The following is a 72089-nucleotide window of genomic DNA, read 5'->3' as shown; positions in this document are numbered from 1 at the left end:
TAATTCAACAGTGTGCTTATTCAACCTGTTCATTCAGTAGTGTAGTGTTGTCCAAAGAATAAGCAATAGCCAGGGAATCAGATGAAGACAAATCTGGCATAATGAATGGGCTTCTCCATTATTTCCTGGCAGTTATGGCTGGAGAAAGATGAAAACCTTAAGTGGTGCAGTAATGCTTGCTGAAACTTACAGAAATCTTGCCATTGTTTTAGGCTTTGTGGGAACTGTCCTTAAAATGTTAACATGACCACAAAAATATTTGACAAACCACCCCCCAGAAAGAGGGAAAATCATCAAGTAACGAGGATCTATTGAGTAACAAATGGGTATGACTGAGGGAGAGGAACCTAAAAGGATATCAAAAGAAAGATACATACGTTCTATCTAAAAAGCTATAGAGTGCACAGGGGACATGCTTAATTTTCCTGAGAGTTAAGAAGACAAATGTTCAGGAAAGGTGTGGAAGAATGTCCCAGAGGAACTGTGGAACACCTGCTAGGTTTCATTAGCAGGTTAGGATCCTATGATTGTAGCTTCTTCAATATCTTTAAAACAAAACATCTCAAAGGAAATCTCTTGACTCAACTCGTGTTTTGCTGAAACAAAAGTTGCGTGATTTCTGCCTTATAGAAGCTACTGATTCCTCCAAGAAAACTTCTGGTTCCTTTATACATGAGATTACTCTGGCCGCCTTGTTAGTCTGGGGCAGGCACACATGCCATACTGGCAAGGAATCCCCTTGGCTTTGCTGAACTTTGCCTTCTGTTTTAGCAAACCTGAACAGTTTCATTTTCCTAATGAAACCTAAAACCAAGTAAACAATGTTGTCAGATTTGGTGTTTCCTTAAGAAAGTTCTTTGAACTTCTAATACAACCATGTGTGACTTCTGCCCAGAGGATAGAACTGACATTGGGTATTTATGCATTTTCAGCTGGTGGCCTTTCTTAACAAGCTAGGACCTAGCAAATACCAGGTTTCTACCAGAAACAGCTAAAACCACAGCAGTTCATTTAACATAAATCTGATCAGTGTGAATATATGCAGATCTTGAACTGCCCCATTTAAAGAATAAAATTGTCTTAAGACCACTCTTCTGAATCTTCTAGTCTGTTCTGCTTAGCATTTAAAGAACTTACTTTTGAAATACATGCAAAAATAAAAATTCACAAAACTGAGAAAGAACTGGTTATGGCATTAGGGGTTGTTTCCTAAAGTTGTTTGGATCTAGGTGGGAGGATACACATGTTTTCAGAGGCTTTGGGATCATTTGGGGTCACCCCCTTTTGCTCATTTCAAAATTAAGAATTTGAACCAAATACCATAACTATTCAGTTTGATTTCTTGTGCGTCCAGAGCTGTTCTGCTCTGCATAAATAGTTGAGTACTCATGGTATTAGAGAGACTGGGGTTGATGGGTACAATATTCTTTCATAGGAGATATGAATATCATTGTCCTATTTGCATTTGATACTAAGTAATATTAAAGTGAAACACCTTCAAGAGCAGAGAATGGGTATCCTGGGGCAGAATGTCCTCATGGTCTGGTAATTAGGCCACTCCACTGGTAGGTATGCTTTTCTTGAATCAGATACCTGCTATGATTTGGGCAGATGGGGAATGAGAATTTCATTTAATCTCAGAGACAATAACTATTCTAGTAACTGAGTTATGGGATCTGGTGGAAAGTACGAGGCAAGAGGAAGGGGAAAGAGAGGGATAGATGCATTCTATAAATAGTTATATATATTTTTAACTTAACTGAAAGGATTTGCCAGCCTCTATGCATGTCTGAATAATGTCAGGTCAGCTAAATATGCACTTTTGGAAAATAAATTGGTTTTTAAGAAGCCTAGTTGCTCTGGTACCCAAAAGAGACTTCCAGTCTCCTGACAGCACTATCAGTAGACTGGTCCCATTCTATTTATATGGCCCATTCTATTTATATTTTATTCATAGAAAATCTTAAGCAATCTTATCCACAATCTCAAGTGATGTCCGTTTTGGGTTTTTTTTTTTTTTTTTTCTTTATTATGGGAAAATAATTTTAAGCCCTTCATGCTGAGGCTTTACCACTAAACACCAAACATCAAGGCTTTTAGATAAGTGTCAGTAAGCAAATCAGAACAAATCAGACAAGGTCAGATTAATTAAGCAGAAGCTTTGATCTCTTGCTGTTCTCTCTGCTATGTTTTTAGGTATTCTTTTCGGATATGGTTCATTACTTTTTTTCTTTGTAGTTGAGGATGAAATGTTTGTATGCAAGATATTTGTGCAAAGGTGGTTGTGTTCTTGCCAAGTGCATTAAGTGATTTGGATGATTTACAAAATGTTTGGTGACTGTGCCCCATAGCTATCCGCATTTAGACAGCATTGTGCAGGTGCTGTACAGACCCTTAGTGAATGACAGTCTTTGCCTTGAAGAGCTCACAACAGAAGTGTGACCTTTAAATGTTTAAGCTTCAGCTTTATCTTTAACAGTAGCTGAAATATGCTGATACACATTGCTATGCTATTCTTCAAAAAGCAATGGGTGATAATAGTAGTAAACAGTGATTTTTATTTATTTTTTTCTGAACTAATACAAGTAAATATTTAGAATTCTCTAATGATGGAAAAGTCTAGCTTGGAAGGGACTTCTGGAGATCATCTGGCTCAGGCTCTGGAAAGTAGGGCCCTACATTAGGTTATTCAGAGCCCTGTCAAGCCTCGAATATTTCCAGTAATGGAGATTCCACCACTTCTCTGGGCAGCCAGTGTTGGTTTTGGGTTTTTTTTTTAGAAATTCACCAAGTTGTGCCTGTTGCCCCTTGTCCTGTCATGGTGCTTCCTTCTGAAGAGAGTACCTCCATCTTCTCTATAACTACCTTTTAGGTAGTAGAAGACTAATTTATACTGGTACTTCTCAAGTCTCATTTCAGCTGTTAGCTGTTTAACATTTGTTTAACGTTTTGTTTTAATATATGGCATATTTTAATTTAATCTTAATAAATAAGATTCTTAAAGATTGCAATGCTCACTAAAATCAAAATTGTTAAATGGAGGGAGAATTAGTGTCCCCACACTATGAGAATAATTCACTTCACATGGCAAGGGGAAAAACTCCAAGCAAACAGAAAGATGTGTTCCACTGCAGCATCTGCTTTCCAGAAGAAAAGGAAAGGTTCATTGTAAGCCACCCTTGCTTCCATCTCTGTATTTAAGTAAATTCTAGTCCTTAGAAATTATTATTGCAGACACAACAGAATGACAAGTGACTCTGGCTTCGTGCTGGCCATGTCTCTATGCATTAGGAAATACAGTGTGACTGACATAAGCGATATAAAATGTCAAATAAGACACTTGTCAAAAATGGAATATTTTCTGTTTAACTGTAGTGTAAGAAGTTGTGACTTAAGAACAGACTATGTCACTTGGGGCTGGTTTGTTTGTACTTTTCATAAATGTGACCTGGGAATACTTATTTCTAAATAGTTATGAAGCTTTTCATGAGTTTATACTTACAAGCTGTTTTAGTGGTGATCAGGAGCAGTCTTCCTGGGGAAGCAGTTAGTAGGGAGATCCTCACTTACTTTTCTTGCTTCATGTAGACCTGAAATCCCACTGCCCTGCTAGGAAGTTAACAATTCATGTGTCCCTAATGCAGTACTGCAAATTGTCTCCAGCTCTCTGACACCCCATTCATGTGTGGAAAGCCAGGAGAAACCTATGGCAGGTTTGAGGAGGCTGCCTTCATTCCCACTTTTCTCCCTCATCCCCACTCTTCCCACCTGCAGCAATGCCTGCAACACTTGGGCCAACCTCTGTTGATTCATAACAGAGATTCTGTTCACTGCACTGGGGCAGTCTGTATAAACCTTTGGACCAATATCAGCTATGTAAGGAGCTAAGGGCATTCAGCAGGTGACAGCACTGGGTCTTACGCAGTTTTCTAGTCGTAGTTTACAAAGTCAAATCCTTATCCTGTGAGGCACACTTTGATCCCTGTAGGACAAGAATTGTGTTCTGGACTTTAGAGTATATGACAAATAGATGACACAGGGCTCACTTAAAGACAAATTAAAATGATATTTACAAATTACTGATGACAGAGGGAATTTGAAGTGATTCACAAGTAAGTTTCATTATCTGGAAAAGATGTATTAGCTAAACAATTCCTTATTGAGTTTTGCTGTTGACTTCAGAGAAGGTAGAATATGACACAAGTGCACATCTGTAGAGAACTTTGTGTTTAGATATTCTGGAAAAGGGCTGTCCAAGATTTCTCCTGCTTTGCAGTACAGATGCATTCTTCAGTGCGTCCTGCAATTTTTGAAGAATATCTCTTTTTTAGTAGCTGAGTGCAAAAAACATTGACTTAAAAGAAAGCCACCCACTTCTTCCCAGTGCTTATGAACACAAATACAATTAAATTAATTGAACTGCAATTTGCAGTTCCACAGTATCCTTTATGTTAGAGACAAGCCACAAGAAATTTTATCCCAAATGGTGGGAGAAAAGGGGATTTTTAAAATCAAATTTAATTTCTGGAATGTTTCCAGATAGTAAGATCTTTATGTGCCATGATATGGCTACGTAGAATTGGTCCAAAATTTTAGTAGGAAAGAAGATAATCTGTAACACTAGGGCTGTCGTATGGCACTTAAAGGACTGTTTTGGTTTATTCCTGTAGCGGACACTAACTGACTGCAACAAAGGCTTAACAGATCTTTTCCCTCCCTCTAATGTTTATTTTAGTTCTTCTGCCTATTAAGAACTCATGTCAGAAGATAATGCAAAATCAGATTTCTCAAAAATCACTAGATAAGGACATTGTACTAACCATGCTGCCATCTTAAAGTTTACTAGTAGCACGGCATAGCCTGGCTCATCATGCTTAAAGCTGAAACGGCCATAATACAAGGTAGAGGGAGATCTGGACGACTGAGAGTCCTGGCCTAAGTTAGGAGGCAGTACTGTTTCAGCAGCGAAATCCAAACTATGCATTATAAAAGTACCTTTAATTTCTGGCTCAGAATAAAAACAAATCTTGAGGGAGAGGAAAGGTTTTGGAAATACAGACAGCACTACCTGGTTCATTTGGGCTGGCTGCTTTTGACTGACATTGACATTCTTATCAATTTCAGGCCACCAGACTTTGAATCTTGTCTCTCTTCTTTGCAGATATTTTCTTTCTTGTTCCTCTTATCTCCCGGTTATCATCATTTTCAGTAAGATTTCTCTTGTCCTTTTTGCTCTTCCTTGCTTTTCCTGAGGAGGACTTTTTATAGGTCAAACAACATAATGTATTGCGGTGCTTCAGCAAGCCCAGCTGTGGCTGCACGTGTCATGTAGCTTAAATAAACCATGTAAGGTAAGTGCTTCGGTCATGCAGTTGAATATCTGCAATCAATCTTTATCGAGTTGGGGTGTGTCAGTCATATACAGCATTATAGTCCATATTAATAGCCAGCCTTTTACAGCTAGGATCACACTGCAAAAGTAATAAAATAAAGAAATACTTAATTTTTACACTTTTTGCCTGAAACACATAATCCTTTAAGGGAAAAAAAACCCACAACATTTATACAATCTGATGTATGGAGTGGCTTGTAAAGGATGATATTTAGGGAGGAACAAGTAAACTGTTTTTCTCTTATTTGTGAATGGATGCTGGTGGTAAAGTCACTAACAAATTTACAGAGAGACAACAAATCCACTCAGTGCTGGAGCAGAGACCCAGTGTTTTGGGCTGTAAAATCTTCATTCTGCATAAAGATATTTTGTAAAAAGACATCATGGGATTATGAAGGGGGTGGCAGCGAAAAGGTTATTTAGAGAAAGGGGAGGAAAAATGTGAGTAATTTGCATTCAGCTGTAGAATAAGCTTATTGCTAAATCCTATGTTACAAACACCTGTTTGTCAGATAGAACAGTTTAAGAAATTAAATAGTGCTCATGCAATCAGATTCATCAACTCACATTAACTGTTTACTAACCAGGAGCAGAACAGAGAAATAAAAGAGAAAGATAGGAAGTTGAAGAAAAGTATCAATAAATTCCTTACTCATCACAGATGTTGAATAATTATACGTTTTTGCAGCATATGTTCCTGTGACCTTTATAGCATAGATCGAAGAATATTTTCATAGGATGTCTGAATGCTCCTCATGAAGGAAGCAATGACGTATTTCCAACCTGCCCCACCTTCTGACCTGCAAAGCCACATATGATTGTATGACTAACAACATAAGGTACGCCCTAGAAATAACAGAAGTAGAAACACTATTTGTGATGCGTGTCTTTCACGTGGAAAGTAGGTCACCCTTAAAAATTAGGGATTAGGGTTCTGTAGACCTAGTTTTATCCAGGTGACTCTGGACCTGACTTAGCCCTTATCTTTCAGCAACTCATTTTATTTCTCTGTGTTCAGATGTCTACAGTCAAGCTGATTGGTCATTCCTCAGTATAGTTCAAATCAGTGACCATATTCTACTGTTTGCAGAGTATCTAGCACAGTATGGCCTTGATTTTGTTTGAGTAACCATTATGATACATTATTATTTTCATAGCCATCTTTGCTAAAAGGACAGGCATTAGTTTAATGTTATGTATGTTAAGCTTCTGTATAAAAAAAGAGAAGGCCTTCTTCTGTAGATGTGAAAATAATTACGCGTTTACATGTGAAAGATGAAGAAGATGCAGGAGAGTGAAAAAAGAAGTCAGGAGCTTGAGGGCTCAGACATATGAGTGAGTTACTCTTTAACTTAACCAGTATCCAGGCATCTACTGAGTCATGGTAGTTGACCACATACATGGACTTGGCTCTTGGCACTAGGGTTATGAATGCTTCTTTTGGTTTTCAGGATTCTTTCTAACAATAAAATGCAGTTACTTGTGGTCTTGAACCACCAAACCAACACAAAAAAGTGGGAATATTTAGCTTAATAAAAGCTAAAGCAACAAAGAATAAAAATATTCTCATTTTCTTAGGTTAAAGTTCAAAATTTGAGACTTTCAACTTGAAACTGTGTTTTAAATAACCTGTTCATCAGAAAAGTTTTTGCTAAGCTGTAGTTTAGGTGCATGTTACAGTCAGCACATGCCAAACGTTGGCTATATGTTAATGCATTAAGCAAGTTTGTCATCTTTATCATGCTATTACAGAAAATAAAGAATACATATTCTGTGGAAGAAAAAAAGAAGCAATTTGATGTAGACGAGACAAATATATTTTTTCTAGTATTGACCTAAAGAAAAATTATGTTCTTGTAGAAACAGAAGGAGAAACAGAAGATACTGAGCAGTTTACTTCTGACAGTAAATTCATCATATCTCACTTGAGGCAACACAAATTGTACTTAAACCTTCAGAGTCGGGCCAGCAATAAGCTGTGGTTAATACACTTTTTATGACACACGCAGGAAGGCAAGACTGTAGTTCTTCACTTTGAAAACTAAGGGCTAACAGATGGGCTGACCATCTGAAACCTGACTTTCCTCACCGTTTTCTGTTGTGCTCCTCTTTTCCTCTGACTTTTCTCATTTATGCTTTTTTAATTTTAATGGCACAAGGTTTTCATTTATTCTGTAATCTTGTAAAATAGCAGGAAAAAGAATAGGAAAAAACAAAGGAGATAGATAGGGGAAACATTTTAAAAGATTTCTAGTGAAAAATGTTTCCAGCTCGGCTGTATGCACGTTATGACTAAATGGGCTATGTCCTATCTGGAACTGTGAGCACAACTTCTTTTAAAAGGGAGTAAAGCAACCTACTGTTGTCTAGTGATATATATCAGTATATACTAGTTAGTGTAATAACACATCACAACAAACTTAACAGAGTTAGTTCTATATTGTCATTCATTCTGCTTAAGTGTATTACCTTGGTATATAATGCAAATGAAATGCACACAATCCAATGGGCAATATTTGGAAAGAAAATCAAGAGAGTAAATTGTGTATGCTTGCCTAGATGCTTCTAGTAGAGTAGCTGAGATACTCTCTAGTAAGAGTATGAAATGTCTTCAGGAAGAATCCTGATTTTTTTTCCACAATGGACAAAGGCAAGAAAGTGATTTGGTGATGAGACTGTCTTTCCTTCTCAGAATGTCCTAACAGCATTTTTCTAGACCCATTATCTATGGGTATTATACATGAACCTTTAATGGGTGGGAAAATTTCTTGATCACCTGAGAGTTATTCAGAAGCTAAATAAGCTGCAAATTTCTTTCAGAGATATTTTCTTCTAAGGTTTCAGTCTGGAGTAGAGTTGATTTTTTTAAGTGCTTATTAATTTGGAAATAGGGTTAATCTCAAATGTCACTGGACTTGCTTGAAATTAGATAAAAGCTGGTAAATACAATGTGAAACAGTATTATTGGTCATTTCTGTAAATGACAATATTCAAACTATTATCAAGCTGAATATTAAAGCTAATTTTAATTTTTAAATCTTGGTCTTACACTAGATTCTACCCCCAAATTTTAATTAACCACCTGTAGTTAGTTTTTTTTTTTTTTCTTTTCTTTTTTAAAGTTAGGTAGATCTGCTTTTCCAGGTAGTATCTGGGGCTTAGGTGGTTTTTTTTTTTTTAAGAATGGAAGAGTGATCTCATTGGAAGACTGGCTGAGTAGGCAGCTACTTCTAAGACTGGAGTAAAGAAGTATTTTTTCTGTGTTACATTCCAAAAAAATGGGGTTTCTGATTAGAATAGCATATGTATTCTCACAACATTTTTTTTGATGTCTCAGAGTTTCCAATGAAAATCATTTTAACAGACAATGTTTAAAGATAGAAATAGACTTATAGATAGTTCTTAGTCAGAGTCATTGTCACTGTCTGTAGGGTATCACTTCTGGACTGCCAGAAGAGTTATTTTTCTGCAGAGAAACTCTGACTAGATTTAAACTGAGTTGGCCATCACAAAATCACAATATATTTGGCCTTCTCAGTATCTGACTTGTAATCTTTGTGCAAGCGTTGGACATCGAGAGGCACTTTGTGTCAATACCGAAGAGTAGAGCTGTGAGTGAGAGGGATTTATGCACAGTATGGAGTGACTAGTTTCTACAGCCTTTCCAAGATTAATTTCACACGTCATAATTTCTTGTGGAAGAGTAGTCCAGAAAAGGCTGAATCAATGCAGTGGACTGTTTTGTTGAATAGGAATGTTTTTCTTGGTATGGACCATAATGACCCAACATCCACTTTGCTGTAGTCCTTCTGACTTCTAAAATGGACTTCCATGAAATTACATTGGGTTGAGACTGGCCCCCGGGGACTTTCTCTTTAGATGGCTTGCACCATCTCATATGTTAAAAAAAGGGCAGGAGTCCACCTGCTGAATCCCTGGCATTAACTTTATTGACAGTCATTACTGTATTTCAAAATACTATTAAGCTGGTAGTGCCTTGTGCAGTACAATAGCAAGAAAGTACCTTCAGTAGTAAAACTGCGTAAAAGCAATCTAAGTTCCTTTTATAACCAGCTTTGTAATCTTATCAGTCATTCAGCTTCGGTACTGCCTGACTGATACCATTTTGCCCTGGTTTTCACAACTACTAATCATGCCTGGCTAAAGCTCTGATTTCTGTTGGAGAACTGATCATGGTTAGAGACCAGGAAATAGTTGGCAGACAAGTCTGACACATTACCCTGGTGTCTCTTGATGACCATATTCAACTTCTGCCAACAACAGCCAAATCAACAGACTACTTCTGATTTGCCTGGGTAATAGAGTGGGAGGGCAATAAACCAAACAGGTTTCACAAGTGGGTGTGAATCAACCATGCAGGAGACTGTGCTGGAGTAAGAACCATAGTGGTGCTGTGGAACACAAAGATTTCTGAGCTTTCAAAATCTAACCCAGGAAATCAATGCAGAAAGATGACTGTGACCATACTCCTCCCTGAGCTGGTTCCTGGAGATAATCTGCCCACATCCAGAGGAGAGGAGAATTTTGTTATCTTTGTCAATAATTATAAATTCATGCTTAAAACCAGTAAACTTTTAGGACTGACTGAAGAGAAGATTCTTCCAAGGTGATAAGTGAAGGCAGATGTTAAGGTTCTTCCTCAGTCTTCTTGTTCTGCATTGTCTTTTTTCTTAGCGAGTACTGAGAATAACTCTTCAAAGAACAATGCAGTCATGTCGTGATTCCCAGGCTGGTTCTGAACAATCTAGCTTACACCTGAGGCAATAAATCTATATTAATGCAGTGCTCTGCCCTGGTTAATTATTTCTGAGCTAGCTCATGTTTCTCTAAATAGCACCGTAAAGCATCTGTATATTTACTTGAGAGGAAGAAGCTGGTAGGCTCAGGGGCTATAGTCCCGCTTTTCACTTTTCTCCTCCCATTAGCACCATCCAATTTACATGCATTTTCCCGGGCATCTGATGCAGTTTCATCTACTTAGCCCACCTTGTTCACTTGGGAATGTTGAGAATGAGATTTCAGTAAGTACTGTACAAATGGTGAGCAAGAGACAGTTTGCAATGTAGGTAGACACATACCATATGGATAGACAGAACAGATGGTGGGTGAGGGAGGAGGAGAGTTAGGAACAGAAGCACAGACCAGTGAACAGATTTCTTCACAGTTGTCCTATAGTCTAGTACAGAGTCAAAATCAGAGTCCAGATTCCTTGGCCTGGGGGCAAGTATCTCATCAGTGTTGCCTCAAGCCAGAGAGTAATTTTTTTTATTCCCTTAACAAATCTGCTCACTTTGAGTATAGCTATTACCTTCTAGAGGATTTGAACTGGAGTTTGTCTTTATGTCCAAACAGTTTAGAGATTTTCTAATCTCAGTGGTTCTCATCAGGAAAGGTCAGGAGGAATAGCATTTTTCATAGTCAGTTTAGTTTAAAACTGGGCTATGGTTCATGTGTAACAGCAGCAACAATTTGCATTTATATAGCACCTTTCATCCCTTAGGATCTCAGAGCACTTTATACACCATATGTGGGTATAACTTCACTGAAATAACAGTTAAAAATCCCCCTTCAAGCCCCTCAGCCTATGGGGTAGCATGAAGCTGTAACCTAGCAGTGCACAGTCCAGCATTGCTACACAGCCAATAAAAAAAGGCATGGAGAAGATACTGTTCCTAATCAGATGAAACTGGAAGATGAATAGAAAGCAAACAATTAAATTGCATGCCAGTAGATTTGGATTGAACAAACTTTGACCAGATTCTGTCCATGCAAAAATGGAATTGTGAGAAATTTCATGATCGTTAGTAACGAGGGCTTTGTTTTTATGCTTCTTCTGCAGGATGACCTCTGACAGTACAACACATCATTGTACTGCTCAGAGTGAACAGTTCCATATACTTACTTTTTCAAATTATCCAGGATCATCATAAATATATTTGGGTTATACATTTAATAGTATGCTATATCTGGTAATATTCCTATCCAGATATTATATGAACCTGTTCCTGCTTTGATCTGACAATATTAGTGTGCAGTAATGTGGTTACATGGTGCTTTCTCTTCCAAAAAAACAGAAAAATTCCATATAGCTGTATACATGCTACTTGTTTAAAGAGCAATGATTAGGATACTTTGATAGTATAGAATGAAATGAAAATTATATTTACCAGAAGATCTGGAATTAATGGAGAAAATGTGGATAAGTGGGCTTGACTTAATCAGATAAAAATGTGTGTGTTGGTCTCATGACTAAATTAGTCGCTTCAGTTACTGAAAAATAAGTTCAATACAGCACCAAATTGCCCTTTAAAAGTGTGTAGCAGATAGAGAACAATGGATATAGTGGCAGAGGCTTTGTGCTATCTGAACTTGACCCAGAGCTTTCTAAGGGGAGCATGAGGTTACTTTTTTTTTTTCACTGAGTCATAAGAAAATTCAGTTTAGAGATGAGTATGGCCTACCAAATATGCCATTAGTTTATTTTTTTCCCCCAAGTAATGGACATACAACTCTTATTGGTGAATAGACAGAGTTTTAATATGTGGCTTGAGTTAGAAAAAGGCCCAGCCCCTACAGCACCCAATGAAACTAGTGATAGACCCATACCGGAATCACAGCTCTGTTTGAACATCCTAGTCAGGTCTTTAAGGGGTGCTTCACCCACTGTCCTCAAGGAGATCTGAGACAGCATCTGACTGGCTTCAGTGGGAGTTGATGGTGCCTGCCTTCATCTAGGCTTAGTGCTGTACAGGCCTCCCAAGCAGTGACTATGCCTATTTGTTACTGCCGTCTTTGTCATGGCACTCGTAAAAGTGAAGACCAACATTTCTGTGAGGAATATGCTGAAGAAGTGCATAGACTTTGGAGCTAACTTTAAAGGCGGATCCTGAATAAAATGGAATTATTAATACCCACAACAATGATATAAAAATAATATTCCCCTGAGGACATAATTTGTCTTACATGACAAGAAGGCTGATAAATGCCCTTGATAAAGCCTATTATTTTTACTGTTAAAGTGTAAAATGTTGTAATAACAGACTGGGAACAAACTGACTGCTTAAATGACAGGTTACTTCCAACCTTCCCCCAGTCATCAAGTGCATTTTTTTTCTAGTATTTTATATTTCACTTCTAGGACTGGGGGAATTCTGTGTAATAAGGTGTTTAGTTCTTGTGACTAATTTGCTCAAAGAAGAAAAAATGTTGTAATACATAGTTATTCAGCATGGTTTTATGTAAATCATATTTCAGTTAAGAAATAACTGGAAATAACTGGAAAGCTTTCTTTTGAACCCCTGCCTTCAACTAAATATTTTTTAGCTGTGGTGTGTGTTCAGTTACCTGAGTCATGTGGGATTGTTTCAGCTACTTGGTTGGATGTTTAAAAATTAGGAAAGTGAAAAAGAGGAAGACTTCAGTCTGGAAAAGTGATGGCTAATGAAGGATAAGATACAAGTCTATAAAATTGTAAGTGACACAGAGGGGAAAATAGAGAATACTAAAGCAGCAGAACTCCTTGCCACAGGATGTTGCATAAAGTAAAAATCCATGGAGGTTTCTAAAGTAACTGAGCAAGCTCATGGGGATAAAAAATCAAATAAACAAATAGGGCTGTTAAATACAAATATGTTGCCGCTGGTTTACGAGGTCCCTGAGCTACAAATCATTGGGGGCTGAAGGAGCAGTCTGAAGAATTATCAGTACCAATTTACACTTTTCTTTTACTCTTCCATTGACTTTTCTTGTACTCTTCCATTGACATTTCTATCAGTCAGCTGGAGGCAGGTTATTGGGCCAGCTAGACCTTTTGTCTGACCCAGTACATTATTCTTAAGTTACTAGATTTCAAGTTGCCTATACAAATCATGCCAGTGTGTCAAATATGCAGGTGCACGTTGTATGAATAGGTGCAGGACCTGAGTTCCCTAAAAATGTTAAAAGTAAATGAAAAAATAAATGATTTGTTTGTATGCTTCGCAGAGGGAGATTGAAAGATAGGGGATTCTTAATATCCTGGTCTAATTGCATCGTCATCCTGATGCTGCCTTCAGTTCAGGGGAGCTGAATCTGATGCCAATTATGAATGGTACAAGAGTCCTCCCTCACTGCACTGCCTATGAGCAAAAGTCATGGTCAGCGTGGGAGGAGCAAGCATCCCCAGGCTGGATCCTGACCTGGAAGGCACCACTGCTGCTATTGCTAACTGTGAAATAGAGGCAGAGCCCCCAGATAAACCAGTGTTTGGGAATATGATTAGGAAGAGACTTCCTTACTGCTTCCTTGCCACCTACCCCAGAGATCCAAATGCTTTGCCTACCTCAAAGGGTACCCTGGGGCAAAACATTGTTTCCAGTTATTGGACTTGGTGGGACAGACCTCTAGATTTCTCTGATTTAGAGATGTTTATAGTTGCTGTATATAATGAAAGTCTCCCTATCAGCCTCCTTCTCCCTCCCTTTCCTCCCCTGCCCCTCTCTGCTTAACAAACTGAGCCTGTGGGGCCCCCGGAGCTCTCTGTGGCTGTTTTATTCATAGCTTTAGCCCCTTTCTTAGCACAGCAGCTTCATCAAATATTTTTCAAGGACAACTTTTCTCCCTAAAGGTTTGCTCAGCAGCGATGACTGTCTCATCTAGGGAATCTGTTCTGATTAATTTGACTTTAGCTTTCTTACTGCTCCAGTGGAGTCCAGATTTGTCAAGGACTTAAATATATATACACACACCAGGGAAGTTTTACAAAAAGCCACAGCACAATGAGCTGCCTCCTAATTTTATTAAGAGGCTCAGCCTTGGGAAAGGGGCTGCTGTTATCAGGCTAGCCAGAGTGGAATGCAGCAAGAATTAAGATTGAAGCTCTCAAACGATCTAATTTCTGACATAATTGCAAAATATTCATGGTCACCAGATATTTTTGGCTTTTTTTGTTTTGCTACATTCCTTCCTGGGAGGAAGAGTTGGGAGAGCAGTGCGGAAATGCAGCCAGCAGATGGCTGTAACCTCACAAAAACAGATCAGCAAGCAACAGAACAGCAATGGGAGAAACTCAGACATGTCTACAGGGCTGCAGCTGTCAAAACTATGGGTTACTAGGCTGGTGCTTTCTCAGCTGGACTGTCAATCTAAGCCTTCTGCTTGCAGCATCCTGATGCCACATCTTTGTCCTCGTACAAAACATTCATTAACGCGAAAGGGCACTAGCTATTTTTCACTTTCAGTCTAAGTCAGGAACTGCAGCCTCTTCTGGCCTGACATCTTGATATCATCCCAGTCCCTTCTCCCTCTTACTATTTGCTTCAGTTTCTGCTGCAAAAATACCTGTTTCTACTAATTCATTTTGTTAGAGGAACCTAGTTTATATAGATCAATGTCTTATTCTTACATAGGTCTCTCTTAGTGGTATTCCTTTCCCATAAAATACAGCTTTTAAGCAACACTTGACCACTTTCCTGTCTTAGTTTAGCTTATTTAAATAGGAGTTGTGAATGGAATTTATAAAGAAAAGAGCTAAAAGATTTCCTTCTATTATAAGCCAATAGAGGCATTGCTTTCTGCAGAGCTAGAAGAAAAGCTGAGGGAAAATGAAAGGCAAGCGCAATCAGAAATCTAGCTAAGAGCCTCCCTTAAGATGCTGACAGAGTCTTGGATGATATCAGAAACCAAAAGCTAGTATGACTAGAAAACACCTTTCACAATAGGCCGTGATGAATTTCTAACCCTGAAAGAAGATAAATCAATCTGACATCCAGCTGTGGTTTCCCTGCTTCTCTTTCCATAGTTAATGCATGTTTCAGTAAGAGCTTATTTTAAAAGAGCTCATGAAATGTAAAAAGGGAGGAGAAGGTAAACCTAGTCTTCTTGATCCCCCATGTAGAATTAATGTCAGACTGGCTGTGAGTTAACTATAGCACTTACAGGCATCTTTGTGAAATTCTTGAGCTGTCTATGAAAAACAAATTCTCTACCCCTCCCTTCATGGCAAGATGATACAGAACTCTTTGTAAGACATTCAAAGAAGGTCATTATAGATTAGCTTTTTTCCCTACCCCATCATATTCTCTGTCTTTATAAACACATATATGCCTCACCACATAGTGTGCTTCAGCTGGCAGTGTGATTCAAATCCAGTCTGTTGGATGCTTTCATCTGACCAGCTGCCTTTGCTGCAAAGGCTGTTAAAATGTTGTACATTAGCTCAGCAGGCTAATACCTTCCCCTGAACCTGCCATGTTAAGTGCTTACTGCTTTGAGCTACCATTTGATCCATGCAGGACTGAAAACATCCTTTATACAATGCCTAAGGGTGTCCAGGCTTAGAAATGTGCACTGCAGTGGGTGAATCTCAGGAAGAATCCCAAAACTGGGATTAGAACAATTTGCTGAAATTGGGCCAATTCTCCAGAGCTCAGGAGGTCTGAGTCTCTGTGATATTATTCCTCTTGGTTAGCATAGGATAGCAAATGAGTTTCCCAGCACTCCGATTTACAGAGCTGTTCTAATTTACCATTTGGTTGATTTCCTCCCTTTTTGTTCTAGGCCTCCTGTAGAATTGGAGTGTCTTCTTCCCAGGACTCTTCCTCAGTTCCAAAGGTGCACTAGAGATGGGGATGCTGTGCCTTTTAAGTTGCTTGGTGCTTTTGGTATTAACACTTACTACTGCAAACAAGCAACTCAGGAGAATCAATTCCAGCTAGTATGGGATAAGTAGAAAGGCGCCGTGTGGAGAAGCTGACTCCAGATGCTTGCCTGTATGGTGCCTTCCTTATTTGTTCAAGGGTAGCATAAAAGGTGCGTGCATTTGAAAGCATTAGCATTCCTCCACACAGTATGATTTTATTATTTTTTGAGAGTTAATTTTGTTTGAATTTCTTCCTGTTGTTTGCATTTGCAAACCCCACCAGTTAGGAGGTTAGGAGAAAGCTACAGCTTGCCTCATATTTATTAAGTGACTGTCTGTTCAGACTTCTCACCTTTAGCCCCTTGCTTTAGGTAGATCTTTGTTTCTAGACTTGGAGATAATTCACTGTTAGTATCCTCTGCAGTCTGCTTCTGATACTGAACGGAGAGGAAGATTTTAGGTTATGAATAAAAAGCATTCCATGGCATGCTTTGTTTCCTGAGTGCTAAGTGGAAGGAAAAGTGGTGAGAGAGATTTAGCTGAGGTGCCATGTCTCCAGGGGTTCCTTGTGAGCTATTGGATTCAAAGACTGGTTTGCCATGGCCTGTTTCTTCAGCAGGAGGAAAGAAAAGCCAATTCTCTGTGAAATGGCATAAGCCAAAAGGAGCTCTGCAATGAGAATTCTCTGTAACTTCCCCTAAGTGTCCCTTTGTCTAAACAGACCTGATAAAGCAACAGTATACACAGTGCATAGGTTTTTACGCTTCTGCTGTGTGCTCAGGAGGAAGAACAGATACAATAGAGGTAAATTGCAAATGCAGATGATATTTTTCAGCCAAAATTTTTTTTCCACCAAAGAACAAATCTTCATTTATAAAGATGTCAGTGAATGGGTTACAAATTTATCTTCCAGAAAACGGAGAATGTAAATATTTCATTTTAATTTATTTATTATGAGTTTTGGTTTTTGAAGCAATGCCTCAGTTAGGACTTTGTTTCATTTTTTAAAACAAAGTAATATAAAAAATTGCAATTAAATTAAACACTTCCTCTTAGCCCCCAAAAAGTTTTTCTCATCTTCCTAACATTTTTAAAAAGTACTCACAAACAAAAACCCAAAAACTTACAGTTCTTTGGTTCTACGTGTTAACTTGCAGTGGGTCTTCTCATACACCATGTACTTACAAAATGAAGAGGAACAGAGCCTTCCTTCCTGCTAGCACTTCTGTAAAGTGATGGTCTGAACTGCACAGTTGGGTACTTTAGAGCGCTTGTCTTTAGAGAAAATACACATTTTATTTGCAAAATTTTTGATTTGGAAATGTATTTAGAAATGTGAAGTTAAGCCTTATTTGGAAATTGGCTTTAATTTTTTAAAAAGTAAAATTTGAAAATAATTGAAACATTCTTTATGTTATGACAGCAAATGCTATGAGAGCAAATGAAACAGTGTGCAAAAGAGACATCCTAAATTTTGATTAGAGAAAACTTTGATTTGTTTTAAGGCACAGGAAGAGGCTAGAATTGAACAATATTTCTTAATATAGTCATTTGGAATTAGGGCAAACATATAAGTATATCTTCTAGGTGACTGGATAAAGAGTGCTAAGGAATTGATGCATTGATTTTCAGAGTAGTCTGTTGAATTAACAACCTTGTTTATTGTGCTTACAGACTCTGCCTTTCTTTGTTTAACATGAGTAAATATTTCTAGAGATGTACACATGTCCCATTGTGTGGTGCTAGAATTGCAACGAAAACCTTTCCTGGACTGTATTAAAATATCCTTATAATTTATCTTGGTCACTTAATTCCAAGGATCACACAGCGTGTAATGTATACAATATATACTTGCAAGCTATGCTGATTTGGTCAGGAAAACGGCAACTTCCTTTCAGAATTTCCATCCTTGTTTGTGACGAGGCACACACGGGTTTAGAAGCTACTGCAACCAAATGATCAAGAAGCAAAAGATAATGACATCATCACTGTGTCTGGCATTGCCTGGAGAAAATGCTGTGCCGTGTGTCATTAGTATACCTAAATGAGTCTCAGGCAAGCAATTCTGGCTTCTGACAAGAGGTAGGGTGGATTCAGCGAGGATATCTGCACAGATGCACACAGGGAGACACTCTGCAGATGTCTTACCGGATTTTCCAGTGGGAGCATGCGTGGCACTAGGCAAAACTAATGGGTGGACTACACTCCTCATTGGCCTCTTAGTAAAACTATACTTAAAAGCAGAGTTCTGTGAGTGTCTTTTTGTTGAGATTCTATTCTCAGAGAAACTGGCCCCATTAAAGACAAACTATTAGCATTTTTGACCTTCTACAAATACCTCCTTGAACTGATATATGTGTATCATTAAAACAGAAGTTGTCATGACCTGGTACTCTGTGCTGTGCAATAAAACAGTAACTACAATATCCTGAGAAATGCTGCTTAAGTAAAAAGCCCTGAAGTATCTTGTTCTTCCTTCATTCTGATGCTTATGACATTCATCCTGAAAGTGTTATATTTACATCAGCAACTATGTCTGATTTTTATCTTATACATGCCATGAGTATTGATCATTTCACTTCTGAAAAATTAATTTCAAACTTATTGCTGTACTGCTTTAGGTCTCAAAGAGAAACATGTTTTTTTATGACTGCTTGATGCAAGTAAGCTCCTCTCTGTAATTTTTGCAAAAGACTAAATCTTGAAATACACAAAACAAACAGCAGTCAAACAGCTAATTCAGATCCTCATAGTAATCTAGTTACAGGCATGAAATTCAATGTGAGCTGAACTATTCTGCTTCTCAAGATTGTAACTTTCCTAAAACAACAAAAAAAAGTTTCATCATGTATTTAACATTGAATAAAAAAAACCCCCAAACTCCATGTTTACCATCTAGATAAGAAGGAAAATTTTTTTTTTAGTACCAACCTCTAAATCTTGCTTGAAACTCTGCATTTATCCAAGTCTGCCCTTGAATATTTTTGTATGATTATCACCTAAAGAAAGTTTGAAACCTGATTTGAAGGAAGCCCTGGAAAAAAAGAGGACATCTCTGTGAAGGAAAGCAGAAGAGTGATTTTGAATGAGTCTGTGTTCACTCTATGCTTTCATGTAGACTAGAAGGACTAGCTGAAACACTTCAGCCACAAAATTGCTTCAGACAGTACCACTCAAGCTTAAAAGTTCTGGTAACCCAAAGAGGAGACTGATCTAACCTGTTACATTGATAGCTGAAGTATTTTTGCCTGGATCCATGTTGTGAACCAAACATTTGCTACAAATGATGAAATTTCTCTGGTTTAAGTGTAGAATCGCCCAGAGAGCAGATTTCCAAAAGAAGTGCTCATATATCATGGATGATTTCAGTATAAAAATCCCAGCTAGATAAAGGAACTATGTTCCATTATGCAAATTTTATATTTTCGCAAGTGGGTTGTTACAATTAGCATTATTCCTGAAGTACACCAATAAACAAGAGGAAACTCGTTGGCAGAGTTGTACATGATTTGTGAAATTTCTCAGAGAGAACAGACTTCTGTGGTAGTTTAAGTTGTTTCTTACTGCAGCTCCATGTATGTGTAGGAGTGGCTGAGATTTTGTATAGCTGACTTTTTTTCTTTTTAATATACCTTAAACCCTGACTAGATTAACCCTGTTGGTCTTGAAAAGAGAGATTCCTACCTCACAAAGACAGACCAAAAAAAGAACTCATTTCTGGGAACCTGACACTTGACATGAAGACAAGACAACATTCTTCCAAAGATAATATAATCTTAGGACTGTATGCCTAGTGCCTGGCTGGGCATTTTTTCCAAGAAAGAAGAATTATTGTTTTACCTTTTAGAGTAAGAGTTACAGCAGTTTTGCATTATGGGGTTGAAGACTGCTGCTTTTAGGGCAATGTACAGCCTGAGAGGAGTATAACTGCTGGGAAATGGGTAGATATAAGAAGAAAATACAAGCTTATGCCCTAAAGAAAAATTTTTGCCCATTATCACTTGGCCGTATGAACTACTTGTGTGACAGGTAGTTGGAGCCTGAAGATAACTAAAAGCCTGCCTGACATTGCTATTGTGTTTGACAGCTTGCAAAGCACCTTCTCCCACTCCATCTCTTAAGCCCACCTTGCAGGATGTAAAGAGGTAACCCCCCCCTCTTTTTCATCAAACTCCTCCCCCACTCACAGGAGGGGAAGAAAAACTTCATTCCCGTTGTCTGGGGAAACAGGACAACAATGGAAACTGCCCCAGAGAATTGAAAGACTTGTTGAGTCTTTTTTCACTGCCTGCTCTTTAATTGCATGCTAGAAATGATTTCTTTAAGAAAGTAGAGAGCAACCCAGTCTGGAATCCAAAAAAAAATTTTTGATACTTTGTTAATTAACCAAGCAAATGTCAGCTTGATTGAATCTCTTTGAAGTTTTTCAGTGACTCTGTGTGTACAGGATGCAAAGAGATTAGTAATGTAGGAACACCAGTGTTGTCAGTAAGGTCAGCTTCTTAATCAATAATAACTCAGTCCGAACAGACATTTAATCTAAAAGAAAGAGGTCATCTCCAATCAGGTCCTTTAAAGAGATCAACCAACAAAATCTAATCACTGATTACTGACTATTTAGTCAAGCAGTGACCTTGCTTACTATTATTTAATCATACATTATTAGCTAATTCCTCCTTTCAGTTCCAGCTTGTAAATTAAATTTTGTCCTAATTAATATTTTAACTGTTAAACAAGAAAGGCCATTATGGTTTATGTGACACTAGCTTTATAGGAACCCCAGTATTTCACAGGGCCAGCAAAGTCAAATCCATAACCTTTCTGCAAGGCTAAATCTTTCTGTCTTCATATCATTCCTCACAAATATTTCTTCAGTTTGTTTCTAAGGACCTCTAATGATGGTCCACAGCTTCACAACATAAAGATATGTTACAACATTCTGCTATCTCATATGCTGGGAGGAAAGTAAGGAAAGTATATGTGCTTTCATAAATATGTCCAGGCAAAGTATCTCACTACCAAATCTGTCATCAGTGTTAATAGTGAATAGGGTGCAGTCCTCATAGAAGTCAGGTAAAATACTAGAAATCATATTCTCACATAGTGTTTGTATTATTGATGTCTGGTCTAATTTTTAAGAGGAATCTGTATAAGGGGAATTGTTCACACAGGGTAGCAATCAATCAGTCAGCAGGTTGAATAAGAATGAAGGAAAAATAGTCTTCAGCTCCAAAGTCACCTAGTTGTTACTAAGTGAGTTACCTCCCACATCCCCTGACTGAGCAGGGGTGATTAGGGATAAATTACTTTGAGGTTCCCAAATACTTGTCTCCAGAAGGAGCCACCAAGAACATCTCTATCTGCATGCCTGAAGTTAATGAAGTTGCAAGTTATTCAGACTGCATCTGTATTAGGGGAAAAACAAAACAAAACAGTCTTAGGATAACTATATTCTGTTAGTTCAGAAAGGGCCCAGGGAAGGAGAGTGCATTTTAAGGCCAGCATTACATTCAGAACTTTGAAAAAGGGATTTTGCTGTGAATGTTGAATTCCTAGCGCTAATATCCAAGATGTGTGTTAGGTGGTCTGGGTAAGAGATGCTAATCTGCAAGAAAACTACCTGGTTTTTGAATTTAGGCTAGAATTGTGCTTTGTATTTCGCTTGCTTGTACCCCATGCTTTTCAAAATACACAAAAGCCTGACTTCAAGTTCTGATACAGAAAACGTAGCTTTGGCTCATCCTTAAGCCTATGAGTAGGTGGAAACCTGGGCTGCTCTATCTCCCCCTGAAAGTAGTAAATGTGCGCAAATCAGTCCATTCAGGAACACTATGGAGTCCCTTGTTTGGGATGTGTTTTGGCAAACCCAGCTGCCCCATCTGGGCAAGGAGAAGGGGCCTATTTTCTGTCAAGCACCAAAACAATATGGGGATGTTTTACCCATGGCCAAACTCTGGAAGGTCTTACCTCAGCAGGCCAAACCAGTCCCCTCTATGGCTAAGCACAGGCAATCAAGAGCAGACTCAGAAATGTCACAGCACCGCAGCAGGATGAATCCCAGCAGCTCCTGTCTGTGCTTGTCCTTTTAGAAACTACTGGTGAGCCATACCTGACTCTGTGCCTGCACTGGCTCCCTCAGTGTGAAAACACACACGTAAAAGCTGTGTACCAGTTAGAGGGTGTTCAAAAGCTGATGTGTCAGGAATAGACTCAGTGCTTGCCTGCAACGTAGGTCTCTGTATATTTTTCTCCTAGAATACAGTGATCTTTCTTACTCTCTGACGGAGGAATCTTTTTTCCTGCCAGCTTCACCCACATTACATTTCTCACATGCTACACTAACGCTTGCTTATGGGACTCAGAGCCTGAAAATGTGTTTTTTTTCCCAAGCATACCAATTATTCTCATAAAATTTATTACCTATCTCTGCCAGCTTTGCCTCTGTGTCCTTTGACCATCTCAGTGACTTTCCTTACACCTGCTTCCTCTTACAGGTAGTACCATCGCATTTCATGCCTTAAAATTCAGCAGTGTTTCATGAAATGCTGCATCAGGCACTAAATTAGAATTCTTTTCTCCCTTTTAAAGGAAAACAGGAAAGAGAGAGGGAGAAAGAGAGATTAACTAGATCTTGTTCAATTTGAATTGGTAATTGGTAACTTTTTTTGCTTTAAAGGCAGTTCAGAGGGCTTTTGTACTGTGGGAATTTCTTAGGAGGGAGAAATGTTAGTGCTTTGTATTTATTGCTCTCAGATTTTTGTTTTTGGATTGATATTCTCACACCAACTTAGAATTGGAACCTCACGAGAAGTCTCCTAGCTTAAAGTCATACAGGACAAGAGCAATTCAATGTTGGAGCTAAAGAAAGACAGGAATTTCAGGTTCCACTTAGTGATCTTGAGAGATATCACCTTACTGTTTTGTGCCTCAACCAGCCAACGAGGAGAGCTAAATAAAAATCGAGATCATAACAAAAGCTAAATGCTGCCCTGAAACTAAGCCTCGATGGATGAACTCATTGCGAAAATTTATGTTCCATATTATTTCTTTCCTTCAAATGTCTGTCCTAGTAGACAGTCATATTAGCACTTCATTTGAGGCATAAGAAAAAGTAACTTTCTCTAAAGGACCCTTTTTAACTTAGCCTTCCAAATTTACAAATATTAGGCCTAAAATCCATTGAAATCTAGGACAGATACTGCAGAAGCCCATGTTATAACCTAACACAAGTTGATATGCTGTTTACTGTGTCCTCCAGCCATGAGCTAAAATTAGTCAAATATTTGTTTTAATACAGCTTTTAAATATTTTAACATGGTTATTGTACTCATGTTTATGATCTTTTGATAAACAAAAAATTTCTGAATACTTTAAACATTGGTTACATATCTGATAGCCAATCTTAGGAAGGATTTTTAGTTTTCAGCTGGGGTAGCTGCTATAAATAGAGATGATAAGTCAGAGTTACTTAAATTTATACCCTAAGTTTTTCAGCTAAAGCTTCCATTTGGCTCAAATAAAAACTAGGAGTAAGTGGAGGAGCTGAACCATGGTAAGCTCTGTGAAGTTACTTTTGTTTTATTGTCACATAAATACCATAAAACTCTTGTAGTGTCTGATGCTGTTACCAAAAGGCCCAGACAAGAAAGAGTCTGAAAGGGCGGGGGGAATGGGGGAACTGTTACCAGCTCGGACAAGAAGGAGTCTCAGCAGGAGCCTCAGACAAACATACCCAAGGACACAGGTGCAGCTGGGACTGATACATCCTGAGAAAGTACAGATAAACTAGCAGAAGCCAGTTGGAGCCAAGATTAGGACCAAGACAGCTTTACTCAAACAAGGAAGCAGGCCAAGTTGAGACCATGTATGGAAAAGTAGAGCAAAGTTCATGGCAAGATGCTGAGTGACACCTCTTCTGACACCACTAGGGACCACCAGAGACCCCCAGAGACTCAGACCGCATGCATAATGATTATGTAAATGTAGTAATTAGTTCTAGGAAATAGAATGAATATGTATAATAATTCCTGGAAATTTAATGCATATGTATATGATAGAGCAATATAAACTTTAGATGATGTGACACACGGTGTGCACGTTGGGTGGAGCTATCCCCCGTGTACCCGGCGCCGTAATAAAGAGAATGCCTGCTTCTTAATGCTACATTGGTGTTAAGGAGTTTTTCTCCTGATTTTGGTGACAGTTTTGGCGACCCAGGTGGGACCCTGCTTCTGAACCTCGATGGATCCGTGGGATCGCAGGACCTCCAGCTGGCACCGAGGGATCCTTGGGGAGAACCTCCGATCCCTGGACCAAAGAGCTCTGAACAAGACCCCTGGGAAGGTAAAGGTATTCTTTCTTTAAAAGGTTGGGTTGCCTGCCCGTCAGACGCAGCAAAAGCCCCGCAGGGTTGGGCTGTAGAGGTACCTCAAGGGGAAGGTAAGGTTATAGTTCTGCTAGATGAAAGTCTGTGGAACACCTGGGTTGGTATTTGTGCACAATTGTGGGTTACAGTCCCACCAGGTCGGGTTAGAGTCCTGTTAGTGGGTTAGAGTCCCACCAGGTTGGGTTAGAGTCCCGAATTGCTCGATTTGTGTGGTAATTTGACATTTGGAATGTTATTGGACTTTGTTTTGTGGATTTTGTGATTATGGGTAACCAAGCATCGAAAGTGGGGGGGATTTTGAAGAATTCACCCTGGGATGTATTTTAAAGCATTGGAAAGAGGCGGCAGGTCCTCCGGGAGGTACACTTACCAAGAGAACAATTAATTGAATACTGTAATCATTGTAATCATGTATACTTTAGAAGATCAGGAAAAATGACCTAAAAATGGAACTGTGAACTACAATACCATATTATAATTAATGTTGTTTTGCTGAAGGGAGGGGAAATGGGACGAAGTAATGTATGTAGATTTGTTTTTCGCATTAAGAAACCACCCTGAATGGCAGAAAGATTGTGGAATGATTCCAAAGGATCCAATGATACTAGCACTAGAGAAGAAGAGAAAGGGTTGAAAGTTGAAAAGGTATTGTTCTGCTTGTAGTATCGGAAAGAGGTGTTTAAAGTGTAAATGGGAGGAGGAAGAGGATTTGGAGCTGTTGGTCGCCCCCCCAACAGAGGTTGGGGGGGATGTCGAAGATGTTGTTGGGGAGGCTGAAGAGGCAGAAGGATTTAGCCTGATTGCAGGGAGAACAAGAGGATGACAAGGGGAAGTGGGGGAGGTTTTACAGGCTCCCCTTCGGCAGGCGGTTGGAAATACTGGACCTGTAACAGTTAAAGTGCCTTTCTCTATAATGTATTTAAGGTCCTGGAAGGAAATAGCAGGGAACTATAGAGAAGATCCGGAGAAAGTGGCAGAAGTGTTTGAAACTATAATTAGGACTCAAGATCCAGATTGGAATGATTTGCAGGTAATATTAAACACCCTGCTGGATAGTACTGAAAAGAAGATGGTATTAAATGTTGCTCGGAAACAGACGGAGGGAGCACTTGCTGGTGGGGATTTGCAGGGAATGATAGATCAGAATTTTCCTGCTACAGACCTGGGGTGGGATCCTAACCTGCCAGGACCCGGGGACTTCTAACAAGATATCAGAAATGGATATTGTATGGTGTAAAACACGGTATGCCAAAAGCAGTTAATTGGTCTAAAATATATGAGGTCAAACAAGAACCAACTGAATCCCCATCTGCTTTTATGGAACAATTAAAGGTTACGGCCAGAAAATATACCAACCTGGATCCTGGGAAAAAAAAAAAGAAATGGAGGAAGCACAGCAGCTAGCTTCAATTTTTATGGGACTATCGGCCCCAGACATAAAAAGGAAACTTAAAAAATTAGAAGGGGCAGATTCGAGAGGTCTGGGAAAATTGTTAGAAGTGGCCTGGAGAGCTTTTAATAATAGGGAAAAGGGGAGAGAAATGCGACATGTTCGGAGGGAGTACCTAAGAGAAGGGAGAGTGGTTGCTGTTTTAACAAAGGCTCCTGAAAGAGCCTATAGAGAAAGGGAAGACACAAGGGGGGGTTACTGAGACATGAGAAGAGGTAGGGGAAGGGGAAAGTTACCTCCTTTTGTGCACCCCCGACTTGCGGAAGATCAGTGTGCAATCTGCAGAGAAAGGGGGCACTGGAAAAGGGAATGTCCTCAGGCTGGGAAGTTAGACCCAGCCCTGCGAGCTGACTCATGACATCAAACTCATGACATTAAATGATGAATCCTGAAGGGGACCAGGGGAATCGTCCCCAGCCGAACCCCTGGTTACACTAAGGCTGGGAAATGATGAAGTAGAATTTTTAGCTTGATACAGGAGCCACTTACTCTGTACTTAATACTTGTAAAGGAAGCTTTAGCCATGAAACTGTAAGCGTTGTTGGTGCTACAGGGAAACAAGAAAATCGGCCCTTTTTGCAGCCTTTAAAATTTAAATTGGGGAAAAAATGGGTGACTCATCAATTTTTATGTATGCCTGAATGTCTGATGCCCTTGATGGGTAGGGATTTATTGGATAAGTTAAACGCACAGATAATCTTTAAAAATGGAGAGGTGCAATTACTAATACCTGAAGCAAAAGCTGTGGAGGCGAGAATTTTTATGTTACAGAGCACGCAGAAACCGGAGGAAGAGGTTCCTGCTGAAGTAGAAGATGCAGTAATACCAGTTGTATGGGCCAGCGGAATTTCAGGTCGGTCTAAATTGGCAAAACCAGTGAAGGTTGTTCTAAAATCTGGAGCTAAACCGGTAAGACAAAAACAGTACCCTATTAAGTGCGAGGCTAGAAAAGGGTTGGAAGAATTAATAACTAAATTTTTGAGTTATGGCAGAATATAAACCCATAAAAAACCAGAATGGCAAAGAATATAGATTGGTTCAGGATTTAAGAGCCGTGAATCAGATTGTTCAAGATATTCACCCAGTGGTGGCTAACCCATATACCTTGCTGACATCCCTAAAGGAGAGCCATAAATGGTTTACTGTGCTTGATCTCAAGGATGCCTTTTTCTGCATACCTCTAGACAAAGACAGTCAGGCGATATTTGCCTTTGAGTGGGAAAGCCCCACCACTGGACGTAAAACACAACTTACTTGGACGGTGTTACCTCAGGGGTTCAAAAATAGTCCAACAACATTTGGCAATCAATTGTCCAAGGAACAGGAATCATGGAAAAAGGAAAATCTGGAAGGAACAATACTGCAGTATGTGGATAACATTTTGTTGGCTGCGGAGACTAGGGGAGAGTGCCTACAGATGACCATAAGCCTGTTGAATTTCCTAGGACAAAGAGGATATCGTGTGACAAAAAGTAAGGCTCAAGTAGGGAAAGAAATTGTAATTTATGTAGGTCTTGAGATTTCACAGGGACAACGAAGACAGGGAACCGACAGAAAAGAAGCAATCCGCCGAACTCCAGAACCAAGAACTGCACGAGAGCTGAGGACATTCTTAGGTATGGCCGGATGGTGCAGACTGTGGATTCCCAACTATGGGCTATTAGTAAAACCCCTTTACCAAATCCTGAAAGGGTCAAATGAGAATTGCATACTACGGACCCCCGAATGCTAAGTGGCTTTCAGGGATCTAAAGAAGGCCCTGATGTCAGCACCTGCACTGGGACTGCCCGATTTGTCTAAACCTTTTGAGCTATTCGTACATGAACGACAACATCTAGCCTTGGGTGTGCTGACTCAGAAATTGGGAACGTGGAGAAGAGCTGTAGGCATTCCAATTCCTGGAAATTTAATGCATATGTATATGATAGAGCAATATAAACTTTAGATGATGTGACACACGGTGTGCACGTTGGGTGGAGCTATCCCCCGTGTACCCGATGCTGTAATAAAGAGAATGCCTGCTTCTTAATGCTACATTGGTGTTAAGGAGTTTTTCTCCCAATTTCGGTGACAATGTCACAAAAAGATTTCTAAGGGAGAATTTTTCTTTTCTGTCATTCCATACTGTATATTTTCTTTTTGTTGGGTTAATGCTTTCATTGCCTTATCCTGAGAAGAACTGAATCCTCAATCCTCGCTGTAGTTGGAGGATGTTGTGTGTGCTCAGAGGGATGGGCACTTTTGAAGTGTAGGATCTATTGGTTTCTGAGTACCATTACTCTCCTGATTTAGCATGGCTTGGTGACAACAATAGTCCTCTGGGAAAGGGAAAACTAGCCCTTCTGCTTATCTGGTACTGTTTGAGTGCTTGATTTCCCTTTATATTTATTGTGTATTACAACAAAGCAACGTTTCAGACATGGATATGTAAGCAGAGCAGCAATGAGTAGCATTTGTGTGTGTGCCTGTCCTCATGTGTGTGTTGAATAGGATTTTTTCCCAGAAATCAATTAATTTACATTAAATTAAAATGTCAGTGGGGAAAAGAACAGCAAAGACTTTATCCCTCTAGGGTGCTGTGCTGCCATGATAAATAGTCCATCTACATACACAGTCTTCTTCTGAGACACCCTAGGCTAAGCAAAGCATGTCATAGCAGGGGAAGCCACAAAAGAACTTGTCCCTGTGCACAAACTTGAGATCTTACGTCACTGAAGGTATTTTTACAGGACATTATTATGCCTCAGGCTGACTCAACAGATGAAATGAAGAAATGAAAATAGTCCTCTTGCCAAATAAAAAGGCTGAATTGAGAGCTCAAAATCTGGCCCTCACTAGGGCTCAGTAAGTCACAGAGCAGCTGCTGTGATTTATATGATGGTACTGTGTGATTAACTTTCCCCTGGACAATTAGAGAGACTCTGTGGGTGGTGATGTGCCAGTTACAGTTCTCAACTGAAAGGAGAGTCAGAAATAAACAGCCAAATTGGGGGAAGAGGGGGGGAGAAAATTCTTAACCAGAGCTGAATTTTTAATTTAAAACTTCACAGATTTCATGTGAACCAAAGAAGTGTTTACTCTGTTAACCTCAGAAGCTTCAGTTGTCTTTCAATATAACAGCAGGATGAGGCAGATCAGTCATCTGGCTTTTAGGCCATGTCAACAGTGTGCAGAGGCCTTGAGCTAGGTCCAGCAGTGCCCTGGGGTTTATGTGGCTTTGAGCAGTGCCATATAGAGAACCTGCTCTAGATCCCAGGACAAATATAGTCAAATTAAAGTGATAATACATATTCAGCCCTGCCTACAGGATTATACTGTACAGTTATACATAACCCATTTCCAGACCTCACAGAAGCACACTCACAGCAGAAGAGTAAGGATCCGTGCATCACGTGGTGTTGTGTTGTGTAATGGAGCAATGTTCCCAGGATGTGAGGGTAATACAGCACCCCAGATATTAGCCTTTTCTGTGAATAAAATTAAAAAAAAAAAAGAGGTCAGATGACAGTGAGTTTCATTGTGACAGGACTCTAATTTGCAGTTGGGACTCACTCACATCATCTGCTACTGTAATTATTACTGCTAGGCTGGACAGAAAAGCTTCCACAGTCATTATAGATGTCCTAGGCCATTCCTACTTATGCTGGAGTTCCCGCTGAGTTACACACAACGTCAAAAGCAGTCTTTGAAAAATGGCATTCCTTGGGGCAGAATGCCATCTGCTATTATTGGGTGTTAACTCTCTGACTTAGTTGACTTCAAACGTACTCTGCCAGTTATACCTTCCAAGATGAGCAGGTTGAATTTTTTTGATTGAACCCTTTTTTGTTCAACCAGAACGTTTCACAAAGTTTTATTTGTTTTAAGCTAAAGTGAGGTGAGAGATAAAGGTGCAAATCTTTGGTCTTCTTGATTTTCAGGGATTAGTAGTAGAGTTGGCTGGAAAACTGTGATTCTAGATTTTGAAAAACATCAAGCTTTTGGAATATTATTTTATTGTAATTCAGAACAAAAAATACTCTAAAAGAGATGTCTTTGAGAGACATTCCTCCAGCTCCAAGAAAAATCATGAGTTTTAGATACTTTTTGTTTTTTTCAGGTTCATGGTCCCATGGTACTAGCCCATGTTCCAGAGGTTTGAGGTGTGCTGAGTTTGATGAGAGTAGACCTTGTAGTTTTGTACACTTCTGATTGCTTCAGTTTTTTCCGTTTTGCCCTGTCCTGTTGTGTTTTCTGCAAAGCTGTCTGTGTATTGTGTACCACTGACAAAAAAGCTATGGAACGGTGTAGCAGATTTTAACATTCAAACAATCAGTGTGAGTTTAGGGAGGATCAATGCAAGGGCAGCAAACTGTGAAATCACTATTACAAAGGACTCATTCTGTAAAAGAATACAGCAAATCGTGTTAAAACGTCTTCTCTTGAGAAGGCTTATCCACCTCAGTTCTGCAAATGTGATAACATTTTAAATCACATTGTAACATTTTAGACCAAACTCTGAGGCTGTAAACTGTAAGACTATATGCCGTAGTGAATAATAAATAGTGTTGAGCACTGTTTCCTGAACTGTCTTAGTTTATTTTGCAAAATATATTTTAACGTTGCTTATATTAGCCCCAAAATGACATGAGTTAAAAATCACTGTCATGACACATCAGGCATATAATAGGCAGTCATATGTGTCTTTATGATACCTATGCCATCTTATTAAGCTCCTTTGGTTTATGAACCTCTTTACTAATACATCTCTATCAAAGATGCAGCTCTCTCAAATGGACACCATTGTAATAAATCACTGTTTAAACACCTGACCACAAAAATGTTTCTCTCTTTCTCCAGAGTGTGGAATTTCACTTTTATCTAGCTTCTTCTACAGCTCCATTCGCAATGGTATGAGCATGTCCAATTTCTCATTCCCCAGGGCCTAGGACTAAAAACACTCAGTCCTGAATCAGTGACAGGTCTAAGATTTACTGTCTTGTGAACCATCAGAGCCTGACACTGGAGCTTTCTGTCATTCAAAAGTCATGACTCACTACTTCTCAACAAGATAAGGCTTTGGTGTCAAAGTCCCTTTGTTCAGGAAATGTGGATCTTAACATCCCTAAATTATTGTATGTGGAGTAGCTGTTTTAGAAAGTTCTAAAACATATTATTGTTGTTTCCCTTCATCTGTGGTCTTTACGATTATCTCTTATTATAATAATAGTGTTTCACTTCATACACAGAGAACACAGATGGGAAAAAAGGATCCTAGCTTTCTGTTAGACACATAACAATTCTGAATGGTATCTAGTACTTAGGTTATATTTTCTCCTCTGCTATAGATTATATTTACCCATAAATTTTTCATTTTTGGATAAAGTTATCTTTCCACATGATGTATCACATCTTTAACCATCTTCTTGTGAATTTGGTATGCATCACACGGTGTTGTTGGAGAAATAAAGCTTTAATATTTGGGATTTGAGGTAACTCTGAAAGTGATGAGACATGGAGAAATGGAGAAATTGCACATGTGTTCTGGATGTTTTAGAAAAAAAAAACATGGAAAAGTTGTTTTAATTAGGAGTGAGGCTAAACCAGGGGTGCATGGGATTGGGGACCCTCACTAGCAGTCACTGCTCCACTAGTTATTAAATTATTTGAATGAAGTAGAACTGTGTAAGAAAAGACGATCAATGCTCATTTCTCTTCCTTTCTTCCACCTTTCTCCCCTGTGCTATAGCCTGATGGCTAATGCACGGTCTGAGCAATAGGATTTTTCACTCAAGCCTCTTCAGGCATGAGAAAAAATTAAGCCAAGACCTCCTTTACTGTGGATGGAAGGGAAAAGCATTTTCCTGCTCTTACTTTGCAAACTGTGCTTTCTTTGCCTTTTACAGCATTCATCCAAATCAGCATGTTTAGTGTTGGGCCTCTAGGAATGTTCCGTTTAACACACAGATTTTTTTTCTGAGCTTTTAATTTCTGAAAGGAAAAGAAATTAGATTTGATAAAGACTAAACTATGCTGCTTGGTTGTCTCTTTTCCACTTGGATAGCCACTCTGGAAAAATTAGTTATTTCCACAACCCTGGTTGTAACACAGACAGAGTCTTTCTCCCGAACAGCCCTTGCTGAAGAGTCTTGCATCACTCTAAAGTGAAAGCTCGCTCAGTTGTCTGAGTGACAACATCACTCAGTTTTCTGGCCTAATTCTAGCGGAGTCTTGCTTGAATGGCAGATCTTCTTAGCACCAAGATCTGATGCCTTATGCAGTGCAAAGGAGTGTATAGCATGAGAAAGGATTAAAATGCTGGTTATATACCAGTGTAAGTCTTTTAGATAGCCTATGTTTAGGACCTGATCGTGAACTGATGGTGATTTTACACAGAGGGAGTCTCTTGTAGGCAAGAAGTGTGCATGCTGAGTCTTAGTCAGAGCTACTTGATCCATTGTCACACTTACAGCTGAGCTAACCAGGGAGCCATTGCTGATTCTCATAAACTTCAGAAAATATGCTGGGTATTACTTAGTTCTGCTTTTAAACAGACCTCATAATGCTATGCAGACATTTTTCAAACCCAAATCTCATCTCCCATCTTTTAAAAATCATTGTTCTATCTTTATAGCGACAGAGGTCTAGCAGGGAATAGGGACATTGTATCACTTTGCACAGTAATGGGGGAAAGGAAAGAGAATTATCTATAATTTGTTTCTCTTTCCAGACAAGTCAAGCTAAGTTATGATGAGAGCTGTGCAGCAGTTATGATCACCTACCGTTTTATAGTTGATGTGATTGTTTTTATGAAGCCTATAACATTTTTAACAGTGCTGTTGTGCTGATCATCGTTCTTTTCTCAGCAGAACGATATTACTAAAGTCAAGTCAATTCAGATTGCAGGTAGGGCTTGCTGCTGACAAGGTGTGAGAGGATTCTGTTTCCTTCCTCAGACATGGAGAAGAGAAAAGACAGAGCAGGAACACTGGTCAGTTGGTCAAACCCATCAATGAATTATTCAAAGATTTTTTTTCCTTTTGGCAAGGTGAAAAGTAACTCTGCCGCATTTTAAGTAGATAACAGCTTGCCATTTAGTGTGACTCTTCAGCTGTTGTTATTCATACAGTTGACAGGTGAAGGGCACAAGCATGGCTAAAAATAAGGACTGGAAGAAAGGGTCATTTTTCTCATTGATCAGTTTGAATTTTTGAAGGTGCTGCTTTGCAGAGGGTCATGCAAGAGTTAGTTCTGGCTATAGCCCCGCAGCACAACGAAAAGCCAGGTGGTGAGGAGGTGAAGAAGGGGGCAGGCGGTACATCCCCCATTATTCCAGCTCCTTAGCACTTGGTTCTTCTGCCTGCATACTGGTGGCCCTTGTTTAACTACTTATCTGATTGTATTTCTTGTCTGAAATGCAGCAGAACATGGCTTGTAAGCAAATGAGTAACATCTACGTGTCATGTGATGAGGCCAAATATTGTGACTGCACCTCTCCTGGTGTTGGTGACTTTGCTGAAAAATCTATCCTGCCTTCCACAACTCCCTAAGCATCCCAGCAGTCTTTACTACTGTGATAAGAGAATGCTGGAGAGAGAAACTCAGCCTGCTTCTCCAGTCCTCAGATATTCCTCATGTTGTCTGGCTGTCTCCCTGCTTATTCCCCAGTTCCATGCAGCAGAGATCTGACTGATGTTTCCGTGATGAAAACTGGCTACCTCAACTGCCATATAGCTTGTCTAGGTCATTGTCCCTGTGTGTAGAGCACTGAAATGGTGCCCAACCCCATTTTTTTCACTCTCTGTCACCAGTGGCTGTGTTTTACAGATGTTTAGGAGCAGCTAATAACCAAGAGGCAAGAGGATCAGACCTCGAAGGTAGTTTCCCATTTACCTTGGAGCATTTGCTTCAAAGACAGTGAATTTACACTGGTTGAAAAAGGAGAGAAGATGCTAATTTCCATCATTGAGCATGGTTCCGTTTTTCTGCAGCATATCCTTCACCATTTTGCTTTCCACAGTCTGCTGCTGTTGATCTGTTGTCAAGACTTCTGCTTGAGTCCATCATAGGCCAGGGTTTGACAGTTGTCCTAGTGTTTTGGTGCCAGTAGGCATTCTAAAATCCATTATTTTTTTTTAAGCAGTGTTAATTGGTCTAATGAAGGTTATTATTTCTGATACAACTGCAAAAACAGACAAGTTTCTAACTATATGAACCCTATTGTATATGAAATTTTGTGTCGGGACACAGGTGATGAGGTGATGAACTGTACAATGCTTTTGTCTTGCTCCTCAGCTTCTGGAAATTATTCCTGGGAAAACTTGCTACTTTCTGAAATAGATTTAGTGTTTGCTGTTCCTGTTCTCTTTTATTTGACAGTTGTTTGGAAATGAATATGTAGACAGACTAAGAACTCTGACCTGCAAATAATAGCACTAGATTTTACACATCTAGAGGAAACTACTAGCAAAACAACCAACATCCAGAATTGGTTTTATGGGCACAGATGTAACTCCTGTGGAAGTTAATGTGAGTAGCAAACAGTCTCTGCAGGCAAAAGCAGGCCCTGAGGAATGAGTATTTCTTAGTCCAGGCTAATACAGCAGTTAGGAAAAACCTAACAGACTGGCACAAAGTGTGATATTTATTGATGTAAAATGGAATTACCACTAGCTGGACATGCAGCAGGTTGAAAGTCTCTTAGGGAAAGATTCTTGTATTCTTATTATTTAGGTGAGCATTATTTTGTTTACAAGGAAAGCAAATGGTCTGGTCTTGTAGTGAAAATTTGAAGGTGTGGAAATTATTGTACTGATTTGCTTCTTAAACATGTGTTTGTATAGAAGTGTCTTTGAGCCTCTCTGTGTGTGCACATAATTTGAAAGAGTTTTTAAACTAACACTGAATAATTAGCAACATAAGATACCAAGCTGAACTCTTCTGCCTATACTGGGTGAGATTTAAAGACCTAATGAACATTATGGAAAGAGCAAGGAGGGAACTTCTGGTTTTGGCTAGTACTTTCCTTGTTTTACTAAAATAAGTTCTGACATCTAGGCCTAAACTTGAACTAACAACTGCTGCATGGCTGCACTAGCAGTTTCCAAGTCGTTAATTTTAAAATGCTGTAGCTTACTTGGAGTACAAAAGGTGTCGTATAAAAACAAGTTTTGTTTCATTCTGTTTGACATTGTTTGTTTTTCGAGCTTGCCACATTATAATGGTACACAGGGATTTCAAATTTACTGAAGGTCTACTGTATATGCATGTGTTTATGCAAAAAATCTATGATATATCAAGAGAAGAATGAAAATAAATGAAATCTAAATCTCAAAAGAAGACAGAGATCCTTGCTACTTCTTGGTAAGACTGAAAATCTACTAGTTATGATTCCTTCAGCTCTCATTAAAACATAACGATCAGTTTAAATTTGAGGATTGTGTATGTATTTGTATAATATATAATATATTGTATAATATATTTGTATAATATATTCCACTATGTCATCACATTTAATAAATGGAGGCCATACTGGGGGATAAAATTGCTGCATTTCTTGATAAGAGAGCTTTGCTTTCTTTTTCCATTCATAAATTTTATTCTGAAATATACTCTAGATTTACTTATGTAAAGTATATGTATATTATAAATGTGTATGGATCTAACTGTTAAACACACAGAGATATGACTTTTACAAAATATACTAGCAATATACAAAATATACTAACAATACTAGAGATCTCACCCTTACGCTGATGTTTTGCCAGGCCACAGAAAGCCTGAAGCTACAGATTCTAGTGCTTGGTCCTAGGACACTGTTCAGCACTCTTGCCTCTGGCTGATTTTGCTGGCAATCTGTATCGGCAACATCTGGCACCTAACTGGCTCTGATGTGGGTTTTCCCAGGTTTTCAATATATGACCTTGGAAAGATCTTTGTTCTCTTTATTAAAATAACCTGCTCTGAAACAAAGATTCAGAAACAACAGAGAGAACAAAAAGTTGCATCCAGTCTGTGAACCATATGGGTAAGTGTTTTAGCATGGAGGGTCTGGCACATATGTGTTTGCAGAATCCTGTGGAAGGCAGACGTGAGACGGGATTTTGGTTTCTAATTTGGGTAGAGCTACAGGCTCCTGGGTAACCACAGACAGCTAGTTAAAGCTCCCTGCTCCTTGCCTAGTCCAACAGAAAAACTGGATGAAAGGCAAGACCTGGTTGGATAGCAGATGCTGTCTCTGAATGGAATTTTCCTACCTAAGTTAAATCCAAACAACAGTGGCTTTATTAAAGGCCCAGACCACTTGCAAGTGAAATGTGAGTCTCTTAATTGTTTAGTGCACTATCATTGGAAATAGTTTTCTGGTCTTGGAAATATAGTGCTAGATAGCTTTTTTCATAATGTTGTATTTCTCCTTTTATGTGAGGGTTGTCCAGAGTCTGCTCAGTATGGGGGAAGGGACCAAACCTGTTCCTGAGACTTTTAAAACATATTGTGCATTTCTCTCCTTCTTTGTTTCTAAAGTGTATGACATGGCTTGAAGTCTGTAGAGGAAGAGACATACATCATGTAAATATGTATGCCAGAACAGAGAAGAAAGCTTCTATACTTTTTATGTGGCAGTGTTTCACCTTCTAGAAGTGCACTGCTGAGGAGTCACATCTGCACACCACATGAGCACCTTGAAATGTGCACACAGAGAGCTAGGAACATGAACGGGTCATGGGTCTATACCCATATTCATTTCACAATGCAGTCATGCAGCTGGTATTGGGGGTTTAATTGTTTTTAGTGTGTCTAGTTTGTTTTATTGTTTTTAGGAGTTTTTTACAATACATGAAACTCCACATTAAAGAGAATTAACAGGTGGGTGAGAATTGCTCTTCTCCTGATCTGAGAGAAGTTGGAAATGGAAAATAAGAAACTGAAGGTTTTTTTGAAACTCTGAGGCATAGGAAAGAAGGGTTGCATTTGTATCAGGAGCAGAAGGGAGTTCAGCATGCACGTGGGAGATCTTAATTTCTCTGGTGGTGTGAATTATATCTGGACCTCTCGTGAGCTTACTCCCCCCATCCACCCTAGAAGGACCCCTGATGTGTTCAAGCTTAGGCTGGCAAACAGACTTTCAACATCAAAAGTGAATTGTGGCAAAGCCAATACTGTGCAATACAGAATGATCGTTCCTAAAAGGGAAGAATAATAAAATAACCTCTTCCCAAGCTGAAGCAGAGATCTCTTGAACATTTGTGTCGATGAAAAGATGAGTTCACCACCCTCTGAAACTAGGGATGGAACTCTGGCTCTTTTGTTACAAATAGTTTACAGCAGGCCACAGGAGTGCCCTCCTGACAACAAGCTTTCTTTTATTTCTGAAAGTGGTTCAGGATTCCTGACAGGGCTGTTTCGCAGCACAGTTAAAAAAAGGCTTTTTTCACATTTTCTTTCCTCTCCCAAATTACTGTGGTTCTGACTTACAGGGCAAGTTTTTCTGGGTAACATTCACTTTGGAGAAATGCAATTTGCAAGCGGAAGTTGACAAGTCCTTCCGACTTTCCTGCTTTTCTTTATTCAACTCCCAGGACGTTGGTCTTGCAGCTGGCTGTCTCTCCATGTTGTTAGTGGGTTTGTGGGAAGAACCAAGCATCAATACTTGAAGGATGAGACCTAGTGATCTATAGTGTATGTGATATATAATGGATCATGCACTCTTTTATTTAAGCAACAGTGGCAAAAGATTCTAAGGGAGACTCTTGCTTTAATCTAAAATTTTACTAAAACAGGCTTCTCTAGTTTGCTACAGCAGAGCAACTTTTGTTAGGTTGCATCCTGATGGTTGTGATACCATAGTCAAAACTCCTACCTTGCTGCAGACTAGAATGACAATTTCTTTAACGGTAACTATTAAATTCAGGGCAGCAGATAAGCCATCTGCAGCCCATCTGCTGGCCCTAACATCTAAGATTCTGATGAAACCTTCAACCATGAACAGCTAAAACCACAAATTGTCAGTAATGAAGAGTCCATCATAATCATCTATTTGAAGAAAATGATGAAGGGAATAACTTTTGCAGGAGAGTGTACATAAGATTATATGGAGTATTAGTTGGAGCCTGGATGGAAATATTTAGATGTTGAATGTTTAGAATGGAAAGTGCATTCATTGTAGCGCTTTGTAATGAAAGGATGACACGTCAGTATGATTATGTACATAATGTATATGGTAGCAAGTGGTTCAGATGTCTGCAGATTTATTTCTTAAGGCAAATAAGCAACCCAAGTAGTCATAGCAAACATATCATTTGGCTTTAGTTTTCTAATAGGACTGGCAGTGATATTTAAAACACTGCCGTTTGTGACTGACTTGCCCACAGCCATACCATGTGTATATGCACATTGACATAGAGGCCCATCTTTGTAAAATGTCCCCGGTTGTTTACAACCAAAACTGGAGTGATAGTCCAGCACAGCTGATGTTGCACAATCTATTCCAGATAACCAGGATACTCTCCTAAGCATCGTAGAAATCTTGTAGATAACCTGCTGTGTTTGTTGTGACTATTTCCCTTTTACTATGCTTGAGCTAGGACATGAGGAATGCTGCTACCCACTTCATTGCTTTGCTGGAAGGGACGTCATTATCTACAGAATGTTGCAAAGGGAGGGAATGAACTGAGATCAGAGAGTCCAAAACTCAGGAAGGAAAGAGTTTTTGTAAATAGGAAGCTAGAGGCAGTGTTCTTGAAATGTGCAAGGTGGAGGAGCTCCTTGGCAAAAAAGCCAGAGGCCTGAGAAGAACCTTTGCTAGCAGGAATCCAACAGTATCTCCCTGAGGAGATTTGCCGTGGTCACCAGCAAGCAAGCAACCTGGGGCCATGGAGGATAGCGCAGGCCCCTCAATGCAGACAGGCCTGCTTCAACTGTACTCCTCCAAGCGTAAAGAGCTGATAGGCTAATTTTTTTCTAGATCTGGTGGACCAGTGTTAAGAGTTGCTGTACCTCCTATTTCTGGCACAGGAATGGAATCCTGCGCTACTAAAAATGTAAACATGTTAAGACTGTATTACATGCCAGAGTGTGTGTAGTCTGTATTTCGTTGCAGTATCTCTTGTTAGCAGCAATGAGGTGTTCCCAGCACTTTTGGTAGTGTCCTGCAATGAGGTCATGTAAAATTCCATCACAGATACATTCCTGGGAGACTCCATAGAAGTCTTGAGGATGGTGCAGAATGAAGAAGAAAGGAATTGGCATAAAAAAATGAAAATTACCAGGGGAAATGGTAAAGGAGAAACAGAAGAACTGTTTTTCTTTTTTCTTTTTTCTTTTTTTTTATGGAGGGAAGGTGATATACACTGAAAAAGAAGGATTGAGAATTTGGATGTTAGCAGATTATAGCTTGTGCCTTGGGGCTGAGGATTTTGAACCTGATGCAGAAGGTGATGGGAAGTCAAAGAAGGGTGATGACTAGAAGAATAACCTACACTGAACTTCTGACTTGGAAAGAGAGACAGAAATGGAGCTGCTTAAAAAAATGGAAGGTGCTATGCCCATAGGAAATGATCAAAATGTTTAGCAGTTGAGGCAGTAAAATTACAGAGTTGATATCAAGAAAAGAGACAGTTTCCCTCCCCTTACCCTATCAGGGATTTTCCTTTTTCTTTCTTTTTTTTTTTTTTTGGTATTGAAAAGATGTATATATAAAAGTATGTGTATATGTATATATATATTATATATGTCTATATTTTCATATAGATGTGTGTACACATATACATATATGCATATACATGTACATATATATAATTTCCCACAGATCAGAAGCTCCTTGCAGCTGCTGAGGAAAAACGATATTCTTTGACGTTTTCAAAACTGAGAACAGCAGTGAAGTTGAGAAAGATGTGAGTGGCATTGAGGAGATGCAGAAACCATTCATATCCCTACTTCTGGATAGGTCTGATGGGAATATTGTCTTTATACCAGGACAGCATGAGGACATTGGCTCCTACACATGAGTGCAGCAGGAACATAGGCAGGTTTGAACCATGAACTTAGAACCATGCTGTGGATTCAGCAAATAGTTGCTGAAACCAAGATGTTCCAAATAAAATTTGAAATTGTAAGATGAATTTTTTTTGGAAAATTTCCAAACAGATTTGGAACCCCACAGTTGCAAAGCCTTCTGATCTAGGAAATATGGAAACATAAAGAATTTTTTCATTTTCCTTCTCCATAATGAAGAAAAGTAATTACCCCCTTTTATCTTCTCTGCAAAGATACTGTTGAAAATATGAATTGATTTCAACTGACTGGGAGGTTTGAAAAGAGCCAGCAGCTGGGCAGCATTTCAGCAGCAGAAGTCTGTGGAGACTTGTGGACTGTGGAGACACCAGTGTCAAGATTTGTATGAGACTCCAAAGCACATATTCATATGTACTAGTGTTATTCTAATACAGTTATTTTCAGTTTGTTTTGATCTGCAGACCTCAAAGCATTTTCTCAGGCTAGTATCAGGCCTTACATAGACCTTTTAGTCCTAGTGACAACAGATTTGCTTTTCTTAGTAGTCTCTCACAGACTCTGTAGAAAGGGATAGAGGTCTTCAGGGTCTGTGGAGTATACCTTAAAAGAGACTGATCTAATGCAAAATGAGTCAGATGTGTGTAGTGTGTCTTCTTTTATCAGCCTTTCCTAATGTCCATAGATCAGTTTCCAGCCTTGTGATATGTAATGGTAGACAAATCTAAAATTCTGTATGAAACTGGTAAACTGAATGACCCTGAGCTGCTGGGGTTTGCACTGCACATTTTTCAGGTAGTCAAACAGTGATAAAAGGGGATAGAGATTGGTTTATCTAAAGGCATTTGTGGATTAATCTACAGAGTTATTATCCTATACCCAGTAGTATCATTGCAGTTATGAACCTGTCGCTGCTTTTCTTATCAGCCTCCCTTTTAAAGGTTTTAAATGTGAATGAAAGATTCACTTTGGACTGGAATTTGTCAGGCAAGTATAAAATATTTTCATTTCTATGTATAGTGCTAAGGCACAACATTGACAGCAAGTGTTGTATTCTGTGTATCCGCTAAGTCTGGGGGTATGGATAAGTTTCTGTATATAGAAATGTCAACGGGCTGAGCCTCTGAAGTTGGATATACACTTTTTAAGGGTCTGAGAGGGTTTTTGGACCTCTCTGTTCACAATTACTGTATTTATTTTTTCTTCAGACTATCAGTTTTTGCCACCTCTGAGTACTTATATTGTAGTCTTGTCATCTGTTGACAACAGAAAGTTGGCTACCAATTCAAATGATCTGGTCTCTGGAAAGTACAAATCTATGGTCTCTTGTGTTGAGCAGATATGAATAACATCAGCTTTAGATTTAGAAGGATTTATTTTTCCCTCTAACTTCTGTCATTCTGGTTTGACTATTTTTACCCTGGAGGACCCCAAAATCAAAGCAAAACTGTCTAATTTCTCATGGGATTGAGTGAAAGCAATATATCCCTCACTGGTACTTCAGCAAGTTCATTGTTGATTTGTCTGAAAAGTTGCTGAACCCTGACTGAATTTCGGGTTCATTAAATAAGGTTCAGAGATTTCTTCCAAGAGGTATTCCACTGGTAATGACTTTTAGTCTTTATTGACCTGAACCGAATTAAAACCAATAATGCAGCAATTTAGAGATGGATGGTTCACATGCCCCTTAAAAGCCAGGAGCCATGCATTCTCCTTGAATTTGTTTTTAAAGTAAACTTTAAAAATAAATAGAGCGAGGAGCTATGCATTCTCCTTGAATTCGTTTTTAAAGTAAACTTTAAAAATAAATAGAGCATTTAGACATAATAAAAATGGGTCCATAGCTTCAATAAAATTATCCCATTTCTCACAATTTATTGTGCTGATGTTTTTTTCTTTTCTTTCTTTTTTTTTAGTTAGAAAGATTTGATTTTATCAATGACTACTGGTTCAGAATGGAGACCTTTATCCTTTTGGCTTTTCACAGTTTTTTTCACACTTTTTGAAGCAAACTGAAGAACAAATCCACCTTCCCCTTTTTACTTTCAAATATTCTCTAAATAAAATGTCATCCTATAGCAGGATTGCAGTATGATCTTAAGGTACAGAGTCATTAGGCCACTGAAAAAAACATTTCAGAGTGATAGGGTTAATGTACTGAGTCTTTCCAGCCAGAATGGGTGGATTTACTTTGTTTTGACTTTGGAAATGGGAAAAGTAAGTACAGGGAATTAGAAAGAGCAAGATCCTTGGAAGAGATTGTGGTGGAAAAGAGGGAGGAAGTATTCTAGTGGCCTTGGGTCCCTGGAGATGGCTTGGGCCCTGGCAAACTTGGAATCTCTCCCTCGATGTGGTAGTAATCATGGGCAATATGATTCACAGTTTTCACTACTTTGTCTATCAGATTTTGACCAAGTCACATTTTCTCTAGAAAAAGATGCCATTCATGGAAAATTTCCCAGGGAGAAAACTAAAACAAAGCACTTCTATGGGGGGTGGAATGGTCGTGCAGATTAATCGTGTTTACCTCTGTTTTCTTGTGGGCACTGTGAAGCGCTAGAGTTACTTCTAATGTCTGTTCCCCCTACTCCCCTCTTGCACTATTCCTGCACAAAGGTTGTGAGGAGTTTCCTGTGATAGAACAGTCCTGAGGCATGGAACAAGAGAATATATGACTTCCTAACCTACCATCAAGATGAGCAGAAAATCCAGAAGCTCCTGTGGTACTCTTAACGGAGAAGAGAGGTCAACAGCAGAGCCCACTAGTTCAGGAGTCCAGCCTGAAGAGGGGGAAAAATGTAACACTGTTCTTCAGAGCATAAGGTCCCTCCACAGGGAGTACCACTGTGTAGTTTTGTCAGTCTTCCTTCTCTGTCAGTGAAGTAATTAACAATGTTAATATTTAATCTATGGTATGGAAAATCTGTGTTTTTGCAAGTTAATGCCCTAGAGAGATAGACAAGGACTCAGAGTTATTGTTTTAGGCTTTCTGCTGCAAACATTATATTAGTCACAATAGATTTTGAAAATTTCACTGGCAGCCTGTGAAATGTAAGGATTTCTTTATAGGAGAGAGAAGGCCTTGTCTATGTTAAGAACATTGCACTGACTTCACTAAATAAACCCTCATGGCTACATAAGATTTTGCATTCCTGATCTCAGCATAGCAGAAAATAGTATATTAGCCTTCCTTCCTCTCACATGCTAATTGGAACCCATCTCTAAGCAGGCACTCACTCAAGACCTGAGAATGAAAGATGATAATAAGTATTTCATGTAGGATAGAGACATATTAAAAATTCTACTTTTCTCCAAGCTTCGTGCATGTCAATATGTGTATGATAAGATCCTGGAGTCAATTTGTTTACCTTCTAGCACTGCTCCAAAAACATCTGGTGTTTTGAATATGGAGATTCCTTCATGCCAGTGGAACATATAGTAGGATATAAATATTTACCAGCCTAGTAATATGTATTTTCCTTTCCTGTTTATTCTCAGTAACGCAGTGGAATTAAAAAATACGATCTTAAATGACACGTCCCTACTAACTTGCTACCATTCTACTTTGTATTCGTAACTCTTTTATGATAGCACCTGCACTGATGCAGTATTGTCTCAAGGAAGTAATATTATCCAGTTGTTTTTCTCCCTGCATATTAAATAAAGTTAAAAGAGCAATGTTATGGTAATAAGATAAAGAATCCACCTTCTGTGAACTAGTGATGTATTTATAAGGTGGCAGACAGAGACAAAAACGGTTTCTAAAAATATAGTATTTATCTCTTATTTTTTAAAATCCACTTCAGTGTTTCATTTATGCTACAGGATTTGGCAGATGTTAAACTCTGGAGCTTAAGTAGACTAAAATAAAACATGTCAGTTTTAGGTCAGCAACAGCACAAACAAATGCTGAAAGAATGAGAACCCGCATTGTTTTGAAGTCAGTAACAAAACTCCCATCCACCTCAGGAGCATAGTGGTCTCCCCTTCAGGTAAATTGCAAATAAGGAAATTCAAGGCTTGTTGGAGCTTGTCATCAGGCCCGTTCCTCTTTTTTATCCGTTTTTCACTAACTATGCAGGGACCTTTGCTGAGTTCTGCCACAGTTATCAGCTGTAAGAGAGAAAGTCCAGGCTACAATATTTGGATTCAATTGCAATGAAGACTTAAGAACTCAGGAGATGCTACACTTCTGGTTTTGTTTCAGGCACAGTGATGTCTTCAACTGCCCTCTGTTAATTACCGTAATTCCCAAGTTTGGGAATTTTAAGTGCCTCATATGCTAGCCAATTATATCTGGTATGGAGGCCTGATTAACAGAAACAGTTGTAACATGGTTAGCATGCTGCCTGGTGGCCCTTCCCTTTGCATCTTCTGCTTTTAGGCCTCACTTCCCAAAATACAACAGATTGGCAGCAAGCAAAGCATACCTCTTTTCTCTGATGGGTCCTTTGTGTATTTAAAATTGCCTTTCTGAAGAGGCCCTTCAGTTAGGTTGTCATGTATTTTTACCGTAATGGCAATATTTTTAAAGACTTATTCCATTCCACATATGGTTAAACTAGGCAGTCCTTTATCTACACAGGATTATTAATAAACCTCCTCACTAGCTTTCAGTCTACCTTAGGTCTGTATACGCTTTCATTCTCTGTATGCACTGTACTTCATACTACATACCTGGTCTGTCTTGTGTGGTATAAGCCTGCACATTGATCAGCAAGTGTCCATGGAAGAGTCAGGCTCTTCACAAATGCTTGTGGCAGTACTCTGGTACTCTGGCTGGTGGTGTACAGTTTGAATTTCATATAGGCATTCCTAACAGTGGAGGTTGTTTGAATGTATCTTGCGTAATGAATGAGTGTCTTTCTCTAAATTTTGGCATATGTAGGGTACTCAGTTAGAGGACAGGCAAGTCTATAACTTACAGCCACTTAAGGTTATTTCATAATTTTTCTTCAATGGGGCAACACAGGCATATCTGAAATATTTTTCCTATTCATTTGAACTAGACTGCTAAATTCAGACTTCCAAGATGCTGATGTTCTCAAATGTTTAAAAGAAACTTTCTTCTTACCTTTGAACTTCTGGCATGAAAAGGGTAGACAGACCATAGACAGGAGAAACTTAGCTTCTGTTTCTTTTTTCAGAAACCACAAAGGATTTATTACATTGTTTCAACCTTTTGTTTTCTCTCTTATACCATCAGACCAAGCCTGTTTCAGTGAGCCTGTTTCACAAGAATGTGAAAACTTTATTTCAAATAAACAGCTTCTATTTTCTAATGGAGAATCAGTTTCTCGATGACTGTTTTTTTAACACTGATTCTTATTTTAGGCAAATAATCTCTAAAAGGAAATGAGTTTCAATTATAGACTTTCTGTAGAAGATCTATAGATCAGTTAGATTCTTGATACATGCTTCTGAATAATTAATGCCTAGAAATTCTCTTTGTACTTGCAGCCTTGCTTTATTTTTAGTACAGAATAGAAATTTCTACTTCACCTGAAATGGAAAATAGCTAATTCTTTTCTGGTGCTATAAGTTGTGATCTGTCTTATTAATTGTTTCATTCAGGCCCCTGAACTACTCTGAAATAATTTCTTCATTATTATATTTCATTACAATATTATTTTGGTAGAATAAAAACCAGCAGAGTTGCTTTAAATATGCAAGATTTAAATACAATTATAATGGTGTTTTTAAACAGCAAAACACTTTTGCTTTTTAGCAAAAACAAGTCAAAACCTGGATTTTTTGAAAATAACAATATTTTAAATTTGTCTAGAAATTCTCACCCAGAAGGATTCTAAAGGAACTTTTAAAGCAGTAACATATGTAAAGCAGAGAATAGGATTATAACCTTCATCAGTCACTTTTGGGAAGCAATTAGAGAACTTTACTGATTTCCATAGCATTGTATAGGGTAGGATTTTGTGTTTTAATGGAAAAAAATTCCCTTCCAGGAGCTCATCAGAATTTTAATAAATCCAGGTGGTTGGGACCTTTTAGTATCACTATGTCCTTAACCGCATGCCCTAATAACAGTTCAGTTCTGACCTGGTAAAGAATCTGCACCAAAGCCCTCAGTCACAACACTCCCAAGCTCTGGGAAGTTCAGACCTCAGGTGAATCACTTTGTTGCAGACCCACATTTAATAGTGACTCAAAGAAAGAACCCTAACTATGGCAGCTTGGATCTCACATCTAACCAATGACCCAAACTAACCTCACTTAGCTTGTGAAATCTTCCAAGATAAAGGAATAAGAAAATGAACAAGAGATGTAAGGTAAGAAAGGCAGCTTGTTCTTTTGGGGTCAGCCTCAACGTAAAAGGTTAGCTCTGCTGGTCTGCTTGTAATATTGATAACCTTGAAAAGAAATGTTGATAGAGTGAAACCGCAGTGTGAAGAGATCTTTTGTGTTACCCAGCACTTAGGCTCGAGTTAATATTAATTCCAGTCTGACAGAAGTTATTCTGAAGATTTCAAATGGAGTATACTGGCTGGCTGCCACCCACTGTGGTTATTAAGCTGAGCTTGGTAATTTGTTTCTTCTTGATCTCAGGCTGTGTGCACTCAACTTTTCCCTGAGCTATTGTTGTCAGTTTGCGTACGTTAATATATCACGGCCTTAGGACCACTAATACACAATGCCCTGGTATAAGTTTTTGTCTTGTTGTATACTTCATAATTCACCAGCACTTGTGTCTGACTACTGAATTTCAAAGACAATACATCACATTATGCCTTAGGAGACTAAGTCCTTCCTTTGGGGCTGTAAGCGAATACTGTTCTGATGTCACACAGACACTGAAATATGTCTTGGGTTCAGGCCTCATTCATCTCCCTTTACATTATCTCAGTGCAGTCCTGTGTGAAAAAAAAGTGGTGTAATTGCACTTGATGCTTTACTGCTCGTGAAAGGGCATTCAGGCTTTAGATAGATAGAATGGTCTTTGTGATGTGCAGAAAATCAGTAAGCTCAGACAGAGGGCACGTCTCCTTGCCTCTGGTCAGGTAGCCTGCAGGATTTCAGTCTGCCTGGCACTATTAGGATCCAGGTCTCCTGTCATCCAGTGTCTTTTGCAAACAACTGAGCAGATAATAGGTCAGCGAGCAGTTTCTAACATTTTGAACAAACATCCTTTTTTGTTGATTACTTTGGTTTCAGGAAGTTTATTTTCCTTTCGGTTGTTTCTTCAGAGGATTCTTGTTTAGTTAGTAGGACAGGAAATTGGAGGAATCTTCACATTTACTGACCAATATGGCTGAAGCTTCTTTCTCATAACCATCATGTTATGCTACCCTGTTCTTTTCGAAGCCAAAGAATTGCTCTTCAGGAAAATCTGTATAAACCTCAAAGGGAAGTACGTGCTGGCAGGGATAACTTAGTAGTACCATGTTCGGGACAAGCTACTCCTTCAGATGAAATGCAGGCAAAACAAATGAAGCTTTCTGCTTGCTGTCAGAACAACATCAACAGCATCAACCTCTCCAGAGCATTGCTTTGAAAAAACAAGGAAGAAGAAATCAAACCTCTGTCTTCAAATCCTGAAGTGGTATTTAAAAATACTTTGGAGGAAGCTGGGACTGAGCAGTTCCAGTGTCTCCTGTGGCCCAGACGGTCTGACAAAGAGATACATGGTTGGATGGATGGGTATTAGTGAGCATTAGTGAGCATATCTGAAGGGTTTGCAAATGGCCTGTTCTCATGACTGGAGACAAAGTTGATTTTAACATTTTAATTAGGCAAATTTATCTTCTTCAAGGCAGCACAGAACCCAGGCTAATTAAACAATATCGTGTCTCCTTATCTATAGGCACTTGCCTAGAACAATTCTGCTGAGCTTGCTCTTTGGAGGGAGATAAGGCTTTATCCATTAACTACTGCCTGGGAATGACATTGAAACTTTAGAAAATATTTTAAATGCATTATTTTTTTTTGCCTTGTTTCTTCCCTGCCACTAAATAAAGTGCAATATCTGACACTGAAGAAGAAAGGATAGTACAGATATATCTATGGCAGGCATCCCAGAAATCAACATTAGAATATAAGATTAAAGGTGTTCATTTGATTTAGAAACATCCCAGATCACAGGGGAAAAAGCTTGGGATCTAGTTTTGTCAGATGCTAAGTGCATTTCAGCTTTCAGTGAAGTCAACAGGAATCGGAAAAACTTAGCACCAATGGCTTTGGTCTCTGGGGGCTTTAGCGATTGGCCTATTCTTAAAGGATGTTTAGAGGTTTAGCCACCTCTTTCCATTACCTTTTCCCACTCACTCTTTCCATTCCTGAGGGTTAATTTTGTAGCCTGGCTCAATCAGAAGGCTAGTCCTATCAGCAAGAGCAAGCAGGGAGATGTTTTGTCTTCAAATATAGCCTGCTGATAACTGAGCTCCCCCACAGGAAGGATCAACTACAAAAAGAATTAAATGGCTCAAGTGGCCTGAGGGTCTGCGAGTGGTGGTATGCTTCCCAGTTGGGACTGAGAGCACAGTCTCCTTTCCATCACCTTTTATTGTTTTGACTGAAAGAACTTTCTGTGTTAGTGGCAGAGTTCAGCATTGACACCAAAGCTAACAGCTAACTTGGGGCAGTGTCACCAGGAAGTTTAGCTGAGGGGAACGTATTAACCCTCATGAACTTGGCTTTGGAAAGATTGAAGGCTCTTCCCAGCTAACTGCTTAGCAGTCATGATGAGGTCACCCTTCTTGAACGACTCAGAATACTGGTTCCCACTCTACCTGAGTGGGTCACTGGGAGGATAACAATAAATTGAACGTAAATAGAAAGGACGAATAATGCTTTGAGAATATGTCCCCCCAATACCTTACATAGTCTATGTACTATTTAAACAGGATGTTAAGGCAGAGTGGTACAAAGACATTTTAATATTTTTCTGTGGAAATTTAATTTCATATTTCTTCATTTTCTCTCTTAAAATGTGCCATTCCAGGAACAGAGAGAGGATGGTTTACATTTATGGAAGATGCCAGAGGCAGAGAAGAAATATGATGTTCAGTACAGTAGAGGAAAAGAAGAAAAAGCAAGAAAAATAGACCCTATTGCTCCAGCTATAAGACACTATGTATTTCAATTCAAACCTCTGTCATTTTGTGTGCTGAATCCTCCCTGATGGGTTGTTCTGTAATCTTCTCCTCTCTAACAGCCATTTTTCTTATCAATGCATCACTTCAGAATGAAGCCAGCAGAGATTTTGTCTAAAGCTGTGGTTGCATGATAATGTAAACCTGCCCTTGCAGATCCTAGCACCAGATGAAAAACACTATGACTACATGGCACAAAGGCCTGATCTGCCTTCCTCTTCTGGTTTACGTGCGTTTAGAAAACATTGGCAGGTAAACCTGGAGTCTTTATGGCAGATCAACTTTGCCTGTGCCAGTCCTATCTTCCACCAGGTTGGTGTCATCTGCTCTCCTTCAGTCAGTTCAAAGCCAATATAAAGCTAACATAAGCTGTATGTTATGTGCTGGCTAATTTGACAAAAAGGCAGTTATGCCTAACCAAGACCAAACTTGTATACAACTTTGTTAGCACAAAGATCTGACATTAATATTGATGCGCATACAGAACAGAGAAAAAATGTGGGTTTGGGTGCTTTCAGAATGGTTTCTGCTTCTGGTACTGGCTTATCAAATCTTTCATACTATCTATGCAGTAAGTGCTAACCAGGTAGGATTATTTGTCTTTTGGTGAAACATTCTTCTCTTGTATTGCGCACTTTTGATGTCACACAGTAGAGGCATGCGTTCATCTGCCAACTTCTCATGTGATGTAACTGATTTAAAAGAAAAGAAAATTCTGAATGTTCATCAGTAAGGCCTTGCTGGCTGATATTTAGATGTGTTTAAGTGATGTACAGTGAGCATAAGTAACAGCTAGAGGACTTTCATCTGAGATGAAAGATGTACAGGTTTTGGTGCAGGACTCTGAATAGAGCAACTTATAACAGACTTTTATATCCTCTTTCCCTTTCTGTACTTGATATAACCTATCAACAAATGCCAAGATATGGTGGGGACTTCTCATAATGGTGCTACAGACTTTTAGCCTTTGCATATTAATGTTTGCTCATGTATTTGCTAATATCTTATATTTTTAGTCCAATACTAATTTAATCATCAGTGTTATGTTTGTCAATAGCACATTTCTAAAATGGTAATAAAGATAAATCATTGTGTAATTACAGGAAAGCAAATCATAAAGGAGTCACTCTCAGTTTCCAAAGAAAAGTTATGATAGCAAAGCAGTGTGCCTGATAACGCAAGGTTCTGTGAAGACCTCTGCTTGAATTTGGAGGTGAATAGTGCCTCACTTGCACTCTTGAGGAGAAGTGCCTTAAACTGGAGAGCAGGTTATTCAGTGTAGGTGGATCCTACCTTCTGGATTAATTATGTAGTTTTGTAGTTGGGCAACTGTCACTCAAAAATGTTGTGATTTATTTTTAACTATGCAGGATCAGACATACAACCTGCTTTAATTCCTGCCTATCCATTGTGCAAATGTTTCCCCTTAAATATGTCTATTGCTCAGAGTCCTTCTAGGCCTGGATTTAGTTTGACAAAGCTTTGTTGACCCTTTTTGTTTTTTGTATTATCAGACCTATAACAAAGATTGATTTCAGTTCCTGCTCCTTTCTCAGTCCTGTGCCACTCTTGAAAATACTGGCTTCTGTGACTTGCCTAAGGTTGCCTGTCAGTTCACTGGCAAAGCAAGGAGCCCTCAGCTCCATGTTTTAATCTCTTACATCAACATACCACTACGCTGTTTGAGTTCAAATGTGGCAAATGTTGGGTCAGTGCATTAAGTCACTAGCAGTTACCAAGGTAGGTAGAGTTCTTTCCAGAACACATGTAAGAAGTGCTCCTGTAGGTCATCTACTCTCTTAGTTAGTCTTTAATTTTCTGTTTGTATGCTTGTCTGTGCATGTTGTTTCAGTGCACGAAGCTGTTTTTAGCATGAGAGTTTTTCGGTGCTGGAAACATGAGAAGTCATTTCCATTTGAATTTGCAAGACAAAAAGGGGCAGCCTGGGCTTCAGGGGCCAAGGGCTCATTTTATAGAGCCAAGTAGAAGTAGCTTTTCTTTTGCTGAATGATTTCTCTTTTGAAATCAGAATTTGAAAGTCTGTATTTTCCAGTTAGGTTGAGACAAGAACACCATAGGAACCTATTTCAGAATTTAATGTTACATTTTCAAGTTTAATCTGACTTTACCACAAAAAAAGCTCTTATTTCATATATTTGTGCTCTTCACTCAAAAAGTCATTATCTGAAAATGATCTTATCTCTACTCATAACTGTTCCTCTAGTATGTATTAAAAAAATGCAAAACCAAAATGCAAAAATCCAAACCAAAGCAAAACTAGTAGAAAAAAAGACAATCACCAGCTCAACCGATCAGCTAAAGCTTTCAGCTAAAACACTGCATGCTACCATGATTTCAGCATTAACCTGTCACTGTAAAAATGGATATTTCAAGAACATTTTCCAAAAAGCTCATATTGTGGATGGGCTTCAAGCAAAATGACAAAAATAAAAAAGTTCTTGGCTTAGGTTTATGCATATTTCACAGAGCTTCTAGAGTTAAATAATTGATACTTGCAAACTACTATGCTGGGTAATCCTGACTGGCTCGTTTGTTTTGCATTTTTATTACATTTTAATATCCTATACAACTTCTTTGTTGATACTCTGTGTGTTCTCCTCTCACTGCCTAGTCAAGAAATTTAAATATGCTAGATGAAAGAGTATGGTTTTGTTAATTTGTCCCATAAATATTTTAAAATCTTCCTTGTATGTTTTGGTAACTTTTGCTGGTTCATCCGAAAATTAGACTTCTCTTTTTAAACAGTGCCTTAGCACTGTTTCTTAGCACTTTGTAATAGGAGAGCAATGTATTAATTGTCCTTTTTACTAACCTATTGTAACCTAATGGGGAAGAACCATATCTTAGCGCATGTGTATATGGTGCTAATAAGTGAATTGAAGTTTTCAGATTTTCCTAAGTTCCAGGTGAAGGTGAGTGAAGTCCACACCTGGTGTTCTTAATTGTATATTCCAACTTTTTCCTGTTGGAATATACAATTTTTCCTCAAGAAAACTATAGTGCTATCATAATTTCAGAGATCAAAAATCATAGCACAGTGTGGTGAGTGGGAAACATCCAGCAGAGCTCCACAGATGTGCCAGTTTTGGAGGAAAGAGAAATACTGGTCTTAAAATCAATGATGCTAAACAGGATATTCTAAACATCAGTAGTCAGTCTCACACACATTTGTTATGCCTTCTTCTAATAGTGTAGTATGGACTTCTACCTACTGTGGACTGTCATTGCTCCAAGTTGTGTACAACAGCATCCCAGTTCAGACTAGATGCAGGAAGATCTTCATCTCCTGCAACTGCTTGCTCTAGACAATTGACTGTATTCTGTCTTCATTTGTTTTCTGTCTGCACTGTTGTATGTGAAAGCTAATATGAAAGCTAGTGCAGAAATTTCTGAGGACTAAAGCCTCAGATTGTTAGATGTGCATGATCTTAACTCTTTCCTGCATCAAGATAATATCCTGTAAAACAGATGCAATTACGTTTTGACACAGACAAAAACACAAAGATGTAAAACACAGATAGCAGATTGCCTTTAGTATACTTTTGCAGCCTGCATATTTCTGATGTATTTTAATTTGGTTTGCTGATTTGTATTCAAATGTGGAGAAACCCAGGATTTCCTCTGTTAAGAGATACGTCTTGATCTTTGATTTAAACTTTTACAGTGCAGTAATTCAATAATTTGTCCAAAAAGAAAAGTAACTGATGATAAAATCAATTTCTAGTATGACAAGGGAATGCAATTTTCCCTGTTGCAAAATTTTGAATGATTTAGAAACATTCACCACTAGATGTGATAACGAGGTTTTCAAATATTATCTTGAAATCTCCTTTTAGTTTTGCTCCCAGTTATTTTCAAAACTATGAATTGCAAGCTACATAATGTATTTCCAGACAAAGTTTCTAAGAAGGAACGTGGCTGTTGAGTGCACAAGATATCAAAACTTTTGAAAAGAGTACTTTTTTTATACATTCCTCCTATATGTGCTGAAAGTCAGAAGGAGGTTTCTGAATCCTCTCAGGAATGGATGGGCAGATTTTCAAAAGGGGGGGGTACTTTGGCTGCCTCATGTTTAGACAAAGTCAGCCTGAGTTTTTGAAACTCCTTGAGTGTGAATGGAGGTTTATGAACCCATAAAACTTCAAACCTGAGGCTCAGCTTTGGAATGTTTGATGCACTTCACACATATGTGCATAAGAGTTTTGGAAGAACACATCAACTTTTCTTTTCCTTACCAGCCAAACTTCCTGAGTCCTTTGAACCTTTTGAACAAAGTATTCCACCATGCATCGAATACCTGCCAACACTGCCTTTTCTCTCCTGCAGAAAATACAGTTTAGGAGACAAAAGAGACATTGGTATGATCAGATTGGAAGGTAGCCTGCAGTTATTTTATAAACTGTTCTTAGTCTGAAGAATCACTGGCATGTTTATAGGAAGGCAGTGAACTGGCATTTATTTTGAACCATTTCTCAGGGGCAAAATTGAACCTTTATTTTCACCACCCACAAATACAGATAGCTAGAGAAGGCAAAATGCTTGGGGCTATGTTCCCATTTTTAATTCCTTACTCTTTTGTCAACAAGTCTCCATTGTCAAGAAAAGGGTCATCACCTTGGAATGTGTCAAGGAGTGCTTTAGAGACTGCTGGGGTGACAGCAAAAACAAGTATGATGCGTGTGCATGTGCAGGGAGGCTTAAAAAGTGATTATGGCACTGGAGGTATTGCCTGTGTGGGCTTGTTCATGTGCTTAAAGCAAGAACATGAATTTATGATGCCTCTGCAATTTCCCCTACAATTCTGTAACACCTTTTTGTAGGCTGTAAGGGTGTGCATGCAAAGCACAAGGCAGCTTCCTTTACTTGGTAAGTATAGCTAATCCCTGGTGAATTCACAGGTTTACTGTGAAGTAACTTTCCTTTGCAGATAAGCCCTAAATTCCCTACTGTTGGAATGTGTGCCAAGTTCATTTTTGCTGTTGTCCATTAAAGTGACAAGAAAGTTACTATCCGAGGTCACCCCAGGCAAAGATTATATGTCATAGCTATGCTACCTATCTTGCACTAGAAGTGGATGATTCTCTATAATTAATTATGAATCAGGGGAAGAAAGTGGTGTGGTTAAAGGCACTTGTTGGCTGATGCGCAGGTACAAAGATAACAGATTACTATTGCTTGATTCTATAAATGTTCTGTCTGGCTCAACCTTGGTTTATTTATTTCTTCAAAGGAAAGCCCAGATGTGTTGTACGCTAGCAGCATACAATAGAAGTCTTGCCCTTCTGTCTTACTGCTGCAAAGGGTAAAACCTATGAGACCCAAAACATTGATTCAAGAGCCACGCATGTTTTGTAATCTATGTGCAGTAACACTTTTAATAATTCCAACAATTAACTTCAAACTAATCATAGGCATCTGTTCTTACCATAGGTTAGCATGGACCTTTTTATTTTTACATTCATTTGGAATCAGGAGAATCCTACAAATGGGAAAAAAATGAGGTTGAACCAACTTTTACTTTATTGAAGTTTAAAATTAGTGTCAGCAGAGAATCAAACCTAGAAAAGTTCATAGGTATAGGAAATTATTTATAACCTCTACTTTAGGCATCAAACCTAGGTGTTCTGAATCACTGTTCCTGGAGATTGCTTACCTCTGTCCCCTGATACAGAAAAGTTAGGCTTCTACTCTGCCTGACATAAGTGTCTGTCCTCTTTTCGATATTTGCTTCAGTGAAGGCAATACAGTACTCAGAATTTGATTTCCAGTGGAAAATTTCATAAGCTTTTCATTAAGGAGAGATGTTGTCCATGTGACTGATAACAAAAATGGACTCAAAATAAAGATGGACTTGCAAAACTTGCAAAAAAATAAATCAGTTGTAAAATCACTCTGCATATCATAATTCATCTGTAATTTACATATCAGTATAATGCTACCTTTTTGCTTTCTGTTGAGTCTAGTTCACAGACAGAGGGGTGACAAACATTAACAGTGTCATTACTACCTGTTAACATAGCTCATTAATGTGTTTTAGTAGTCATTCACATTCCAAGGAAATATTGATTCCTATAGAAACACAGGCTGCAAGTTAAAAATAAATAAATGAAGAAATGTGTCCAGGAATGATCTGTTCATTGCATACACATTTAATTCTTATCATCACTGTACTTTTATGCTGCTCTTAAGAACGCTTGCTTATAGTACAAATTCCAGTGGTGTAATCAAAATGCATTGTATTCAGTTCTCATTTAATTCTTGTTGCTCATATAATTATATTGCCATTTCAGGAGGAACTGTTTCCCCTATGATGAGAAACTTCTTGTAGTAAGATGGGAAAGTGACTTTTGTTCATTCCTGGCATACCTATGCATCCTGGATGTAATCCTTCCAGTTTGTGAGGCCTATTTCATCATTATTACATATTTCTAGGTGTTCTAAGGGGTTAAGAAACATAGGCATTGTATCTGTTTTGGAGTGTAAATAAAATGAAATCACTTTTTTTCTGTAACTATACTGAGTTATTATACAAATCAAGTATGTAGAGGCTATGCTTTCATCTCAGCATTCAGGGGACATGACCAGTTGACTGTCAACAAAATGGGCATTTGCAGACTCTTCTCAGTGCTTTCATTGATTGTGGATGCAAAATAGTTTCTGCAGGCTTGGAGGCTGGTTTTGAGGGGATTTGAAATTTGATCTTTGTATTCCAATCTTTTTGTTCTCCCTCAACAGCAGGATGTGTCTGACTCATCTGTTTTGGTTCTATGATGTTCACCACCCCTAAGGTGGATGTAGAATTCTTTTTTTTTTAATATGTGTTTGCAGATTTTCCAGATTCAATAGACTGCTACTCAGAAATGCCTTTCTGGGTATCTGATGGCTTCAGATATAATTTCTCCTTTTTGGCTTCAGGACGTAATCTTATGAATGATACAATGTTAGCAATTCCTCCTAAAAGCTGAATTTTCTTTTGTTTGCTCAGTTAAAACTTAACTCATGATTGGTCCAAAATGTATAAAAAATGGCCTAAAATTCAGCATTTTATTTGAAATAATATAGCCTACCTTTTATGTTCCAATATATTCAACCTTCCTTGCACCATCCTGAAATGCATATTGTTTGCTATAATTTATGAGGTGATCTACATTGTTCTGTCTTGATGACCTGTTATATTCGATATTTACCACTGCCTTAATCTTTGTGTCAGTTTGATTCCTGCCCCACAATCAATTTATGAAAATTTTTAAATAGCTAGGGGGCAACAACTATGTTCTATGGCAAACCCCTTGGAAATAAAGCCACAGTGCAGTGATTTCCAGTGAGGCCAACAAGACTTGACTGTTTTTAGTCCATTTAATGTCTGCAATGCTGATTTTGTGTTCTAGCTTATTAATCAAGATATTGTGCAGCATGCAGTTAGTTGTGCCTTACAGAGGTCTAAGTATATTGTATAACACTATTAACCTTTATCAATCAAACATGTAATCTCATAAAAAATATCAAATTAGATTGACAAGGCCTATTATATATAAGACCATTTAGATTAGTACTTAATTGTACTACTTTCTTTTAATTGAGTCTTGTATCAGCTGTTCCATTATTTTCTCTGGGATCAACTCAGCATTGCAAAATCTGTAATTACTTCAGGTATTGGCCCACTTACCCTTTTCTCAGTCTTTGCAGAAGGTTATTTTCTTAGCTTGGTCCTCTGGAAATTACTGTTAAGTAATAGTAGTGAGCCTTTGGTCTTATCGAAAATCCCCCATCATCAGTTCAGATATCTCCTACACCAGTTATTTTTTAGCTATTAATTGTGTTATCTGGATTTGCTGAGTTAAAAATGTTTATGAATAAAATGAGTTTAAAATATCTCCTGTTTTAACATCCTGCTTTACTACTTATAGAATGGGAGGTAGTTCACCCTGACCACTATATATACACATCATTTACTTTTTACATGTGAAACACAGAGCAGAAGAATTTACTGAAGATTTCTGCCTCTGCATTGTTGACCTTGCTGCAACTTATCTAATAATGGCCCAATAAATTGGTTAAGATTCCATTTGTTTTTAGCGTACCCAAAAGACTCCTTTCGCATTAATTCTGTTGACCACCAGATTCTTGTTATGATTTTCAACTTTCCTCATTAGTGACTGCACTTCCCTCTAATTCATATTCATTGCTATTAACATCCTGTTTTCCAAATTTTTTTTTTTTGGAAGAGTTTATTTTATAGCAGCTTTTCCTCTAAGTCAAGATAGTTTCTTAATTAATGTCGCCTCCTTTCTTGACCATAGGATTGCAAGTTTTGTGCCCTCTAGGGAAATGTTTTTCAACAGTTCCATATCACTGTCCACACTTTTTTATCTTTCAAATTATTTTTCCAAGATGATCAGCTCATGTTTGTTTCCACCTTTGTGAAAATCAGTCTTTGAAAGCACCAAGTGCAAGTTCCTGAGACAGACTTCATTCTTTTTGCACATAATGCATATAATGAAGCCATGAACTCTTGTACTTAAACAACTGCTGATTTTTACCTCTGGAGTCAATTCCTGTTTCTGTTGAGAGGATGTATACTATAGATTTTGGGGGGCCGGAGGCAATGCTTTTTTGAGCTAGGAAGCTGTCATCCATAGTCTGTGTACTCTTTAGTTATAGCACTGGTGTCATGACACTTCCCTTCTGACTGGGATTTCTGTGGTAATTTAACACTCTTAGTCAAGACAGACATTCAAGGAGCTACAAGTTATCTTCTTAGATGAGTGATTTGAATATCACCCAGTCATGTGTGATTCTATTTGAGTCTTTGAAGATACTGATCCCCTGAAAAGTGTCTATTTAAACTTTTGGCCAGAGAGTCAGTCAGAGTTCAGAGGGATGTGAGGAGGTTAGAGATCTGTCTCTCTCTCTCTTTCTTCCCATTCCCTCCTTTCTTTCCTCTTAGCTGGGTTAGGGCTGACATTTTTATTTTGTTTCAGATCTCTCTCTCTCCTAAGACTCTGGCATGACAGAACTGTGGTTCATTGTAGATTTTGGGCGTATGTGACCAGAATATTTGTATTATAGAATTGAATATTCTTGGAATAACTAGGAGTTGTTTCTGCTCTAATATAAGCCATGATTTGGGGATATTTTCTTTCCCTTCTCCCTTCAGTCATGTCTATTGTGAATCTTCAGGGTTCCTACTGATGCAGTCACAGGAAAAAAAACCAACACATTTTTTATTAGATGGGTATGAAAGTAAAATCAAGGTTTTAAAGTCCCATCAAGGTCTTTCTCCTTCTACCATTTATCATTTTGCAGCCGAAAAGATTTTGCATGTGCTTAAATAAATTATTCTCCTCTTTCTTCAAGTTCAGCACAATCCCATGGAGTTCAGACATCTCTAGAGCATTGGTTGTTGCTGTAACTATTTCTTATGGGAAACATTCTTCCAAATGAAACCCTCTAATTAGATAAGTGACTTTTTATTGCACTAGTTGTAGGAATAACCAATAAATATCTTATCAGTGCAAGAGCTTTTCAACAGCAGTGCTCGAAAGCAGTACACTAAGAAGGGAAAGGTTAGTACACTAAGGAGGTGTGCTGCTGTTGACGAGTTGTGTCGTCAGGTAAGGGAGTTACGGGAGGAGGTCAGTAGGCTGCGCAGCATCCGAGAAGCAGACCAGGAGATAGGGTATTCTCGGAGACTGTACAGCTCCAGGAGTCCCAACCCCCTGCAGCAGTGGAGTTGCCAGAGGGCTCTGTGCCGTGTGAAACGGTACATCATAGCACCGTAGAAGAAGGCTGGAAACTGGTCACTGCTCGTGGGAGGAGAAAGGCTCCTACTCCTCCTGAAGACCTGAAGCTGAAGAACAGGTTTAGTGCCCTCCAGGATGAGGAGGAGATGGGCATGGCTGCCAGGGAAGTACCTGGGACAACAGACCCTGTGCCCTGCTGGAACACCCGGAAAAAGCGGCGGGTGATTGTTGTGGGGGACTCCCTGCTACAGGGGACGGAGGCATATATCTGCCGACCTGACCTCTTGTCTAGAGAGGTTTGTGGCCTGCCAGGGGCTCGTGTGAGAGATGTCATGCAAAGACTGCCAAGGCTTGTCCACGCTTCGGACTATTACCCACTGCTGCTCTTTCATGTGGGCGCCAATGACACCAAGGGCAAACTGGAGACCATCAAGCAGGATTTCAGAGCTCTGGGGATGGTGGTCAAGGGGCTGGGAGCCCAGGTCATCTTTTCCTCAATCCTGCCAGTGAGGGGGATGGATGAGAGGAGGAGGAAACAGACTTTCCAAGTTAACGACTGGCTGTGCCGCTGGTGTTGGCAACAGGGTTTTGGTTTCTACGACCATGGGACCCTGTTTGAAGATCAACAACTGCTGGCGAGAGATGGGATCCACCTCACGAGGCGGGGCACACGGGTCTTTGCCAACAGGTTGGCCAACCTGGTGAGGAGGGCTTTAAACTAGGAAAGACGGGGGAAGGGGAGAGTTATAGTGCCAGGGTAGTTGGCAAAAGACTGCTCAAGTCGGGACACCTCCAGCAGGTGAGTGCAGCCAGGGAAGTGCACATGGGATGTGTCTATGGAGGATCCTCTTGTACCCCTCCTGGGAAAGCTGCATGCTCGATCACCTCTCTGAAATGCCTGTACACCAATGCACGCAGCATGGGGAACAAACAGGAAGAACTAGAGATCTGTGCGCAGTCGCAGGGCCATGATCTCTTTGCCATTACAGAGACATGGTGGGATAGCTCGCGTGACTGGAATGCTGTCATGGATGGCTACATGCTTTTTAGGAAAGACAGGCCAGGAAAGCGAGGTGGTGGAGTTGCTCTTTATGTGAGAGAGCAACTGGAATGTATTGAGCTGTGCCTAGGGGTGGATGAAGAGCGAGCTGAGAGCTTAAAGATAAGGATTAAAGGGCAGGCTAGCATGGGTGACACTGTTGTGGGTGTTTACTACAGGCCACCTGATCAGGATGAGGAAGTCAATGAGGCCTTCTACAGACAGCTGGAAGTAGCCTCACGATCCCAGGCCCTGGTTCTCATGGGGGACTTCAACCACCCCGATATCTGCTGGAAAGACAACACAGCTAGGCACAAACAGTCCTGGAGGTTCCTGCAGAGCATTGGTGACAACTTCTTGACACAGGTGGTGGAGGAGCCAACAAGGAGAGGTGTTCTGCTGGACCTCGTACTAACAAACAAAGAAGGACTGGTGGAAGATGTGAAGGTTGGGGGCTGCCTTGGCTGCAGTGACCATGAGATGGTGGAGTTCAGGATCCTGCGAGGAGGCAGCAGGGCACCAAGTAGGATTGCAACCCTGGACTTCAGGAGAGCAAACTTTGGCCTCTTCAGGGACCTACTTGGAGGAATCCCATGGGTGAGGGCCCTAGAAGGAAGGAGTGTTCAAGAGAGCTGGTTAATATTCAAACATCACTTCCTCCAGGCTCAAGAGCGGTGCATCCCTATGAGTAGGAAGTCAAGCAAAGGAGGCAGGAGACCTGCATGGATGAGCAAGGAGCTCCTGGCAAAACTCAAGCAGAAGAAGGAAGTCTACAGAAAGTGGAAAGGGGGACAGGCCACTTGGGAGGAATATAGGAATGTTGTCAGAGTATGCAGGGATGCAACGAGGAAGGCTAAGGCCCGTTTGGAATTAAATCTGGCTAGAGATGTCAAGGACAGCAAGAAGGGCTTCTTCAAATACATCAGCAGTAAGAGGAAGACTAGGGAAAATGTGGGCCCTTTGCTGAATGGGGTGGGTGCCCTGGTGACGAAGGATGCAGAGAAGGCAGAGTTACTGAATGCCTTCTTTGCTTCAGTCTTTACTGGTCAGGCCAGCCCTCAGGAACCCCAGATCCTGGAGGCAAGAGAGAAAGTCTGGAGAGAGGAAGACTTTCCCTTGGTGGAGGAGGAGTGGGTTAGAGATCATTTAAGCAAACTTGACACCCACAAATCCATGGGCCCTGATGGGATGCACCCACGAGTGCTGAGGGAGCTGGCGGATGTCATTGCTAAGCCACTCTCCATCATCTTTGAAAGGTCATGGAGAACAGGAGAGGTGCCCGAGGACTGGAAGAAAGCCAATGTCACCCCAGTCTTCAAAAAGGGCAAGAAGGAGGACCCAGGGAACTACAGGCCAGTCAGCCTCACCTGCATCCCTGGAAAGGTGATGGAGCAGCTCATCCTGGAAGCCATCTCCAAGCATGTGGAGGACAAGAAGGTGATCAGGAGTAGTCAGCATGGCTTCACCAAGGGGAAATCATGCCTAACCAATCTGATAGCCTTCTATGATGGAATGACTGGCTGGGTAGATGAGGGGAGAGCAGTGGATGTTGTCTACCTTGACTTCAGCAAGGCTTTTGACACTGTCTCCCAGAACATCCTCATAGACAAGCTCAGGAAGTGTGGGCTGGATGAGTGGACAGTGAGGTGGATTGAGAACTGGCTGAATGGCAGAGCTCAGAGAGTTGTGATCAGTGGCACAGAGTCTAGTTGGAGGCCTGTAGCTAGTGGTTTCCCCCAGGGGTCAGTACTGGGTCCAGTCTTGTTCAACTTCTTCATCAATGACCTGGATGAAGGGACAGAGTGCACCCTCAGCAAGTTTGCTGATGATACAAAACTGGGAGGAGTGGCTGATACGCCAGAGGGCTGTGCTGCCATTCAAAGAGACTTGGACAGGCTGGAGAGGTGGGCAGAGAGGAACCTCATGAAGTTCAACAAAGGCAAGTGCAGGGTCCTGCACCTGGGGAGGAAAAACCCCCTGCACCAGTACAGGTTGGGGGTTGACCTGCTGGAAAGCAGCTCTGCGGAGAAGGACCTGGGAGTGCTGGTGGACACCAAGTTAAGCATGAGGCAGCAATGTGGCCTTGTGGCCAAGAAGGCCAATGGTATCCTGGGGTGCATCAGGAAGAGTGTTGCCAGCAGGTCGAGGGAGGTGATTCTCCCCCTCTACTCAGCCCTGCTGAGGCCACATCTGGAGTACTGCGTCCAGTTCTGGGCTCCCCAGTACAAGAGGGATGTGGCACTGCTGGAGCAAGTCCAGCGAAGGGCCACAAAGATGATTAGGGGACTGGAGCATCTCTCTTATGAGGAAAGGCTGAGAGAGCTTGGCCTGTTTAGCTTGGAGAAGAGAAGGCTGAGAGGAGATCTTATCAACGTGTACAAGTATCTGAAGGGAGGGTGTCGAGAGGATGGGACCAGACTCTTTTCAGTGGTGCCGAGCGACAGGACGCGAGGCAATGGGCACAAACTGAAACACAGACACTTCCATCTTAACATGAGGAAAAACTTTTTCACTGTGAGGGTGACAAAGCACTGGAACAGGTTGCCCCAAGAGGTTGTGGAGTCTCCTTCTCTGGAGATATTCAAAACGCGCCTGGATGCAATCCTGTGCAATGTGCTCTAGGTGACCCTGCTTGAGCAGGGGGGTTGGACTAGATGATCTCCAGAGGTCCCTTCCAACCTCAGCGATTCTGTGATTCTGTGATTCTGTGAAATGGTGTGGTTGGATTAGTAATGATCATACCAAAAGATATATTGACCTGCTTCCACTAACAATACATCAGTCACTAGAGCAAGACAAATCTAGCAATATCAATAACACTTCCAGCTGAAAAGCTGTGGTAGGAAGCCATGCAGAGTATGTGTTACTGTTTTAGGTATTATTCTAGTATAGCTTTGCATTTCTCTTTGTCAGCAACAGGCTGCTGTACTACAAAAGTAAGATTATTCATTTCAGCAGAAATGATTTCTGACAACCTCCAGCCCCCAAACTCACACTTCTTCCTCAGTGTGTTCTGTGTTAAACATCTTTTTATTCCTGAATTATATAGGAAAAAGCATTCTTGGGATCTCTGTGATTCTTGTCTTTTGTTGTTTTCTTGGGAGGTTTGGTACTTTGTCCTACAGTCTGCATTGTTTCCTCCAGATCTAGATGAAACAAGATCAGTTTGGGGCTTGCACATTTTGTTAATTGTTCCTTAGATACTGCACATTTTCAGAATAGAAACAGATTCCACATGCTGACAGTAACTGTCCCCTCTCAGAGCAAATGCTGGCCACAAGCCTGAAGTCTCCTCACTAATAGCTGCCAGTTTTCAGAATCATTCACAAATTAAAGACGTTATGGACACTCTCATTTAATGACTATATTAAAGACAGTGCTTTCCAGAACACTGGCTTGGCTCTTTTAAACACTGGTTTTACAGCAAAAAGCACAGATACAGTTCAAATATTTAAAAGTAAAACAACAAAACAAATGAAATGGAATGAAAAAGACTATAAACAAGTCCCCTACCTAAACTCAGTTGTTTCTCATTGATGATGCATCTGCTGTAGTCAGAGGCTGTATCTGTCTCTCCCCACTTATCCAATGTACTTTAAAGGAATATATAAAATCAGATTATTTTAGCTCTTTTGTGTAGGAGAAGTATTGAAGCAACATGTTATGATTTTGCAGGAAATGGTGTAAATTTAGTTACTCCACTGATATTAGAAACTGGAGTCCTAGGGAAGGAGGCTTTTTAATGAAATAGGAGGCTATCATAGTTCCTAAAACCTTGTCAAAGCATGAAAGGAGTACCTATTAGCAATGATTCTGAAATGCAGATATGATTCTGGAAAGCTAATTCAAACAATATCATACTGCATATCCAGGTCATAAGACTTACCTGATTTCTCCTGACCCAAACTATTGGCCTTAACTTTTGATTTTTACACCTTGCTGTGGGAAGCTACCTTGCTTGTGAATGGGAAGCTTGGCAATCTTATTTGTGATGTTTTGCAGTCTAGTTGAATGATGTGTCACCCTGGCTGTTTGAATCAACCCCAGTCTTAGTTGGATCAAACCTTAGATTTATCTGTCAAATTTATGACAGACTTTCTAAGTTTTCTTTCTCCTTCTGGCCACTTACTGATTTGCTGTCACATCCTCTTTATTTCAGGTTAGCTGTCTGGTACCATTTATTTTATGAACTATTGTACAGGAGAGGATGATTTCAGTTCTAGAAGAATGTTGGAGTGAGGGAGGGGACCCCGGAGTAACGATGAGTCTCAATATGAGTATGGTCGTTCTCCCTTTATTAGAGCTTACACAAAGTATATATATCGTCAAGCAATACGCATGCGCTAGCAATAGTTACATGATTGGTTACAGTGTCTGTCCATACGTATAAAGCGGATACATGATTGGTGCAAAGTTGCTGACTGTGCTCCATCGACATTTATGGAACCTAGTTCCGTCCAGACTTGTTTACCAGTTTCATGAATACCTTCTTTTGTAGTGCTCAAGGCCGCTATACGGCCACGTTCAGCAGGCCTCAGCAGGTTCGCTTGCCTTGGCCTACATAAGGCCGCTTTCAGCAGGTTCGCTTGCCTTGGCCTAGATTCCTTCCTCTACCCCGAAGACGGGATTGCTCATCCCAATCAGAGCATGCCCGCTCTCAGTTAACCATTCCTCCACAATTCCCCCTTCTTGTTTATGAGCAATCCAGGCTTGGTTCACTACTTTCAGCAGAGCTTTCTTAATACAGCTTAATACTACACATAAACATAAACATACGACTACAAGGATTAGTAGAATGCGTAAGCCTTCAGTAAGTAAGCTCGTTAGCCATTGTGGTAGAGCTCCAAACAGGTTAGTTAGCCAGTCATCGAATAGCCCATGGTGCTGACGGATCTTGCCGGTATGTTCCTTCAGCCACTGCAATTGTTTGTGAATTGATTCACCATGATTAGACAAATTCATGCAACACATACCTTCAAAATCCTCACAACCGTGGCCTTGAGCTAATAGCAAAAAATCAATTGCAGCTCTATTTTGTAGAATAGCATGTCGCAAACTACCTTGATCCTCTAAGAGGTTCTCTATTATCTCAGTGGTGACGTTAGCTTGCTTCTCAGCCCAGCAAGCTAACCGGCCGATCTGATTCAGGGCGTTGCCTGCCGCTGCTCCAGGCACGAAGAAGGATAAAAACACTCTTTCAGTGGGACTGCGTAGGGAAACTTGATCATTACAATCAGGTGAGAGCCCTATGGCTGCTCGTTTACTGCGGACGGCGGTCTCATTCTCCGTGATATGTTTCCACCAATTTTGATCCGGTGCCAGTAATGTCAGCTTACCAAGATAACATGGACCACCCATTACCCTTTTCGGAAGTCCCTGCCAGGCCCTGTCACCACATATCAAAAAGACGTCTGGTGGCAAGGCCTTTGGGGTACCATTGTTCCAAATTAAGTGCCCCCTTTTTGCCTCTGCTCCAAGGGCTCCCAGCCCCTGACGGCTGGTGCCATTGGTGCCACAGAAGGAATCACGGTTTTGATAATCATAATAGACTGCTGCTGGGGTGACGTTTGTCCACCCTGTCCAGTTAAATAACCGGTAAGGCTGTACGCGTCCCCCAAAATAGATACAGGTCTGAGTCCAATTGCCTGATGTGTTCCCAATTCTCATGGACCCCAACAGGTTTAGCTCCTGTGGGTCCCATGGCAGTGTTCTGTTTAGGCCTGCAATGAGGGCGGCACTGCAGTTAGCAGTTGACAGACTGCCACTGCAGCTTGCCGTGCTGTATTCCTGGAAGCTGTTGACATTATAGCTGGGGACCCCTATGAGACAGGTTCTAAAAGGTTGGGTAGCAGAAGCTAGAGACAAACAGAAAGCGTGTTGCCCTGTCTTATTCGCCCAGGTAACCCACATGTTGTGTCTGGGCTCAATCTTGTAGAGCGCCATTACCACTGGGAACAGTATCCCCAGAATCAGGATTTTCGCCTTCTTGTTCGGTTGATGAGTCATGGCGAGTCAAGACAGGCTTCACACTCTTGCTGGGTACCCACACTGGACCACGATCTGTGGAAACACACATATAACCTCGACCATTAAAAATAACAGGGGCGGGCCCAGTCCATATTCCGGAGGCTGGGTCCCTATACATTACTTTAAACTGGGGTAACGTTGTTGTAGTATTGAATTTAAGCTGTTGATGGTGAATGATCACCGGGGGCTCCTCACGGTCGCCCATGAGACAGAGATAATTCAGGGTGAAGAGTGCACGGTGCAGCCTCTGCTGTGCGTCTGTCTCCTCACCTTTTTGTTTTCTGAGATAGTCTTTTAATACTTGGTGGGTACGTTCTATTAGCCCTTGCCCGGTCGGTGAATGTGGAATTCCGGTAACATGATCAACCCCCTATCGAGATAGAAACGTCCTAAGCCTTTGACTGACATAGGCAGGTCCATTATCCGTTTTTATGCGCTCAGGCACGCCCAATATGGCAAAGCAGGCCAACAGGTGCTTGCACACATGCTGTGCCTTTTCTCCGGGTAATGCAGTTGCCCATATCATTTTCGAAAAGGTATCAATGGTTACATGCACATACCTTAATCGGCCGAACTCGGGAATATGTGTGACGTCCATCTGCCATAATTCTAGGGCTTTTAACCCTCTTGGATTTACCCCAAGCCCAATACCCGGGCCGTGGTTCCCACACCTTGGGCAAGCCTGCACAATACCTCGGGCCTCACTCTGTTAGGCCAAATTGCCTTTTTAAGCCCTTGGCATTGTGATGAAACATGTCGTGACTTTGTCTAGCCTGTTGAAACTTGTCCATAGGGGGTAGATGACACGCTGAGCTAACCAGGCTGTCAGCGAGCTGATTGCCTTGGCCTAGCCCCACATCCAGCTGGTGACTACGAACGTGGATAACACAACAGGCTGCTGTTCGTTGACCCAGCACAGAGCGCAAGGTAATGAACAGACTTCCCAACCTCGGGTTAGATGTTTCCCTTATTAAGGCATTCTCCAGTTGTGGTACTACCCCTGCTACATACATGGAGTCAGTCACTACGTTTAGAGGGGTATTTAACCAATGAGTTAGAGCCCAAACTACTGCAGTTAATTCCAAAGTCTGAAGGGAATCCCGAGGCTGTCCCTCCATAACGTGCTGTTTCCAGTGTTCACCTTCTTTCCACACGCATGCGGCACGTCGCAAACGCTTACCCGCATCCGTGTAGACAGTAACGCCATCGGAAAGGGGTTCCCTACTTACTTTGGACTTTTCTATCCATTGATTTCGCTGTAGCACCTGCCATAACTTTCCCTGAGGCTGACACGAATGTACCTTACCACAGAAACCTAACAGAGCATCTTGTATGGCCACAGCATTGTGAAGCCACCACTCTAGGTCAGCCATGTTAACAGGTATACTGATATCGTTCGGCTCTTGACCACTGATCTCTAAGATTCTTGATCACCCTTTGCGTATCAATTCACCTACTGCTTCGGTTCGAGTTTGGACACTCGTTTTTGGTTGTACACTCAGGAATACCCATTCCAAGATGTTAAATACATCTCTGTGACTTTTGCTTTTGTCAGTGGCATCTGGCAGAACTGGGGAAGGAGGCTCCTCGCTGCTATGTTGCCACTGACAAATGACTGCATATGGTGAGTCTTTTCCATTACATATGAGTAAGGATATGGGCAGGCTTAGAAGGCGTCGCGAGGACCACGATAGATGTAGTTTGTCTGTAATGCGCTGCAATACCGCCTGTAGTTCAGGTGTCATGGTAATCTTGTTCGCAGGATGTGTGCCTCGTAGCAAAGCCGTCAAGGGTGCAATGTCAGTGTTCGAGATACCGACACAATGCCGCACCCATTGGATGTCTCCAAGTAAGGTTTGAACGTCATTCAGGGTGCACAATCGAGTTGCAAGCTCCGTTTTCTGGGGTCGAATTTTTGACTCTGCAATGGACCATCCAAGATATTTCCACGGAGCCGTGCGCTGGATCTTTTCTGGTGCGATGACAAGTCCCTTTGTCGATAGAATGTCGCTTAATTGTGTTAATGACTGTTCTGTAAAAGGCTTTTCCTGGCAGCAGAGAATGTCATCCATATAGTGATAGATTATGGTGTCTGGCCATTGGTTTCGAAGAGGCTGCAATGCCCATGCGACATAAAGTTGGCACAATGTCGGTGAGTTTTTCATTCCCTGTGGCAAAACAACCCACTCATAACGCTCTGCGGGCTTGGCCTTGTTTTTCGCTGGCACAGTAAAGGCAAAGTGTTGTGTATCTTGAGGATATAACGGAATGGTAAAAAAGCAGTCCTTCAAGTCGACTATCAGTATGTGCCATCTGTCTGGCAGCATATTAGGTGATGGCATCCCGGGTTGCAACGTTCCCATATGTGGAAACGGTTGTACGGGCCTGTTGTAAGATCTTCCAATCATGCGGTTCCCATTTCCCCTGACCATTCTGTTGTAGCACGGGGAACGCCAGTGCTGTGGGGCCCTCGGACCCCGCAACAGGCTTCCATTGTCCTTCTATTATAGCGTCCTTGATAAAACCACTCCAGCGGGACTCCCTTGGAAGTCCGGCGAGGGGATTTATTAAGCAGGGAGGTACTCCTCCCTCTTTCTCTTGCGCCTGCAGCTCCACTTTTTTCAGGCGTTCCGATAGCTCCTGTAGCACTCTTACGGTTTCTTCTGATGACGGTGGTACTTTATTTCTGGTGCCAGGCGTGTTGTCCCCCGAAGACTCGCTGGACGAAAGCAGCGGGGGGTACTCTGATGGAGTCTGGCGTGAGCGGGTGGTCTCGTTGAAGGAGGGTAGAGGCGGCCGCTGAGGTGTCATAGGCAGCGGCAACGGTGGATGCAGGGGACTGTTGCTAGGCAGCGGCGGGGGGGGAGCACTAGGAGGGGGTCGGCATTCCTTTCCGCCCAAGTCTCTGAGGTCAGCGAGGGGCGCGGCCACCGCCCCTCTTTGAGCCTCCTCCGGGTGCACTTCCGCGTTTGCCTCAGAGCTCGGACCAGCCTGCTCTGAGGAAACCTCCGCTTTCTGAGACGCAGCGGGTGACGGCGCTGACGATGCCCCCCCCTCGGAGTTCTCCCGCGCCCTTTGCAGTGCCTCCCTGACAGACCGGCTCATTGCCGTTAAAGTCTCTAGTACGGTGTTGCAAAGTGCGCGAACAGCTTTCCCGTCCCTCAGTTCCAGCTTTTCCAGTTTTACTGACAGCTGCTCAAACATTTTTAATAGTTGAGCCGTGAACGGCTTTGTCCCCACGGGGGTGGTAGGCGAGGCTGTGCCTGACGACTCCGGAGATAACAATGTCAGGGGCTCCCGCCATGACCTTGGCGGGGCTGTGCTGCCCTCCCCCGGTACGGGCGGCGACGAGGGCCCTGGGCATGGCGCACTGCTGGCTCCCTCAGGAGCGGACGGAGGCAAGGGCTGCGGGGGGGGCGGTGGCGGAGGGACCGACGGTCGAGCTCGCACCGCCTTAACCTCCTTCTTGTCCTTGTCTCCACCCTCGATGGTCTTATGCCACATTGTCTCTCTGAAATCTCGCCATTCCGATACGGAAAATAACAAGTGTGTATCCGAAAAATGTTCCCGTTGCTGCCCCAGTTTAATCAACCTCTGCAACTGCTTCACCGGTGCGTCAATTCCTCTCTTGGAGAGTATACCGGCTAGCAAGGTGGCCGCGGCATCTGCTTCCATGCCGCTGTCTGGGAGACGGGGCGCGACCCCGGTACCGTGTCTGGCGGCAGCCTTTTTAGCCAGCACTTCTCCCAGCCCCTTCTTATTATCCCCCACTCCCGTCCTCTCACTGCTTACCGCAGTCACGGACCATCAGCCGAGGTCAAGCCTCTTGGTAGACGCGGCGAACCATCCTCTGCTACCAGATGTTGGAGTGAGGGAGGGGACCCCGGAGTAACGATGAGTCTCAATATGAGTATGGTCGTTCTCCCTTTATTAGAGCTTACACAAAGTATATATATCGTCAAGCAATACGCATGCGCTAGCAATAGTTACATGATTGGTTACAGTGTCTGTCCATACGTATAAAGCGGATACATGATTGGTGCAAAGTTGCTGACTGTGCTCCATCGACATTTATGGAACCTAGTTCCGTCCAGACTTGTTTACCAGTTTCATGAATACCTTCTTTTGTAGTGCTCAAGGCCGCTATACGGCCACGTTCAGCAGGCCTCAGCAGGTTCGCTTGCCTTGGCCTACATAAGGCCGCTTTCAGCAGGTTCGCTTGCCTTGGCCTAGATTCCTTCCTCTACCCCGAAGACGGGATTGCTCATCCCAATCAGAGCATGCCCGCTCTCAGTTAACCATTCCTCCACAGAAGGACACTAATAAGAAAGCTCTTAGATGCTTTGATGAAGTCTCATGTATTCAGCAATGGTGCATTCTTCACACAGGAGTGGCTGGATTTATTTTGCTCTGAATAAGAATGAATAATATCTGATTTAACAGTCTCAGGCTCTGACCTACAAATCCACATTTTTAAAAGATTCAGTTTTGCAATGGTTTATTTTTTTACTCCTCCTCAGAAATGTATTTTTCAAATTGAATCAAAATCAAAATCTATTCAATTTGGTTGTGTTTGAAGAAATGTGTTAACTGCTTAGTTAATTAAAAACCTGCTAATATGCCTACCCTTTTAATTATGCTTGTAGTAATCAAGTGCATGACCAAGAACTTACTCCTCAGAAGAGTCATTGAATATTCTAGGGGGAAAAAAAAGGAAATGGAGATAAAACTATCAGGAGGAACTGAGGGGGAAATAAAAAGAGAAGGAAAAGCAGCCAGTTTGACACCTCGGAGGACCTACCTCTGGAACTGGTTGAGAATAAATTGTTTTAGAAAGCTTGTGGTATCACATAAAAGCTGGGAAACTTGTTCTGAGGCAATGGTGGAAAGCTTTTAACTGTAAAAAAATAAAAAGAGAGAGAGAGAAAAAAAGTCCTCTCTCCAAACCTGTAGTGTTCTAGCAGACTTGTGAGATTACTGCAGATGCTTCAAATACAGATAATTTTTAAAATCCCACAAATACATGTCATTTGTCATTTTCTTGATTGATCAAGGATCTTTTTACCCTCATTGAAAACTGCACAGAGGGCATATTACCAAGCCAATTATGTCGTTAGTAAGAATTGCACATCCAGCATGCCAGATGAATCTCCCCTGGAGACAACACTTTCTACTTTTTGATGCAGAAAGCTGTGATTTAAGGCTAGAATACCAAAGCTAAATCCCAATGCCCAAGGCATGTGTAAAAATTCACATTATTTCAGGAAGAACAATTGTTCTCTAATGTATATTACAGTGCTGTCTCAGAGTGGCAAAAAGGCTGAACTAAGATCAAATGCTATTCTGAACTGATTCAGCCGAGGAGAAACATTAATAAATAATAAACATAAACAATGATCAATTATTATATTTGAATAGTACTTTTTATTACAGTCTCATACAAATGCATTTGTTTGTCCCAGTAGCATATTCCTGTGCTAGGAAGTTTCATACTGTGCTTCACAAATTTGGAATCATTGAGAGGCAAACAAACTACTGAGCAGTATATGTATATAAGCTACAAATCTGAATATTCAAAATTGCATTTGTAATATTTCTCCCTCAATTCAGTTGCCAATAGATGATGAGGCAACAGAAGGGCTGATCCTCATTACTGAAGTTCTTTCTGGATTTCATGACTTTATATCAAAGTCCAGAAAGTACATTTTTTACTTCAGCTTAATTTCCATAATCTCTCAACATAATTTTTTGGTTGCTCTGTTTTGATAACATTTTTCTCCTGTTTTGGTCAGACTTGTTTTAAGAGATGGGTATAACTCAAGTTAAAGGAAGAAGTATCCAACATTAAAGATGAATTCTGGTAGCAGCATGGTTTTTATCTACTCTGCTAAAAAGAGTCAGTAGTACACATGCTCTAATGAGAATGAGATGAAGAAGTGCAAGTCTGAGATAATACATCCTGAAGTGGTACCATTTCCTGATCTGGGAAGAGAGGTTAAGCCACTGCCATTTAGTCTTTTGAATCCGGAATGCATCCTTTGATTTGAGACAGAAAAATAATTTAACATGATTAATTAAAACTCATAACTTTTTTTCCTTCAGTTAAAAATAAAATACTATAATACACAAATTAATTGATGTTTCAGGGAAAAAAAAATCAATAAATAAGAGTCTACTGAGAGCTGCAAACTCTGAATGCATGACTGAAGGATTTTATTCTACTAGGTCCTCAGAGAGAATCTATGGACTCTACTTTGGCTCCTACGAAAGGCAATATACATTTAGCCTTCAGCCTA

This window comes from Apteryx mantelli, chromosome 2 (genome assembly GCF_036417845.1).
Source record: "Apteryx mantelli isolate bAptMan1 chromosome 2, bAptMan1.hap1, whole genome shotgun sequence".
NCBI lineage: Eukaryota > Metazoa > Chordata > Aves > Apterygiformes > Apterygidae > Apteryx > Apteryx mantelli.
The sequence above is the reverse complement of the archived record's forward strand: the minus strand, read 5'-3'. Positions refer to the sequence as shown.